This window comes from Panthera onca, chromosome A1 (genome assembly GCF_046562875.1).
Source record: "Panthera onca isolate mPanOnc1 chromosome A1, mPanOnc1 haplotype 2, whole genome shotgun sequence".
Lineage (NCBI taxonomy): Eukaryota > Metazoa > Chordata > Mammalia > Carnivora > Felidae > Panthera > Panthera onca.
In genome coordinates this window covers 72,677,869-72,749,957 of record NC_138339.1, presented here as the reverse complement: position 1 = coordinate 72,749,957, position 72,089 = coordinate 72,677,869, and the positions used below count along the sequence as shown (strand labels likewise).

The following is a 72,089-nucleotide window of genomic DNA, read 5'->3' as shown; positions in this document are numbered from 1 at the left end:
GTGAGGCTAACACTGGAAGACAGAAGACTAACATCACAGGACTGTTTCCAAAGTGCTGAAAATATTTCTAGGTTTAAAAAAGAAAATGTGGGTCAAAGGTCTGGTGAGTATGTGCAGGTAGGCAGTAAAGGTCAAGTTGATCGTCTTGGGGTCAATCACAGAGGATGGTGTCAGGGCAGTTCCTACTGCAAAAGGAAGTAGTTTTGGTTCCCATTACAGGGTGATTTGCCTACTGAGATTTTGCCTGAGTTAAAAGATAAGTTAGAAAGAAGAATTTATGTCGCTGTCCAGTTTTCCCAGCACCATTTGCTGAAGAGACTGTCTTTTTTCCATTGGATATTCTTTCATGCTTTGTCAAAGATTAGTTGGCCATACATTTGTGGATCGATTTCTGGGTTCTCTATTCTGTTCCCTTGATCTATGTGTCTGTTTTTATGCCAATACCATACTGTGTTGATGATTACACCTTTGTAATACAGCTTAAGGTCCAGAATTATGATGACTCCTGCTTTGGTTTTCTTTTTTTTTTTTTTTAATTTTTTTAATGTTTATTTATTTCTGAGATAGAGAATGACACAGCATGAACGGGGAAGGGTCAGAGAGAGAGGGAGACACAGAATCTGAAGCAGGCTCCAGGCTCTGAGCTGTTGGCACAGAGCCCGACACGGGGCTCGAACTCACAGACCGCGAAATCATGACCTGAGCTGAAGTCAGGCGCTTAACCGACTGAGCCACCCAGGTGCCCCTGGTTTTCTTTTTTTAACATTATTTTGGCTCTTTGGGGTCTTTTCTAAAATTTGCATAAAAATTTTAGAATTGTTTGTCCTAGCTCTGTGAATAATGCTGGTGTTATATTGATAAGGATTGCATTGAATATGTAGACTGCTTTGAGTAGTATTGACATTTTAACAATATTTATTCTACCAATCCATGAGCATGAAAAGTTTTTCCATTTCTTTGTGTCTTATTCAATCTCTTTCGTAAGCTTTCATTAGTTTTCGGCATATATATCTTTTACCTCTTTGGTTAAGTTTATTCCTAGGTAGCTTATGGTTTTGGTGCAATTGTAAATGGGATCAATTCCTTGATTTCTCTTTCTACTGCTTCATTATTGGTGTATAGAAAAGTCACAGATTTCTGTATATTGATTTTATATCCTGCAACTTTGTTGAATTCATGTATCAGTTCTAGCAGTTTTTTGGAGTACTTGGGTTTTCCATGTAGAGTATCATGCAGTCTATGAAGAGTAAATGTTTGACTTCTTTGTTGCTGATTTTGAATGCCTTTTACTTCTTTTTGTTGTCTGATTGCTAAGGCTAGGACTTCTAACGCTCTGTTGAATAACAGTGATGAAAAGGAACATCCCTGCTATGTTCTTGACCTTAGGAAGAAATCTCTCAGTTTTTCCTTATTGAGTATGGTATTAGCTGTGTGTTTTTTGTATATGGCCTTTATGATCTTCAGTTATATTCCTTCAATCCCTATTTTCTTGAGGGCTTTTATCAAGAAAGAATGCTATATTTTGTCAAATGCTTTTCTGCATCTATCGAGAGGGTCACATGGTTCTGATTCTTTTTTTAATTAATGTGATATATCACATTGGTTGATTTGTGGATATTGAACCAGCCCTGCAAACCAGGAATAACCCCCCCCTTGATTGTGGTGAATAATTCTTTTAATATATTGTTGGATTCAGTTTGCTAATACCTTGTTGAGAATTTTTGCACATGTTCATCAGGGAAATTGGTCTGTGGTTCTCCTTTTCAGTGGGGTCTTTGTCTGGTTTTGGAATCAAGGTAATGCTGGCAGTGCAGAAGAATGAACCTAGACCACTTTATTACACCATACATAAAAATAAACTCAAAATGGAGGAAAAGGCTACATGTGAGATACAGAATCATCAAAAACCTAGAGGAGAAAATAGGCAGCAACCTCTTTGACCTTGGCTGGAGAAATTTCTTACTAGACATATCTCCAGATGCAAAGGAAACAAAGCAATAATGAACCTTGGGACCTCATCAAGATAAAAGCTTCTGCACAGTGAAGGAAACAATCAGCAATACTAAAAGGCAACTGATGGAATGGGAGCAGATATTTGCAAATGACATACTGATAAAAGGTTAGTATCCAAAATCTATAAAAACTAATCAAACTCAACACACAAAAAACAAATAATCCAGTGAAGAAATGGGCAAAAGTCATGAATAGACACTTCTCCAGAGAAGAACCCAGATAGCTAACAGACACATGAAAAGATGTTCAACATCACTTATCATCATGGAAATACAAATCAAAACCACAATGAGATACCATCTAGATCTGTCAGAATGGCTAACATTAACAACTCAGGCAACAACAGATGTTTGTGAGGATGTGGAGAAAGGGAACACTTTTGCACTGCTGGTGGGAATGCAAAGATGTGCAGCCATTCTGGAGAACACTATGGAGGTTCCTCAAAAAGTTAAAGATGGAACTAACCTACGACCCAGCAGTTGCATTACTAGGTATTTATCCAAAGGATACAAAAATGCTGATTTGAAAGAACACATAAAACCCAGTGTTTTTTGCAGCAGGATCAACAATAGCCGAATTATGGAAAGAGCCCAAATGTCCACTGACTGATGAATGAGTAAAGAAAATGGGTGCCCATTACGCATAATAATGGACTACTACTCGGTGATCAAAAAGAATGAAATCTTGCCATTTCCAACAATGTGAATGGAACTAGAGTGTAGTATGCTAAGTGAAATAACTCAGTCAGAGAAAAACAAATGCCATATGATTTAACTCATATGTGGGATTTTAGAAACCCAACAGATGAACATAAGGGAAGGGAAGGAAAATAAGATAAAAAAAAAAGAGAGGGAGGCAAACCATGACAGACGCTTAAATACAGAGAACAAACTGAGGGGTGCTGGAGGGGTGTTGTGTATAGGGATGGGCTAAATGGGTGATGGGCACTAAGGAGGGCACTTGCTGGGATGAGCACTGGGTGTTATATGTAAGTGATGAATCACTAAATTCTACCCCTGAACCAATTATTCCTCTATATGTTAACTAAATTGGATTTAATAAAATTTAAAAATTAAAAAAAAAGAATAATTTAATCAGTTGGAAAGTACAGACTGACATCAAAATGGAGGTAGTTGAATTCCACTTTCAATAACAACTTATTATGTTCCAATATGTATTAAAATAAAATAATGTTATTAATGTAATTTATTACATTCATTACTGTCAAGATAATTTTAGAAACTTAGAACATTTTGTTTAATTAGTCTCTTTCTATGTTTTGCATTATTTTCTTCATGCACTTTAAGTTTCCCTATTTCAAAAGTCAGTTCTGAGATAAGTAGATGACTGTCTTCTGAGTTGCCACAGAACACGGTATCATTCAGATGTAGCTTTACCATACTCTGTTGATATCTTCAGGTTACTCATTTTGCCTTCCTCACTCAATTAAAGATGAATACAGTAGCACAGGGATTAAGTGTGCTGCTTTGACTCCTAATAGCCAAGTTCAAATCCTGGGTTTGCTGTTTACAAACTTGTTGACCTTGGACATGCTATTAACCTCACTTTCAATACCTATAAAAATGGGAAATTATTGACTCTTGCCTTATAGGTCTATTATGACTATTAAGTGAATTAAAGTTACAAAGTCTTTAGAACTCTGCCTTAGTAAGCTCAGTAAACAGTAGCTATTATTACCTATGCCTTGTGGTAGAGATCTGTCCAGACAATAATATGTTACCTTTATGTTACTATCATTATAGGTCAATAAATCTTAATTTTACTAATACTTGTGTAGATTTTTTTCTTTGTTTTATTTTTGTTGTTGTTGTTTATTTTTGTTTTTTATCTTAGCCATCAAGTACTCCATTACCTAGTTATATCCTTTACATTCCAGTTGAAATTTCTGCATCCTAAAAAAGTATTTTGACCTTTCTCTCTGTTATCATTTCCAAGTACACAGAGAATAGTAACTCATTTCCTTTGATTCCCTTTGTTTGTCTAAATTTTGATTTTTTGGAATCTCCTGCACCAGTGAGTATGATAGATGTCAAAGAGTCTTCTTCTATGCTTTCTGTTGTCAAAGTGACAGTTTCCTTTCATCAATCTGCTTCTCTACTCAGGTGCTAATAACCTTATTTGAAAGTACTAAACACATAGTTCACTGTAAGGGAGACATTTGCCTTAAAGTAGCATGAATCTTGTTAAAGTAAAAGGTGATCAGGATTGGGATCCTAAACAAAGCTGATTAACTAGATTAGTGAGGATCAAATCTGTGTCAGGAAGTCAGGAAAAAATGAATTCCAGGATAGTCAATATGAAATACGTTTGAAATTTAGAATAACGATGTATTTGATTTGGAAGGTTGGACCTGGGAATGATTTTCCCTAACAAATGTTATGAATACCAATATGATTTATATACATCTTTTATTCAGAAAATGTAGAAGACTTCTGTTTCTGAAGATTCAAGATTTGTGTGCCCTGCAACTATTTTCCAGAAAAGTCTCACTGTTTAGTAGAATAGATACATCTAGCTTAACTTTTAAATAAATGAGAAAAAAATGAATTTAATTTCAAAATACTTTAAGTATTTATGATTGTACTATAAGGGTGTTAGAGTAGACAATGACCAAGCACAGACTTGTCAAAGAATCTTGTATAGGATTTTCCAATTTCCATTTTTATTCCTTCATTACTTACATGCATAAAAATATAGGTTTCTTGTCAATGACAATTTTACAGATAATTCACTTATTTGCTTGAAAGCTCCTTGCTTGTTTCCCCTGAGAAGACTAATAATAGACCTCATTATTCTTAAAAGGATCGATTAAACATAATATAGTTACTGATAAAAAAATTCCTCTTATGCAGAAGCATTTAGCTAGAAATAGAAAATCATATTTTCTGTCATGTTTCAATGATCATAAGTTCATGTAACTAGATTGAGTTACCCTCTCATTCCAATAGAAAATGATTAGTAATTCTTTTCCATAAGGAATACTATAATATTAAATATGTTTATATAAATAATTGGTTTTGGGGTGTCTGGGTGGCTCAGTTGGTTGAGCAGCCAAATATTGATGTCACTTCAGGTCATGATCCCAGAGTGGGATCCAGAGGGAGCCAGCCCCTCATCAGGCTCCACACTAAACATGGAGCCTGCTTGAGTTTCTATCTCTCTCCTTCCACCCTTCTCCCTGCACCACATCTCTCTAATTAAAAAAAAAGTTAGAAAAAAAGAATTGGTTTAAAGGTTTAAGATAGTACTGACAATAAGTTTTAACATACCTCTGTGTACAAGATGTAGCTATATGTTATTGAAGTTAACTGTCCAATTACCATAGTAAAAATGACACTTGTATATTGTCCTCTTCAAGGTTGTCAACAATAGATGTATGCTTACTACATCAAGTTGACTATCCTTAAAACATTGGAAACTCTTTTATTATAATTTTACAAGCAGTTTTGTTAGTTTTATGAGACCAAAAAGAAAAATCATTCCCCTTATTTTACAAGCATACATTTTCTTTTTTCCAAAAACTCATTATGTACTCATGAAATATTCCTACCCTACTCCAAATTATCTCTGTATCATGCTCATAACCTCAGCACAAAGTTCAATAGAGGTTTATTGGATATGTTGGCTTTAATCATTGAGAGCTGTAATGATGAAATTTCACTAGTTTTTGTAAATATTCTCAGAGGCCAGCTAAATCTCAGTCTGTCCTGAGACCATCCAGTTTCCAGATGGTCTTACAATAGAATCTCTTTCTTTTGCCTTGAAAAAACATATAAGTTTTAAAAGCCAGAGTTCTTGGTAGTGTTGCACATCTACAAAATACACGCACAGGGTAATTACTTCTTGGCTATGGTAACTAATATGTAAATATTTTAGAAAATAGTAAACTAACTTTAAAAGTTTTGCAAGTGCCATTTGCCTGCATTAGGAATGTTTAAACAAAAAATTTGATGAAAACTGTTAAAAAAGAAATCTGGGACGGCAAATGTCATTTCTAATCAATATGTTTTATGGTAATTTTATTCTATTTTTTTGTATTTTTAAAAACAATATTTCAAAATGTACATGTGTATAGATATAAACTTCTTTGACACTTGAAATATCCCTATTTTTCTTAAATGACCAGCTTTATAAGTCATTTATTATTATTCCATTTTGAATACTTGTTTCTAATGAGATGAAATGCCAGTTTCAGGCTTAGTTTTGTGGACAATTAGACACACCAAAAAATCACCACCACAGAATCATTGTTTAGTGAGAGGCCTTAAGCATGGAAATTGCTAAAATAAACTTTTCTAACCACAATGGTAAATGGTTTATTCACAGTGGTAATGGAACTATTTGAGCCACTTAAAGAAAACAAATTATGTAGTTGCATTACTGTCATTGCAGAACACCACTGTTTTGTTTTATTTTATTTTATTTTATTTTATTTTATTATTATTTTGTTTTGTTTTACTTTATTATTTTATTATTTTTAAAATTTATTTATTGTTTAATTTACATCCTAGTTAGTTAGCATATGGTGCAACAGTGATTTCAGGAGTAGATTCTTTAATGCCCCTTACCCATTTAGATGATCCCCCTGTCCCACAACCCCTCCAGCTACCCTCTGTTTGTTCTCTATATTTAAGATAGCACTTATACTCATTTTAATGATGAGAATATTTGAGATTCTTCAATATGGCCTCCAACTTAAAAGAGTGTCATCTAGGTCAAAAAGTCATGTTAAATAACTAATCATCCTCAAGATTAATTTTTATCATTAATAAGGTATTTGAGAAGAGATAAATTAATGTGAAGTATACTTTTCATGACAGTATTAACTAAAAAAGCCAAATTTTAGTTTACATTAAGTGTGGATACATCAAACTTTGGAAAGGGAGTAGACTGTCCAAAAAATGAAATTCTTAAGATGATGGGCCTGGGATGGGAAAAAATACAAATTCTTATGAAAAACTATATAAAATTTTAAAAAACACACAAAGAAATAATTTATTTTTCTCTTTGGATTTTTTTGTTTTCTTTCCTAGTTTCGGCAGTCTGAGTTCCATATAGTTTTAGTAACCAGGCATAATCATTCTTAACTACACACACACATACAAACACACATTTGTGCCTCTATGTATGTATGCATCACTTTCTGTTCTCATGCCACTTATATTTTTGTCTATATTATCATATTAAATGATTGTTTTATAAGAATAAATTGTAGAAATTACAGTAGGAACTGTAGAATGCTTAATAATTAAAACAATTTTTTTGGCAGGGGGGAGGGCAGAGGGAAGGAGAAAGAATCGTAAGCAGTTTCCACACCTGGTGCAGACCCCATGACAGCAGTCAGTTCCATGACCCTGGGATCAAGAGCTGAAATGAAATCAAGAGTGAGATACTCAACTGACTGAGCCACCAGGCACGCTGAAATTGTAATAATTTTAATTAACTGTATATCATGGAATATCTTGTATAGCACATCCTGAGGGTTGTTTAGTAAAAGATTAAAATTTTATTAAGAAAGCAAGATAAAAAAAACTTAGAAGCTTTGATTATCATACACTGAGGACAGCTGTGGTATTCAAAGCTAATGGTTGGAGAACAATCACCTACTGCAAAATTGAGAGTACAGATTGACCATGAAAGTACCATTAGAGTGGAAAACACACACACACACACACACACACACACACACACACACACCTTTATCTATTCAGGAAAATAGACATTGAGTATTTTGTGTGAAAATATCTGTTTTTCTACGATGTAATTTAAATGTTTCTTTCCTCTCCCCCTACAACTAGAGCTGCAATACTTCAAAACATTTTTTAATTAATTAATTAATTTTTAAAATTGTATTTATTTATTTATCTATTTAATTTTTTTTTAATGTTTCTATTTATTTTTGAGACAGAGAGAGACAGAGCATGAGCGGGGAAAAGACAGAGAGTGAGGGAAACACAGAATCTGAAGTAGGCTTCAGGCTCTGAGCCGTCAGTAGAGAGCCTGATGCGGGGCTCGAACTCAGACTGGAGATCATGACCTGAGCTGAGGTCAGATGCTTAACCAATTGAGCCACCCAGGCACCCCCTAATTTTATTTTTTTAAATTTACATCCAAATTTGTTGGCATATTGTGCAACAATGATTTTAGGAGTAGTTTCCTTAATGCCCCTTACCCATTATCCCCTCCCAAACCCCCTCCAGTAACCCTCTGTTTGTCCTTCATATTTATGAGTCTCTTATGTTTTATCCCCCTCCCTGTTTTTATATTATTTTTGTTTTCCTTCCCTTACGTTCATCTGTTTTGTCTCTTAAAGTCCTCATATGAGTGAAGACATATGATATTTGTCTTCTTTGACTGACTAATTTCACTTGACATAATACCTTCCAGTTCCATCCATAGAGTTACAAATGGCAAGATTTCATTCTTTTTGATTGCTGAATAATACTCCATTGTATATATATACCACATCATCTTTATTCATTCATCCATCGATGGACATTTGGGCTTTTTCCATACTTTGGCTATTGCTGATAGTGCTGCTATAAACATGGGGGTGCATGTGTCCCTTCGAAACAGCACACCTGTATCCCGTGGATAAATGCCTAGTAGTTCAATTGGTGGGTCATAGGGTAGTTCTATTTTTAGTTTTTTGAGGAACCTACATACTGTTTTCCAGAGTGGCTGCACCAGCTTGCATTCCTACCAGCAGTGCAAACGAGATCCTCTTTCTCCGTAACCTCGCCAACATCTGTTGTTGCCCGAGTTGTTAATGTTAGCCATTTTGACAGGTATGAGGTGGTATCTCATTGTTGTTTTGATTTGGATTTCCCTGATGATGAGTGAAGTTGAGGATTTTTTCACGTGTCAATTGGCCATCTGGATGTCTTCTTTGGGGAAGTGTTTATTCATGTCTTTTGCCCATTTCTTCACTAGATTATTTGATTTTGGGTGTTGAGTTTGATAAGTTCTTTGTAGATTTTGGATACTAACCCTTTATATGATATGTCATTTGAAAATATCTTCTCCCATTCTGTCCGTTGCCTTTTAGTTTTGCTGATTGTTTCCTTCGCTGTGCAGAAGCTTTTTATTTTGATGAGGTCCCAGGGTTCATTTTTGCTTTTGTTTCCCTTGCCTCTGGCGATGTGTTGAGTAAGAAGTTGCTGCGTCCAAGATCAAAGAGGTTTTTGCCTGCTTTCTCCTCGAGGATTTTGATGGCTTCCTGTCTTACATTGTGGTTGTTCATTCATTTTGAGTTTATTTTTGTGTATGGTATAAGAAAGTGGTCCAGGTTCATTCTTCTGCATGTTGCTGTCCACTTTTCCCAGCACCACTTGCTGAAGAGGCTGTCTTTATTCCATTGGATATTCTTTCCTGCTTTGTCAAAGATTAGTTGGCCATACGTTTGTGGGTCCATTTCTGGGATCTCTATTCTGTCTCATTGATCTGAGTGTCTGTTCTTGTGCCAGTCCCATGCTGTCTTGATGATTAAAGCTTTGTAGTATAGCTTGAAGTCTGGGATTGTGACGCCTCCTGCTTTGGTTTTCTTTTTCAAAATTGTTTTGGCTATTCGGGGTCTTTTCTGGTTCCATACAAATTTTAGGATTATTTGTTCTACCTCTGTGAAGAATGCTGGTGTTATTTTGGTAGGGATACCATTGAATACATAGATTGCTTTGGTAGTATCGACATTTTAACAATATTTGTTTCTTCCTATCCAGGAGTATGCAATCTTTTTCCATTTTTTGTCTTCTTCAATTTCTTTCATAAGCTTTCTATAGTTTTCAGCGTACAGATTTTTCACCTCTTTGGTTAGATTTATACCTAGGTATTTTATGGTTTTTTGTGCAACTGTAAATGGGATCTACTCCTTGCTTTTTCTCTGTTGCTTCATTGTTGGTGTATAGGAATGCAACTGATTTCTGTGCATTGATTTTATATCCTGAAACTTTACTGAATTCATGAATCAATTCTAGCAGTTTTCTGGTGGAATCTTTTGGGGTTTCCATATAGAGTATCATGTCATCTGCGAAGAGTGAAAGTTTGACCTCCTCCTGGCCAATTTGGATGCATTTTATTTCTTTGTGTTTTCTGATTGCAGAGGCTAAGACTTCCAATATTATGTTGAATAACAGTGGCGAGAGTGGACATCCCTGTCTGGTTTCTGACCTTAGGGGGATGCTCTCAGTTTTTCCCCACTGAGGATGATACTTCATCATTGGGTTGTTCATATATGGCTTTTATGATCTCGGGGTATGATCCTTCTATCCCTACTTTCTTGAAGGTTTTTATCAAGAAATGGTGCTGAATTTTGTCAAATGCCTTCTCTGCATCTATTGAGAGGATCATATTGTTCTTGTCCTTTCTTTTATTGATGTGATGAATCACGTTAATTGTTTTGTGGATATTGAACCAGCCTTGCATCCCAGGTATAAATCCCACTTGGACATGGTGAATAATTTTTTTAATGTATTGTTGGAGTTGGTTGGCTAATATCTTGTTGAGGATTTTTGCATCCATGTTCATCATGGAAATTGGTCTATAGTTCTTTTTACTGGGGTCTCTGGCTTTGGAATCAAGGTAATGCTGGCTTCATAGAAACAGTTTGGAAGTTTTCCTTCCATTTCCATTTTTTGGAACAGCTTCAAGAGAATAGGTGTTAACTCTTCCTTGAATGTTTGTTTGAATCCCCTGGAAAGCCATGTGGCCCTGGACTCTTGTTTTTTGGGAGATTTTTGATTACTAATTCGATTTCCTTACTGGTTATGGGTCTGTTCAAATTTTCTATTTCTTCCTGTTTTAGTTTTGGTAGTGTATATGTTTCTAGGAATTTGTCCATTTCTTCCAGATTACCCATTTTATTGGCATATAATTACTCATAGTATTCTCTTATTATTATTTTTATTTCTGCTGTGTTGGTTGTGATCTCTCCTCTTTCATTCTTGATTTTATTATTTGGGTCCTTTCCTTTTTCTTTTTTATCAAACTGGCTAGTGGTTTGTCAATTTTGCTAATTCTTTCAAATAACCAGCTTCTGGTTTCATTGATCTGTTCTACTGTTTTTTGGGTTTTGATAGCATTGATTTCTGCTCTAATCTTTGTCAATCCTGTCCTCTTCTGGTTTTTGGGTTTTATTTGCTGTTCTTTTTCAGCTCCTTAAGGCATAAGGTTAGGTTGTGTATCTGAGGACTTTCTTCCTTCTTTAGGAAGGCCTGGATTGCTATATATTTTCCTCTTATGACCGCCTTTGCTGTGTCCGAGGGTTTGGGTTGAGGTGTCATCATTTTCATTGACTTCCATATACTTTTTAATTTCTTCTTTAACTGTTTGGATAGCCCATTCATTCTTTAATAGGATGTTCTTCATTCTCCAAGTATTTGTTACCTTTCTAAATTTTTTCTTGTGGTTGATTTCGAGTTTCATAGTGTTGTGGTCTGAAAATATGCATGGTATATTCTCGATCTTTTTGTACCTAGGGCTGATTTGTGTCCCAGTACATGGTCTATTCTGGAGAATGTTCCATGTGCACTGGAGAAGAATGTATATTCTGCTGCTTTAGGGTGAAATGTTCTGAATATATCCGTTAAAAGTCCATTTGGTCCAGTGTGTCATTCAAAGCCATTGTTTGCTTGTTGATTTTTTAATTAGATGATCTGTACATTGCTGTGACATTGTGTCCATTGCTGTGGGGTGTTGAAGTCACCTACTATTATGGTATTACTATCAATGAGTTTCTTTATGTTTGTGATTAATTGATTTATATATTTGGGTTTTCCTACGTTTGGTGCATAAATGTTTACAATTATTAGGTCTTCTTGGTGTATAGACCCCTTAATCACAATGTAATGCCCTTCATCATCTCTTGATACAGTCTTTATTTTAAAGTCTAGATTGTCTGATAGAAGTATGGCTACACCGGCTTTCTTTTGTTGACCATTAGCATGACAGATGGTTCTCCATCCCCTTACTTTCAATCTGAAGGTGTCTTTATGTCTAAAGTGGCTCTCTTGTAAACAGCAGATAGATGGATCTTGCTTTCTTATCCATTCTGTTACCCTATGTTTTTTGATTGGAGCATTGAGTCCATTGACGTTTACAGTGAGTACTGAAAGACATGAATTTATTGCCATTATGTTGCTTATAGAGTTGGAGTTTCTGGTGGTGTTTTCTGGTCCTTTCTAATCTTTGTTGCTTTGGTATTTATTTATTTATTTATATTTTCATCTTTTCTCCCCTCAGAGAGTCCCCCTTAAAATTTCTTGCAGAGCTGGTTTAGTGGCCACAAAATACTTCAGTTTTTGTTTCTCTGGGAAACTTTTTATCACTTCTTCTATTTTAACTGACAGCCTTACTGGGTAGAGAATTCTTGGCTGCATATTTTTCTGACTCAGCACATTGAATATATCCTGCCACTCCTTTCTGGCCTGCCAAGTTTCTGTGGATAGGTCTCCTGCAAACCTGATCTGTCTTCCCTTGTAGGTTAGAGACTTTTTTCCCTTGCTGCTTTCATGATTCTCTCCTTGCCTGGGTATTTTGTGAATTTGACTATGATATGCCTTGTTAATGGTCGGTTTTTGTTGAATCTAATGGGAGTCCTCTGTGCTTCCTGGATTTTGATGTCTGTGTCTTTCACCAGGTTAGGAAAGTTTTCCACTATGATTTGCTCACATAACCCTTCTACCCCTATTTCTCTCTCTTCCTCTTCTGGGACCTTTATGATTCTGATGTTGTTCCTTTTTAATGAGTTACTGATTTCTCTAATTCTTTTTTTTTTTTTAATTTTTTTTTTTAACGTTTATTTATTTTTGAGACAGAGAGAGACACAGCACGAACAGGGGAGGGGCAAAGAGAGAGAGGGAGACACAGAATCTGAAACAGGCTCCAGGCTCTGAGCTGTCAGCACAGAACCCGACGCGGGGCTTGAACTAACGGACCACGAGATTGTGACCTGAGCCGAAGTCGGCCGCTTAACCAACTGAGCCACCCAGGCGCCCCAACTGATTTCTCTAATTCTTAAATCATGCTCTTTTGCCTTAATCTCCCTTTTTTGTTTCTGCTTCATTATTCTCCATAAGTTTATCCTCTACATCACTGATTCTCCGTTCTCCCTCATCCATCCTTACCACCACGGCATCCATTCTTGATTGCCGCTCAGTTATAGCATTTATTGCATTCTATTTTTTACTTTTTTTATCTCTGAAGAAAAGGATTCTAATCTATTTTTGACTCCAGCTAGTATTCTTAGTGTCCTGATTCTAAATTCTGGTTCAGCATCTTGCTTTTATCTGTGTTTGTTAAGTCCGTGGCTGTCATTTCTTTCTGCTCTTTATTTTGGGTGAATTCCTTCATTTCATCATTTTGAAGGGAGAAAAGAAATTAATGAGTAGAAAAATTAAAATTAAAAAATTATAATTAAAAAATTAAACTCACACACACAAAATTGAATAAATGATGCTAGATCCTAGGTGTGTTTTGGTCTGGGGGTTAAAAGTGGCCTGATAGATTAAAAAAAAAAAAGGGGGGGAAAGAAGAAAAAAAAATCATTTGAAAATTTGAAAAAATGAATACAATGAAGTAGACTAAAATGAAATGATGAAGTGAACTAGAATTTGAAAAAAAATTACACAAAAGTAAAAAATATAGTAAAAAAATAAAGAAATTATTTTTAATAAAAATTGAAAATAAAAATGAATTTTTTCTCTTCTCAAGAAAAAGAAAATAAATGAAAAAAAGAAGAAAGAAACAATATTGAATAGATGGACCTGCTAACAAACTGAAATACGACTGAAATTACTTCGTTTTTCCCCTAGAAGTCAGAATATGAAGCACTTTATTGTCCATAATTAGGTGGTGACACTTGAAGAGCAAGGTTGGCCCAGTTGGGCGGGGCTTATTGTAATGGCACCGTTCTCCACTAGACGGCAGTGCTAGTCTACTGGGGGCGGATTGTTTGGCGCTAATAGGTGCATATACGCATGCATGGGATCGGTGAAAATGGCATCACCCAGATACCCAGTCTCCAGTATCGGAATTCTGTTCTCCCCAGTCAGCCATCACACATCCATCCTTTGTCTTCAGCTTTCATCCACTCCCTGCTTTTACACTGTCCGTAACTGAGCCCCAGGTAGTACCTCTCTCCTGAGTTTTGTCTCAGATGTGGCTGTTTTCCCCGGGCCCTTACTTCTGAGGGACTGTGGCTTTGACCCTTTCCACCCCTCTGAGGGAGGGTCTCACCAAGCTATGGCCAAATATGGGCTGCAACCAGGAAAGTTAGCATTGTTTTGTTGCTGCCGATTCCTAGAGACTGTGGTCAGACGCCAGCCTGCCCCAGAAGAAATTCGCAAGATAGTGTAGCAGCAGCATTTCAGGGATCATCGAAAATCTCAACACCCATCTGGCACCAGTCTTCACCTTTAATGACCTTTTTCCAGCGTCAGTGAATGTGGCCGCTCTCTGGTGTCTGTTGGGCCCAGGTTGCCTCACAGCCTCTACCAAATGTCCTTCCAGCAATGGAACTGCTTTTCCCTGTGTGGCCTCAGAACCTCCCAGACCCCACTCTGTTCCTGGGGATTCACCTTTCCCATCAGAGCACCGCCAGGTATGGAGCTGCGGAGTTGCAGCCTTTGCACTCCCCTTGTTTACAGTTTTAATGGAAGTTAAACCCTCTCCTCTCTCCTTTCTCCCTTTTTAGTTTAGGCCCTGCAGCTGTTTCCAATTTTCCACTCTCTCTCCAGCTGCTTTTGGGGAGGGGTGCTTTTCCCATATTCTCCCTCCTGCCCCCAGTCTCTGTCCTCTTTCCACTCACAAAAGCAGTTATAGTAAGGGTGACCATCTGCAGATCAGGAAGACAGTACTCACGAGTACCCAAAGTCACAAGAGCAATGAGAAAAATACATCTCTGTTGAAGTCACTTGATCTGTGTTATTTTGTTATGGCAGACCTAGCAGATGAATTTACTCGGTTTTACTGTTACATAGGCATTCTCATTTAATCCAGTAATATCTCTGAGGATATCAAGCAGGCACAGAATTAATTCAAATTTGGGATTCATTGAAAGTGTTTTTAAAACTTATTCTTCTTAGGGGTACCTGGGTGATTCAGTCAGTTAAGCATTCATTCAGCTCTGGATTTTGGCTCAGGTCATGGTCTCTTGGTTCATGAGTTTGAAACCTGCATCACGTTCTGCACTGACAGTACAGAGCCTGCTTGGGATTCTCTCTCTCCCCCCTCTCCACCTCTCCCCCACTCTCCATCTCTCTCCCCTTCTCTCCGCCTCTTTCCCACTCTCTTTTTCTCTCTGTCTACCCTCCTCTCAAAATAATTAAATAAACTTTAAAAAATAAATAAAACTTATCCCTAAATATTTCCTGAAAGTATAGAATATGTAAACAAAATTACAAGTAACACTTGAAAAGTTAAATATTGAGCATATTAAAACTGATCAGTCTCAAACAATTTATTTGTAAAATTAAGGTATTAGATTGTACATCCCTTAATTCTGCAGTCTGACCATTTCATAATCCTGTTTTTTAAAAGTATATTTGGTAGTTCCTTTAAATGGCAATCATTTTAGTTTATGAAACTGAAGACTATTGTCCTTTGTTGTGGAATTAGTCAATTTTAAATGCAAAAGGAAAGGCTGTATAGGTGACCTGAGAATAATTAGCATCAATGCGAAAGTTATATAGAGTTGTAAAATAATGATCTAAAAAAGACAAGACAAAAAGGAGGTCAAAGACAAAAAAATTACTCTGGGGTAATGCCTAAAGCCAGCCACTGAATTATGTATCTGGATTTCAGACTCCATCATAGAATAAAATCTCAGACTCATGCTCTTAGGTATAACTTTTTTCCTATTAACGTTACGATCTGTTATATAAAATGTGAATATACAACACATACAATATATTGTGGGATTTAGGAAGATCTATAATGATGAGCTTCAATTTGGGCTTGTAGGTGCATCATTAAAAGTCATCCTCCTTATGTGACAAATTAATAATAAAAAAATAGCATTTAAATGCCTAGAACAATATTTTACTCCGATGACCTTAGAGTCATAGTTGGAATTGATACACATGATTCCACACTAAGAACTTGTATTAATAGCAATCTTTAAAAACAACACATTATAAAAACGATTAGAAACCAATCAAAGATATCTTTCTTCTTAATGGTAAGCAATGATTTTATGACATCTCAGATCAATTTTTTGTTCCAGTTGTTAGTAGAACACATGTGATAATTACTCCATGAGCTCTATGAGTTTACAAGTTAATGCAAGAGTAAACACACACACACACACACACACACACACATGGAGTTCGAGAAAGAATAATATGGAGATTTTAGCACTGTTTTAGGTAGAGCAGCGAAGTCACTGAAGGTCTTTTGAGAGTGGCATTTAAGATGAAATCAGAATAATAAATGAAGTTTCAGAAGAGAAAGAAGAAAGGCAGAGATTTATCAACAGGAGAAAACATTTGGGAGTATCTTCAAAACTTGTCATGGGAAAAAAGAAATAAAATGTCAAAGACAATGAAAAAACATAAGAGAGAGAGAGGAGAAAGGAGTTAAAAAATGAAGAGAGATATAAAGGTCAGGTAATCAGGTCTTGTAGTCCTATTAAGGAATTTTGATTTATTTTTCTAAATTAACAGGAAATAATAAAATATTTTAAGAAAGATTTAATACTAAGATTTATCCTAGACACTGTAAATTTAGCAGATATTGGTATAATCTATTGAGGTACAAAGGATATTTTTTAAATATTGTTTTCTTTTTTTTTGAACTTATTTCAGTTAGAAATCAAGGGTCCAATGTAAGAAGTGTTAATATTAGGATAACTCTAATGCATCAGTATGAATATCCAGTTAGAAAGATATCTATAAGAAAGGTCTGGACAAAATATTTTTTAAATATATGTTTTGGTAAACAGAAGAAATATAAAGTTATGAGAAAGGAAGAAATTAGCTGGATAAACTATAGATATAAGGGAGAAGCCTTAGAAGGTCTGGAAAAGTAAACTGAAAAAAATATCTAGAAAGAAAATTAGAATTGTGTGTGTCATGGCAGATACGGAAAGAAGGATCTAGGAAGGAGTGGTCAACTCTGTCAATATTGCTGGGAGGTCAAATAAGATGAAAACTGAAAACAGATTCTTTTTTTGGCCATTGATGGCGATCTTGAAAGTTTTAGCAGAGGATTGGGAACCAAAGACATATCCAAATAGATTTAATGAATGCATGAAAGCTTCATATAAAATTTTTATAAAATTTTATTGAGAGACACTTATAAAAGCTTAAATAAATGGAAAAATACCTTATGTTCAGTGATCCAAAATTCAATATTTTAATGATGTAAAGTTTCCTCTAAAATATCTATAGATTCAAAGCCATCTCCATAAAAACTAACAGATTTTACAAACATTATCAATATGAATTTTAAGATGTATGCACCAGGGGTGCCTGGGGGGCTCAGCTGGTTAAGCCTCTGAGTTCAGCTCAGATCATGATCTCACATTTCATGAGTTTGAGCCTTGCATCAGGCTCTGCGCTGATAGCACAGAATCTGATTCTCTGTCTTTGTCTCTCTCTCTCTGCCCTCTCCCATTGGTGTTGTCTCTGTCTCTCTCAAAATAAATAAATAAGTAATGAAATAAACAAACAAATAAATAGTTATAAATAAGTAAATAAAATTTATGCACAAGATTATCCAAGAAAATTTTGAAGAAGAATTGGGTGTTTAGAGGGACTTGACTTACCTGATAATAAATGTATTATAAATTTTTAGTAGTAAAAACACTGGTACAGTAGAGTGAAAAAATGATAAATTAATGTCAACTAAGCAGAATACATAATCCTTAAACAAACTCATGCATACATGGACACTTATATTTGTATGTGCGTGTAACTGCATATTGGTGAAAAAAGTCAGGATTTTTCAATGAGTTATTATAGAACAACACTGTAAAGGACTTAGAAAATAATATAGTACACACCATCTTTATGTTTCCTGGATATGTTGAGACTTTTAAAACAAAGACAAAAAGCACTAACATCTCCACAAAGATTAATCTGAATAACATTAAAATATATCTATCATCAAAAGAAACTAAGAGGCAAGTTAAAATAGTAGCCCTATGGTGGAAAAGATATTTGCTACAAATTTAACCTAGTATCTTAGTATTGAATATTTAAAGTGCTCCTAAGGACCAGTAAGGAAAACTAAAACCTACTATCTAAATGAGCAAACAACTTGAGCAAGCTGCTTACAAAAAAAGAAACTACAAAGGCACCTGGGTGGCTCAGTCGGTTAAGCATCCAACTCTTGGTGTTGGCTCAGGTCACAATCTCAAGGGTTAATGTGATAGATCCCTGCAGGGAACCTACTTGGTTTCTCCCTTTTCCTCTCTGGCCCTCCCCCTCTCATGTGCTCGCTCTCTCTCTCAAAATAAATAAATTTTAAAAAAAGGAACTACAATGGCCAATAAATAAAACATTAAATAACACCTAAATTAATTAGAAAATTCTACTTAAAACCACAGGGAAATACTGCTACATATTCACCAGATTTGAGGGGGTTGAGGGAGTCTGTCAATCCAAAATGTTGGTGAAGAGGTGGAGGAACAAGAACTTCTGGTACCATTGTAATTGCTATAATGACTTGGGAAGACAGGTGGATAGTGTCAGAAGATACGCTGATGATACATTTAGCCTATGACTAGCAGCTGCACTCCTAGATTGATTGCCTAAGGGAATTCGGTGTCCATGTTAACCAGGAGACACATATACAAGTGTTTATGTCAGCCTTGAATGAGTAAATGCTGAAAACAACTCAATGGTCGCCAACACTAAAATCAGGAAATAAATTAAGGAAAGCACTTTACAGCAACAAAAATGAATTAATTGTGATTATATGCAGAATGTATAAAAACAAACATAATACGTAGGAAAGAGAAAGAAAGAAATATATACAGTTCACTTTTATTGATGTATCTTATTAAAGCTGTCAAAATAAAATTATTTTAAATAATTTACACATTGATTTATACAAGCAAAAGCAATTAAACAATTAACATAAAAGTCAGGAGAGGGGTTACTCAAGGGGTTGATGGGAGTGATTATGGTCTTTATGTATGGCTTTGGGGATCCTGGCAAATTTTCTATTTCTTGACCAGATAAAAAACTTGTTTTCTCGAGGGTTCACTCCATATTTATCCTTTAAATTTCACATTTATTTATATGTATTTGCCTGCATATTAATGCACTCATCTGTGTGCTAATGCTAACAACAACATGCACACAAAGCGGAATTAGTCGAATATTAAACAGTGACTCTGAAGAAGTGTATAAATAGGAGCAGAGCCACAGGATGCTCATAAAAAGATGTAAAGTTAGGATGGATTTTGTAAACATGGGTGGTGCTCAAGCATTTTATTGATGTAAAAAGTCAGCCTTATACATAATTTTTTTAAATTCCTGCAAACCTGCTAGTTAATATCTTTCTATACTTCATTATTAGATAGTACCACGTTTTTAAAATATATTCTTAGCGCTAATAGTTTGCATTTTGAAAGTTGCTTTCTTCAAAATCCACTGTAGTATTGCAAAAATATGCTTATGGTAAGCAAATACTTACTGAGATCGAAAAGTTTAGCTTTCAGAATTTAGAGCAAAAATAATTTCCATTTAAATATACATAATATTCACATGATTGTACTTAAGTTGGAAAGGCAATAGAAAGAGAAAAACAACACTATATAACAGATTTTGCAGGTGATGAACATATTCTACAATAATAATGGGATAAAAATGTCATTTCTTGCTGCAATTCACTTATTCCTAGAACAATGTTTGAAAAAGACCAGTTAATAATAAAAGAAAGGGAAATTACAAACACAAGGCAAAATTACCCTAACACCAACTACCAAAACATTTTTTATATACCACTTTGGGTTTTTCCATCTTCACTGAAGTATAATTGACCAAAATTATTTATATTTAGGTTGTATGATGTGATTTTTAAGGTGTACAATAAAATGATTTAATATATACATATACATTGTGAAATTACCACAATCAAGGTAACTTACACATCTCTCATCTCATGTAGTTACTGTATTTTTCCTTTTTGGGGGGATGAGAAGGCTTAAAATCTGTCTTGTAAACTTTTAAGTATACAATAAAGTATTTAAAAAAATTTTAACATTTTTTTTTTATTTTTTTATTTTTATTTTTTTATTTTTTACTATATGAAATTTACTGTCAAATTGGTTTCCATACAACACCCAGTGCTCATCCCAAAAGGTGCCCTCCTCAATACCCATCACCCACCCTGCCCTCCCTCCCACCCCCCATCAACCCTCAGTTTGTTCTCAGTTTTCAACAGTCTCTTATGCTTTGGCTCTCTCCCACTCTAACCTCTTTTTTTTTTTTCCTTCCCCTCCCACATGGGTTTCTGTTATGTTTCTCAGGATCCACATAAGAGTGAAACCATATGGTATCTGTCTTTCTCTGTATGGCTTATTTCACTTAGCATCACACTCTCCAGTTCCATCCATGTTGCTACAAAAGGCCATATTTCATTTTTTCTCAATGCCACGTAGTATTCCATTGTGTATATAAACCACAATTTCTTTATCCATTCATCAGTTGATGGACATTTAGGCTCTTTCCATAATTTGGCTATTGTTGAGAGTGCCGCTATAAACATTGGGGTACAGGTGCCCCTATGCATCAGTACTCCTGTATCCCTTGGATAAATTCCTAGCAGTGCTATTGCTGGGTCATAGGGTAGGTCTATTTTTAATTTTCTGAGGAACCTCCACACTGCTTTCCAGAGCGGCTGCACCAATTTGCATTCCCACCAACAGTGCAAGAGGGTTCCTGTTTCTCCACATCCTCTCCAGCATCTATAGTCTCCTGATTTCTTCATTTTGGCCACTCTGACTGGCGTGAGGTGGTATCTGAGTGTGGTTTTGATTTGTATTTCCCTGATAAGGAGAGACGTTGAACATCTTTTCATGTGCCTGTTGGCCATCCGGATGTCTTCTTTAGAGAAGTGTCTATTCATGTTTTCTGCCCATTTCTTCACTGGGTTATTTGTTTTTCGGGTGTGGAGTTTGATGAGCTCTTTATAGATTTTGGATACTAGCCCTTTGTCCGATGTGTCATTTGCAAATATCTTTTCCCATTCCGTTGGTTGCCTTTTAGTTTTGTTGGTTGTTTCCTTTGCTGTCCAGAAGCTTTTTATCTTCATAAGGTCCCAGTAATTCACTTTTGCTTTTAATTCCCTTGCCTTTGGGGATGTGCCGAGTAAGAGATTGCTACGGCTGAGGTCAGAGAGGTCTTTTCCTGCTTTCTCCTCTAAAGTTTTGATGGTTTCCTGTCTCACATTCAGGTCCTTTATCCATTTTGAGTTTATTTTTGTGAATGGTGTGAGAAAGTGGTCTAGTTTCAACCTTCTGCATGTTGCTGTCCAGTTCTCCCAGCACCATTTGTTAAAGAGACTGTCTTTTTTCCATTGGATGTTCTTTCCTGCTTTGTCAAAGATGAGTTGGCCATACGTTTGTGGGTCTAGTTCTGGGGTTTCTATTCTATTCCATTGGTCTATGTGTCTGTTTTTATGCCAATACCATGCTGTCTTGATGATGACAGCTTTGTAGTAGAGGCTAAAGTCTGGGATTGTGATGCCTCCTGCTTTGGTCTTCTTCTTCAAAATTACTTTGGCTATTCGGGGCCTTTTGTGGTTCCATAGGAATTTTAGGATGGCTTGTTCTAGTTTCGAGAAGAATGCTGGTGCAATTTTGATTGGGATTGCATTGAATGTGTAGATAGCTTTGGGTAGTATTGACATTTTGACAATATTTATTCTTCCAATCCATGAGCAGGGAATGTCTTTCCATTTCTTTATATCTTCTTCAATTACCTGCATAAGCTTTCTATAGTTTTCAGCATACAGATCTTGTACATCTTTGGTTAGATTTATTCCTAGGTATTTTATGCTTCTTGGTGCAATTGTGAATGGGATCAGTTTCTTCATTTGTCTTTCTGTTGCTTCATTGTTAGTGTATAAGAATGCAACTGATTTCTGCACATTGATTTTGTATCCTGCAACTTTGCTGAATTCATGTATCAGTTCTAGCAGACTTTTGGTGGAGTCTATCGGATTTTCCATGTATAATATCATGTCATCTGCAAAAAGCGAAAGCTTGACTTCATCTTTGCCAATTTGGATGCCTTTGATTTCCTTTTGTTGTCTGATTGCTGATGCTAGAACTTCCAGCACTATGTTAAACAAGAGCGGTGACAGTGGGCATCCCTGTCGTGTTCCTGATCTCAGGGAAAAAGCTCTCAGTTTTTCCCCGTTGAGGATGATGTTAGCTGTGGGCTTTTCATAAATGGCCTTTATGATCTTTAAGTATGTTCCTTCTATCCCGACTTTCTCAAGGGTTTTTATTAAGAAAGGGTGCTGGATTTTGTCAAAGGCCTTTTCTGCATCGATTGACAGGATCATATGGTTCTTCTCTTTTTTTTTGTTAATGTGATGTATCACGTTGATCGATTTGCGAATGTTGAACCAGCCCTGCATCCCAGGAATGAATCCCACTTGATCATGGTGAATAATTCTTTTGATATGCTGTTGAATTCGATTTGCTAGTATCTTATTAAGAATTTTTGCATCCATATTCATCAGGGATATTGGCCTGTAGTTCTCTTTTTTTACTGGGTCTCTGTCTGGTTTAGGAATCCAAGTAATACTGGCTTCATAGAATGAGTCTGGAAGTTTTCCTTCCCTTTCTATTTCTTGGAATAGCTTGAGAAGGATAGGTATTATCTCTGCTTTAAATGTCTGGTAGAACTCCCCTGGGAAGCCATCTGGTCCTGGACTCTTATTTGTTGGGAGATTTTTGATAACCGATTCAATTTCTTCGCTGGTTATGGGTCTGTTCAAGCTTTCTATTTCCTCCTGATTGAGTTTTGGAAGAGTGTGGGTGTTTAGAAATTTGTCCATTTCTTCCAGGTTGTCCAATTTGCTGGCATATAATTTTTCATAGTATTCCCTGATAATTGTTTGTATCTCTGAGGGATTGGTTGTAATCATTCCATTTTCACTCATGATTTTATCTATTTGGGTCATCTCCCTTTTCTTTTTGAGAAGCCTGGCTAGAGGTTTGTCAATTTTGTTTATTTTTTCAAAAAACCAACTCTTGGTTTCGTTGATCTGCTCTACAGTTTTTTTAGATTCTATATTGTTTATTTCTGCTCTGATCTTTATGATTTCTCTTCTTCTGCTGGGTTTAGGCTGCCTTTGCTGTTCTGCTTCTATTTCCTTTAGGTGTGCTGTTAGATTTTGTATTTGGGATTTTTCTTGTTTCTTGAGATAGGCCTGGATTGCAATGTATTTTCCTCTCAGGACTGCCTTCGCTGCATCCCAGAGCGTTTGGATTGTTGTATTTTCATTTTCGTTTGTTTCCATATATGTTTTAATTTCTTCTCTAATTGCCTGGTTGACCCACTCATTCGTTAGTAGGGTGTTCTTTAACCTCCATGCTTTTGGAGGTTTTCCAGACTTTTTCCTGTGGTTGATTTCAAGCTTCATAGCATTGTGGTCTGAAAGTATGCATGGTATAATTTCAATTCTTGTAAACTTATGAAGGGCTGTTTTGTGACCCAGTATATGATCTATCTTGGAGAATGTTCCATGTGCACTCGAGAAGAAAGTATATTCTGTTGCTTTGGGATGCAGAGTTCTAAATATATCTGTCAAGTCTATCTGATCCAATGTATCATTCAGGGCCCTTGTTTCTTTATTGACTGTGTGTCTAGATGATCTATCCATTTCTGTAAGTGGGGTGTTAAAGTCCCCTGCAATGACCACATTCTTATCAATAAGGTTGCTTAAGTTTATGAGTAATTGTTTTATATATCTGGGGGCTCGGGTATTTGGCGCATAGACATTTATAATAGTTAGCTCTTCCTGGTGGATAGACCCTGTGATTATTATATAATGCCCTTCTTCATCTCTTGTTACAGCCTTTAATTTAAAGTCTAGTTTGTCTGATATAACTATGGCTACTCCAGCTTTCTTTTGGCTTCCAGGAGCATGATAGATAGTTCTCCATCCCCTCACTCTCAATCTAAAGGTGTCCTCAGATCTAAAATGAGTCTCTTGTAGACAGCAAATAGATGGGTCTTGTTTTTTTATCCATTCTGATACCCTATGTCTTTTAGTTGGCGCATTTAATCCATTTACATTCAGTGTTATTATAGAAAGATATGGGTTTAGAGTCATTGTGATGTCTGTATGTTTTATGCTTGTAGTGATGTCTCTGGTACTTTGTCTCACAGGATCCCCCTTAGGATCTCTTGTAGGGCTGGTTTCGTGGTGACACATTCCTTCAGTTTTTGTTTGTTTGGGAAGACCTTTATCTCTCCTTCTATTCTAAATGACAGACTTGCTGGATATAGGATTCTCGGCTGCATATTTTTTCTGTTTAGCACACTGTAGATATCGTGCCAAGCCTTTCTGGCCTGCCAAGTTTCAAAGGAGAGATCAGTCACGAGTCTTATAGGTCTCCCTTTATATGTGAGGGCACGTTTATCCCTTGCTGCTTTCAGAATTTTCTCTTTATCCTTGTATTTTGCCAGTTTCACTATGATATGTCGTGCAGAAGATCGATTCAAGTTACGTCTGAAGGGAGTTCTCTGTGCCTCTTGGATTTCAATGCCTTTTTCCTTCCCCAGTTCAGGGAAGTTCTCAGCTATAATTTGTTCAAGTACCCCTTCAGCACCTTTCCCTCTCTCCTCCTCCTCTGGGATACCAATTATGCGTATATTATTTTTTTTTAGTGTATCACTTAGTTCTCTAATGTTCCCCTCATACTCCTGGATTTTTTTATCTCTCTTTCTTTCAGCTTCCTCTTTCTCCATAACTTTATCTTCTAGTTCACCTATTCTCTCCTCTGCCTCTTCAAGCCGAGCCATCGTGGTATCCATTTTGTTTTGCATTTCGTTTAAAGCGTTTTTCAACTCCTCGTGACTGTTCCTTAGTCCCTCGATCTTTGTGGCAAGAGATTCTCTGCTGTCCTGTATACTGTTTTCAAGCCCAGCGATTAATTTTATGACTATTATTCTAAATTCACTTTCTGTTATATTATTTAAATCCTTTTTGATCAGTTCATTAGCTGTTGTTATTTCCTGGAGATTCTTCTGAGGGGAATTCTTCCGTTTGGTCATTTTGGAGAGTCCCTGGCGTGGTGAGGACCTGCAGTGCACTTCCCCTGTGCTGTGGTGTATAACTGGAGTTAGTGGGCGGGGCCGCAGTCCGACCCGATGTCTGCCCCCAGCCCACTGCTGGGGCCACAGTCAGACTGGTGTGTGCCTTCTCTTCCCCTCTCCTAGGGGCGGGATTCACTGTGGGGTGGCGTGTCCCGTCTGGGCTACTTGCACACTGCCAGGCTTGTGTTGCTGGGGATCTGGCGTATTAGCTGGGGTGGGTAGGCAAGGTGCACGGGGGGTGGAGGGGCAGGCTTAGCTCGCTTCTCCTTAGGTGATCCACTTCAGGAGGAGCCCTGTGGCAGCGGGAGGGAGTCAGATCCGCTGCCGGAGGTTTGGCTCCGCAGAAGCACAGAGTTGGGTGTTTGTGCGGAGCGAGCAAGTTCCCTGGCAGGAACTGGTTCCCTTTGGGATTTTGGCTGGGGGATGGGCGGGGGAGATGGCGCTGGCGCCTTTGTTCCCCGCCAAGCTGAGCTCTGCCGTCCGGGGGCTCAGCAGCTCTCCCTCCCTTTGTCCTCCAGCCTTCCCGCTTTCCGAGCAGAGCTGTTAATTTATGACCTCCCAGACGCTAAGTCGCGCTTTCTGTGGGAACACAGTCTGTCCGGCCCCTCCGCTTTTGCCAGCCAGACTCGGGGGCTCTGCTTGGCCGGCGAGCCGCCCCTCCACCCCGGCTCCCTCCCGCCAGTCCGTGGAGCGCGCACCGCCTCGCCGCCCTTCCTACCCTCTTCCGTGGGCCTCTAGTCTGCGCTTGACTCCAGAGACTCCCTTCTGCTAATCCTCTGGCGGTTTTCTGGGTTCTTTAGGCAGGTGTAGGTGGAATCTAAGTGATCGGCAGGACGCGCTGTGAGCCCCGCGTCCTCCTATGCTGCCATATTCCGGAACCCCTCAACATTTATTTATTATGGGGCACCTGGGTGGCTTAGTCGGTTGAGCGTCCAACTTCAGCTCAGCTCATGATCTCGCAGTCTGTGAGTTCGAGCCCCATGCCTGGGCTCTGTGCTGACAGCTCAGGGCCTGGAACCTGCTTGGGATTCTGTGTCTCCCTCTCTCTCTGCCCCACTCCTGCTCATGCTCTCTCTCTGTCAAAAATAAATAAACATTGGAGTACTACGTGGCAATGAGAAAGAATGAAATATGGCCCTTTGTAGCAACGTGGATGGAACTGGAGAGTGTTATGCAAAGTGAAATAGGCCATACAGAGAAAGACAGATACCATATGTGTTCACTCTTATGTGGATCCTGAGAAACTTAACAGGAATCCATGAGGGAGGGGAAGGAAAAAAAAAAAGAGGTTAGAGTGGGAGAGAGCCAAATCATAAGAGACTCTTAAAAACTGAGAGCAAACTGAGGACTGATGGGGGGTGGGAGGGAGGGTAGGGTTAGTGGTGGGTATTGAGGAGGGCACCTGTTGGGATGAGCACTGGGTGTTGTATGGAAATCAATTTGACAATAAATTTCATATATTTAAAAATAAATAAATACATAAACATTAAAAATTTTTTTAAAAATTTATTTATTATTGAGAAACATAGAGACACAGAGCATGAGCAGGGTTGGGGCAGAGAGAGGGGAGACAAAGAATCCGAAGCAGGCTACAGGCTCTGAGCTCTCAGCACAGAACCCGACGTGGGGCTCTGGCTCACAAACTTCCAGATCATGACATGAGCTGAAGTCGGTCGCCTAACCAACTGAGCCACCCAGGTGCCCCTACAATAAAGTATTAATACCAACAATCATAAGTACATTAGATCCAAGAATTTATTCATCTTATAAATGAAAGTTATACCCTTTGATCATCTTCCTAATTCCTCACTCCCTAGTCCTATCACAACTTTTTTTCCACTCCCCGTTTCTATTCATTTGACTTTTTTAGATTCCACATATAAATGATATCATAGAGTATACGTCTTTCTGTGTCTGGCTTATTTCACTAAGCATAATATCTTCCAGGTTCATCCATATTATCACAAATGACAAATTTTCCTTCATTTTTGTGGCTAAAAATATTCCATTGTATATATAGATCGCATTTCCTGTATTCATTTATTTTTTAATTAAAAAAGGTTTATTTATTTTATTTTGAGAGAGCATGAACAGGGGCAGGGCAGAGAGAGAGAATCCCAAGTAGGCTCTGTGTGGTCAGCACAAAGCCGGATGTGGGGCTTGGTTTCATGAACCATGAGATCATGACCTGAGCTGAAATCATGAGGTGGGAGCTTAACCAACTGAGCCAATCAGGAGCCCCTCTTTATTCTTTTATTTACAGAAAGTTAGTTTGTTTCCATGTCTTTGCTATTATGAATAATGTTGCATTGAACATGTGCAGATGTGTCTTCGAGATAGTGATTTCATTTCCTTCAGATATATAGCTAGAAATGGAATTATTGAACCATGTAATCATTCTATGTTTAATTTTTTGAGAAATCTCCATACTGTTTTCTATAATGGCTGTACCAATTTACTTTGGATTAAAAGTGATTTTATATTCTTATGAAGAAAATAGAATTGGACAAAATTTATGACTTAAATAGATTATACAACCATAGAGGAAAAAATACAAATAAAATAGTTGTTTCAGAGTATATGTATTTTAAAATTCATATACGTAAAATTTTGGAGATAGTTTAGTTATTTTTATGACTGCTTTATTATTCAAAAGATACACAGCACATGACTTAGAATCACTAAATATATGAATGAACAAAAAAATATTATTGCCAATTATATATGTGTCTATATGTGTGTAAAGTTGTATGTACACTCTTATTTTTCACAATTTATTGGATTTCAGTGTCTTGTGGCAAAGAAGACTCAGGTCTCTTTACTTCTCTCCATTTCTGTTCCAGGGCAACAGTATTGCTAGGTTGTGATTATTTTGTGTCTCATATTTCATTGTTTTTCCAGGGATGGAAGAAATTTATTCGCATAGGATGGGATAAAAATGTGTCAGGTCAATGTCTTTACTCCGTGCTCATATTCTACCACTAAATCACTGCTCATTCTGCCAAAACAAGAAACTAGTTCATTGATTTACAATATGAATGGCCTCTGTCTGTTGGTATAAACACACAAAGCAGAGAATCTTTCAGGACTTTGTAATAAAAAGTCTTGGATGTGAGATGAATGACCTACAAAAGATGAGGAAATCTACCCCTTTCTTCACCTCAGTAATGTCTGTTCTGTGTGTAGAGAGTTGATTTCTGCTCAAGGGATGTAAAACTGCCCATCTTCAGTTGCATCAAAATTCTTAGCAGTATTAGGGGCTCTGAATGAATTAAGCTTTGTATATGTCTCTATACAGAAAGATTTAAAAGATTAAAAAAAAAATAAATGCCTCTAGTTAAACTGTTTTCTTTCACTAATCCCTTCTTCTTCTCAGGCAAATTTTGTGTCTTGTCACTTTTCTCATTTTATAGAAAAGATCATAAAAATAATTTTGATTTTTTTCTCTATAAATTTGATTAGAGTTATTCCAACAGTAATCTTTGATCTCCAAGTATCTTCTTCTACTTTTCAATATTACAACCTAATTTAGCCTAAGTTGTCCTCTAACTCACTCAACATTTTTAAAAAAGGATTTCTGATCTACATTTATCTGACAAGGTGATGTATCTTTTTGAAGTTTTGTCTTCCATCACATCATGATGGCCTGTCACTCATGTGACAAGGAGTTTAAGATGAATGGAGTTAAGGAGAAAGGTCAAATAAAATGCACTGCCAGGCTCTGGCATGACACAATCCATCAAATGAAAGAGCAAAACCTCTTTAGCCTGTAAGCATTCAATTACAAATTGTCAAATGTTCATGATAATCCTAACTTCTGAGATAAACTGAAAGTGAAGTTTCAAAAATGGAAAATGGCACTAATTTAGTGAAAATAAAATTGGACAACCTTCAAGCATTTTTCTGTTTTTAAATGAACATCATACTAAATTATATCTTCAGAATTTGTTTTATTTCAGTGTTTGATTTTATTTAGATTTAAAAACTGAATGCTTCCATGTTAGAAAATTGCTTTAAGGTTGCCTGCAAAATAGCATCAAATCTCAAACTCAGTGATTTTAGCAAATATGAAATAAACTCACATGCCCAGATACTAACAGGTGCAGCATTATATTTCACTATCTTAGAGCTTACAAGTTAATAAAAAGATCAAGGAATATAAATTTGGATATTTTCAGGGGAAAGCAGTTATATTCTAATGGGGGAAAATGGTATGGATGGCCAAAGGGACTAGTGATTTGACTACAATCACTAATCACTAGTTGGATTTATTACAAAAGTTGAGGTTGTAAAATACCATGTTAAAATTTTACTTTTTCATACTCTAACTACAAATTTTGGAATTGATACTCATACCAACCTTGAAAGAAATAATTATCATCATCAGAACTCTAAGCAGTTAACAATCACAACATAGGCATACCTTGTTAAAAAGGTCACATAATGAATGAATTTTGGAATCCCAATAAAAACTAATGGAAAAAGATCAATTAGCAGAAACAGATAATCATTTGGGGGGGAAAAGTCCATTTTGCATGGAAAGCTTCCTATTCTTTTTTACTTGGAGAGGGGCTATATTAATGACTCCAAAGCAATTCATTCAAATTTCCTAACTAATTTGTTCTTCACAAGCTAAAAAAAACAATCACTTGAATTTTAACTTCTTACTTCACCAAGTAAAGTTTTCAGTATACTCAAGCTGATCTTACTAGTAGTACTTTCAGTAGAAATATCTTTAGATTTTAAATTTAAGTTAGTTTACTAATTCCATAAACAAATAAGGCTGGTTTCTTAAGAGTAATTATTCATATTTTAAAGTAATTCATTATAGGCATGATTTAGTACATATTTTAATCACTTCTCTTGTGCTATATAAAATTTATCACTTATGTCAGATATATCCATATATGTGTAATGAAGAATATATATGTATGAAAATTATTTGTATATTCTTTGCTGTGGCTTCTCAAGTATTGTGTGTTGCATATCATAGATATCCTTCTCTGTCAGGAATGTGTTTTAGTTGCATATAATGACTCTTATGTTTTCTTAGTTCAATTAAATTTTTATTTCCTATTCAACATCTCAGATGAAATGCAAACTCATTACTATAAATTTTGTTAAGAAATTAGATCATACCTGAGAACTGAGATATTTTGATAAATTTCTACCTCCCAAATTTTTATGACATGATCCTTTTTTGAAAGGAAATCAGCTACTTAAGAAATGAGGTAGGAACCTGGAGTAGTGGGGCAGATAGACAATTATTTTCCAACTTAAAAATGCTAAAGAATATTCAGAACTTTTTCATGGTATGGTTTTATTTTCAAAGTTAATATAGTTCTCAGATGATATCTGTTCATTTTTGAGTACACTTTAGAAAAGATAGTTCTAAGACACCAAATAACAAGATCACAAATAAAATTTTCAATATTACATTATTGATAATCTGATATCACAGCAAAAAAATTATAACAAAAAATTTAAAAAAAGAAGTTTTACTCTTTGTCTTGCAACCACACTATCTTCATATGTTGCTAAGAAGTAGATATATATATTTTTTTGTTTTTAGTGCAATCTAACCAGTACAGAAACATTTCCAATGTGTGAAATTAATAATGGACTGATCACAAAGCATTTAGCAAACATGGTATCTGAAAAGAACTACTAATTACCATGAAACCATTTCTGCAGGTGCTTGGAGTGGGTTAACATTTTTGAGTGATAAAAATTAAGCTGTTCAAGTGTAAAGGGACAATGATAAGCTGCTTTAGTTGTGACTAAAATTGTAACTGCATTAGAGTCACTGGATCAGGTAGGTGATGTCTCTCTAAAGTGATTGTCATCTAAGAATCTTACATCTCAACCTGACAACCAAGATATATAGAAGTTGATGAGCCACCAAACACCTCAGTGCCCCTTGTTTCAAATCAGACGGAACGCAGGAAGGAAGGATAGCTACCTGTCACATCATAACATAGTTGAACATACTGGCTAGGGAAAAAGGTCACAGGCCCAAAGAATAGAAAAAGAAAAAGAAGAAGTACACATAATGATGATTCACAGTATTTCATTCCAAGATCTGGCCACTTGCTTTTTACCAAACACCTGCTAGAGTTGTATATATGATTTTTGTAAATGAAACTATAGCAGATTATATAAGATTAACTTTATAGAAATGACAGAGCTTTAAATTATTGCTAACCACTTTGTTCTAAGTCTAACCAGCTTGTTGTAGGATAATCAATGTTTCCAGTTCACAGCACAATATGAAAGTATATTCAGAAGTGTAAAAGTATTTTTAGGAATGAAATTCTTAAAAATAATCCACTATTCAAGTTAAATAGTAGAAAATTAATACAGTAATTAAAATTACACATTGTAAAATGTCTTCTATTTTAAAATACTCGTCAAGTGTTATAGGAATTTCCCATTTTTCCAGTTTTATTGATATATAATTGACATATAGCATTGAACTAGCTGAAGGTATGCAACATAATGGTTTGATATATGTATATGTTACAAAATTATTATTATGAGTCTAGTTAACATCTTCACTTTACACAGTTACATTTGTTTTGTAATTAGAACTTTTAAGATTTACTGTCTAGAAACTTTTAAATACGTAATACAGTATTAGCAATGATAGTCACATGTATACCCCCAGGATTTATTTATCTTCTAGCTGAAAGCTTGTACTTTTTGACCACTTTTACCCATTTATCCACCCTCTGACTCTCACCTCAGCAACCACTGAAATGTTCTCTGTTTCTTTAGGTTTATTTTTTTAGATTACACATATATTTGAGATCATAGAGTATTAATCTTTCTCTGTGTAAGTTATTTCGTTTAGCATATTGCCCTCAAATCCATCCAGGCTGTTGACACAGTTTCCCTCTTTTTATTCTTAAAATATTCTATTCTCTCTCTATATACATATACATATACATATACATATACATATACACCACATTTTCATTATTCATTCATCCATGAACACTTAGTTTACTTCTATGTCTTGGATATTGCAAATAATGCAGTAATGAACATGGAGATGGAAATGTCTCTTCAAGATAGTGATTTTGTTTCATTTGGCTATATGCCCAGAAGTGGGAATGTTGAATCATATGGTGGTTCAATTTTTAATATTTTTGTGTAAACCTCCGTATTTTTTCTATGGTGGCTGTACCAATTTGCATTCCCATCAACAGTACACAAGGATGCCCTTGTCTTTACATCCCCACCAACACTTGTTATCTCTCATCTTTATCAGGACAGTCATTCTAACAGCTATAAGGTGATATGTCACTTTGGTTTTCATTTTTATTTCCCTGATGATTAGTGATGTTGAGTACCTTTTCATGTATCTGTTGGTCATCTCTAAGTCTTTTTTGCAAAGATGTCTATTCAGTTTCTCTGCCCATTTTTAAATCAGATTGTTTTTTGCTATTGAGTTGTATGAATTCTTTATATATTTTGGATATCAACTCATTATCAGATACATGATTTGCAAATGTTTTCACCCATGAAATGTTTTGTAGATTTCATGAATACAGCAAAGGTCTTTTGCAGCACATAGTAAATGGGCTAGAGAATGCTTTTAAAAGAACAATATTCCTTGCCATGTCTCCTGATTATATTGTGAAGTGTAGTGCTTTGGACAGAACATGAATAGAGACAACTTTACACATAGTGATGGTGATATGACAGGAAAAACACATTGAGGTACTATTTTATGGAAAGAAAAGTTGTTTTCATGTAGAATGCAATTAATATTTTAATTAAAAAACTATATTTAAACAATATGTTAGAAACTAAAAGTCATATATAAAAACAATCCCCTCACTTCAAAAAGTAGGTTATTTTGGGGGTGCCTGAAGGACTCAGTAGGTTGAGCATCTGACTTTGGCTCAGGTCATGATCTCAAGGTTTGTGTGTTCGAGGCCCACATCAGGCTTTGTGCTGATAGCATGGAGCCTGCTTTAGATTTTCTGTCTCCCTCTGTCTCGCTCATTCTCTCAAAAATAAATAAGCATTAAATATTTTTTTTAAATAAAAAACTAAGTTATTTGGAACCTTTGCTGATATTTATCCTGAATTGTTATTTTATTCTTCAGGCCTCCAGCCATTCACTCTTCTACTAAGAATCAAAGATCTCTAGCCCTAGTTCAGAAAGTAGTGTAAAATGTGAATAAGAAGTTTGCCAGAATATTAGTCAAACTTAATACTGAGTTCGAGGCTTAAAATGGCTATGCAGATCCTCTTTATATAATATTGGGCATACTATATAATTAATCACATCCTTGACTTATGAAAATATCTTTAAGTTCAGTAACAGTTGATGTTAAACCAGATGCACTCTTCTTTACAAAGTTAGTGATCAATGACTATCAAAGATCAGCAATTAATTGCATGAACATATCTATCAGTAGCCATTTTTCAAAAGTTATTTTTATACATGGGGAAAAAGCTAAACATTTTTACAATGTAGTATTTTTTTAACCCTTTAACATTACATAGTTTGTGCAAATCGCTGCCTTTATTGCTCCCTGGCCAGGCCTGGATCTCCCAGAAGTTAGCAAGAAAGATTTTGAGCTGAATTTTCTTTCCACTGTGACATATCACCACAAATTGTTTCCAGCAAATTAAGTTACCTATGGTAAAATTAACTAAAGTACATGTCTTTGATCATTAAATCTAAGGATAAAATATCTAAGCCTAGACAAGTAGCTGTAAAGTGACCCTGTCTGAGGCTCTCCAGGCTACTATAACAAAATACCTTAGACTGGGTGGCTTAAACAACAAATGTTTATTCCCTATAGTTCTAGAGGCTATGGGGTCCAAGATCAAGGCACCTAAAGATTTAGGGTCTGGTGAGAGTCTGCTCCTGATTCATAGATAGGCATTTTCTCATTGTGTCCTCATATGCCAGAAGGGGAAAAAGAGCTCTTGGAGGTCTCTTTTATAAGGGTAGTAATCTTTTTTCAGAGGGCTTCACTCTTGCATTCCCGCCAACAGTGCACAAGAGTTCCCTTTTCTTCATTCCTCACCAGCACTTGTTCTTTCTCATCTTTTTGGTGGCAGTCAATACATGTGAGATGTGAGATTATATGTCATTGTGACATGTCATGACCTTTTAAAGACACACTTCCTAATACCATCAAATTTGGGTTTGGATTTCAACATATGAATTTTGTGGAAACACCAACATTTAGTCAATAACAGAACGAGTGTTCAGAAAGGTTAGAATATTTTAGATAGACACAGAGTGTGGAGAAGATGACTTCCAAGTATCTAGAATGAAATATGAGGCAAATAACATTCATTACTTGAGGTATGCAATAAAACATCATCCTTGCAAAGGAAGCTGAAATGTCTTTCAAGTTTATGTGGAAGAGAAATCTTTACTGGAGGCAGCTTATTTAGGAACAGTTCCCCACTACTATATTGACATTCCAGATACATATTCTAAGCATATGGAAGAAACTGACATTGTAAGCATTAAGTTAAACCAAAAAAGATGTTAAAACAGGTAATATAATGGCACTAAATTCATATCTATCAATAATCACTCTGAATGTAAGTGGACTAAATGCTCCAATCAAGACATAAGGTATCTAAATGGATAAAAAAATAAGGCCCATCTATACACTGGGGCCATTTAGACTCATTTAGACCCAGACACTTCCAGATTGAAAGTGAGGGAATGGAGAACCATCTATCAACCTAATGGATGTCAAAAGAAAGCCAGAGTAGATAAACTTCTGTCAGACAATCTAGATTTTAAATCAAAAACTGTAATAAGACAAGAACGGCACTATATCATAATAAAGTGGTCTATCCAACAAGATCTAACGATTATAAGTATATATGCCCCCAATTGAAAGAACCTAAATATATAAATCAATTAATAACAAACATACAGAATTCATTGATAATAATACAATAATAGTAGGGGACTTTAACATCCCACTTACAACAATGGACAGATCATCTAAGCAGAAAATCAACAAGGAAACAATGGCTTTGAATGACACACTGGACCAGATGAACTTAATAGGTACGTTAAGAACATTTCATCCTAAAGCAGTAGAAGACACATTCTTTTTGAGTGCACATGGAACATTCCCCAGAATAGGTCACATCCTGGGTCACAAGTCAGCCCTCAACAAATACAAAAAATAAATTGAAATTATACCATGCATATTTTCAGACCAACATGCTATGGAACTTGAAGTCAACCACAAGAAAAAAATTGGAAAGAACACAAATTAGATGGAAATTAAAGAACATCCTACTAAAGAATGAATGGGTTAATGAGGAAACTAAAGAAGAAAATATAAAAAAAAAAAAGTATATGGAAGCAAATGAAAATGAAAACACTAGAGTCCAGAATCTTTGGGATGAAGCAAAGGAAGTGATAAGAGGGAAGGAAGTATCTAGCAATATAATACTATTCAAGTAGCAAGATAAGTCTTAAATACACAACCTAAACTTACACCTAAAGGAGCTAGAAAAGGAACAGCAAATAAAGCCTAAGGCCAGCAGAATAAGGGGATAATAAAGATTAGAGCAGAAATAAATGATACAGAAACAAACAAACAAACCAATAAACAAAAAACCCAGTAGTACAGATCAATAAAATTAAGAACTTGTTCTTTGAAAGAATCATTAAAATTGATAAACTCCTAGCCAAACTTACCAAAAATCAAAGAGAAATCATGAATGAAAGAGGGGAGATCACAACCAACAAAACAGAAGTACAAACAATTATAAGAGAATATTATGAGAAATTATATGCCAAAAATTGGGCAATCTGAAAGAAATGGATAAATTCCTAGAAACATACAAACTACCCAAACAGAAACAGGGAGAAATAGAAAATTTGAACAGACCCATAAATAGCAAAGAAATTGAATCAGTAATCAAAATCTCCCAACAAACAAAAGTCCAGGGCCAGATGGCTTCCCAGGGGATTGCTACCAGATATTTAAAGAGGATTTAATACCTATTCTTCTCAAACTGTTCCAAAAATATATAAATGGAAGGAAAACTTCCAAACTCCTTCTCTGAGGACAGAATTACCTTGATTCCAAAACCAAAGATCTCACGAAAAAGGTTAATTACAGGCCAATATCCATGATGAACATGGATGCAAAAATTCTCAACAAAAAGGTTAGCAAATCAAATCCAACAGTACATTAAAAGAATTATGGGGCACCTGGGTGCCTCACTCAGTTAAGTCTCTCACTCTTGATTTTGGCTCAGGTCATGATCTCATGGTTTGTGAGATGGAGCCACATATCAGGCTCTGTGCTGTCAGCCTGGAGCCTGCTTGGGATTCCCTCTCTCACTCCCTCTCTGCACCTCCCCTCCTCAAAATAAATTAATAAGCATTAAAAAAAATTCCTAGTGTGCTTTGGAAATTGAAAAACAAAAATAAATGCAATGTCAGATTAACACTTATTAGTTTATTAATGTAAATCAGTTTACTGGCAGAATAAAGGAAAAAGAAGCAATATGATAAATTCAATAGATGTATAAAAACCATTTTACCAAAATCAATACCCAGTCATGATTAAAATAATAAAACAAACTTCTACTAAACATTGTATTAGTCCATTTAATAAATCTAGAAAAAGAAAATTTAAAAATATCAGAAAGGGCAAAACACAACTGTCATTACTTAAAGATAACATTATTATCTGCAAAATTCTATAAAATATACAAATTTTTAAAAAGTGAACTTACCAATGTCCAGGACATAAGATCAAAAAAACAAAAAATCAATTCAGTTCAGGTCATGATATCATGTTCATGAGCTGGAGCCCTGCATCAGGCTCTGCCTGAAAGTACAGAGCCTGCTTGGGATTCTCTCTCTCCCTCTCTCTCTACCCTTCCCCTGTTTGTACACACACATGTGCATGTGCTCTCTCTCTCTCTCTCTCTCAAAATGAATACACAAACTTAAAAAAATATACATACAATATGATTCCACTTGTAAGAACTTCAGAACCAGGGAAACTAACGTAGAGTGGGCAAAATCGGAACAGTGGTTGCCTGAAGGCATAACTGTTGACAGAAAATGGATATGGAGCAACTTTCTGTGATAATGGTAATATTTGATATTTTCACAGGAGTGCTGGTTACACAGGCATATTAATTTGTCTAAATTCATTATATGTGCATCAAGATGCATGCATTTACCATTATATAATTTTAACCTCAATAAAACAATAAAAGCCCTGTACTACAACCTTGAACTTACAAAACAACCTTGAACTTTAAAGGAATAGAAAGGATGCACGTATATTGGTTAAATTTAAGATTCACAAACTTTAAATTTTTTTTTCAACGTTTTTTATTTATTTTTGGGACAGAGAGAGACAGAGCATGAACGGGGGAGGGGCAGAGAGAGAGGGAGACACAGGATCGGAAACAGGCTCCAGGCTCCGAGCCATCAGCCCAGAGCCTGACGCGGGGCTCGAACTCACGGAGCGCGAGATCGTGACCTGGCTGACGTCGGACGCTTAACCGACTGCACCACCCAGGCGCCCCAAGATTCACAAACTTTAAATACAGTAATACCTGACAGACTTTAAAATCATTATGTAGTCTATTTAGTTTTCTTGGGATGTTTCTACTTCTCAAAATTCAAACCTTATAACTGAAGGAATAGAAGAAATGATGGAGGACAGCTTCAATCACCAGAAATAAAGAGAAGATCCATGGGTAATATTGTTCATTTTTGGATAGATTATAAGAAAGGTGACAAGAACCCCATGTTTCTCAAAAGATGTAGGAAAAATTTAAACTCTAGAGAGATTTACATTAGATAAGAAAAGAATATTCTGATATTATATTTGGTGTAACCTAAGAAAATTCCCCAAATACTTGGTGATTATCTTTTTCTGGAGATCCTACAAAGAAAATAATTTTTTCATATAGTTGTCATTCTACATATAGATTCTGCAATTTCTTGATATCCCTTTCAATTCTGTGGATGTGGCTACCTAGGGATAAATAAATGTAGAAACAGAAAGCATTAAAGCATTTGTGACTCCACTGCTTCTAAAGCATAATTCATACAGTAGAAATAAGACAACTGAATTTTATGCCTGAGAAAAGGTAGGTTATGTGTCCCTTAAGTCTAAAGTGACATAGTATAAATGGATTGCTCCGTTTTTAGAAATATATCAACCAAAACACTGCTAGGGGTTAGTACGGAAAGGCATATTCTTCCTAAATGTCAAAATATATAAATATTCATAGCACAGACATTGCAGCCCACATTTTAATGCACTGCCTACGTTATACCATTGGAGTGAGAGACTTGTGAGAACAGTTGCTCATGTAACCATGATACCACATAGTAATGGGGGGATAAAGGTCCCGAAAACAAAAATGGGCACCAGCATAGATACTTCTAGAGAAGGTCTATTTTTTTTTTCTAAATGGCTTAAGTGCTTAACAATCATGAAACTTGTTTGATATCTAAAAAGATTACATTATTTTATAAAATGAAGAAATGGAAATCCACACAAGGTCCACAAAATTAGGCTTTATCATTTACTAGAAAGGGAAAAATCCAAAACAAAAACAAAAACAAACTGAAAGATTACAGAACAACTATTATACCTTGGAAAATAATATTATACTCAAAAGAGATTTTTTTCTTGGAAAAAAGATGTTTTTTGGCCTAAATAAATTAATGAATATCCTATTACTAAAAGAATGAATAACCCTTGGTGAAAATAACTTTTCTGAAAACTGAAGAACGGGAAATGCTGGTACAGTACAACTGCTAGCATTAACTTAAATTATTTCTAGTACACCTGTGTGTTCACAACGCTGCCAAAAGTAACATGAAAAGGTGGTGGCTGCATGCATGTGTGCACATAGTGCACAAGTGCATAGTGCACTTCACAAGTGCTCTCGCTGAGCATGCAACCTTTAAGTCATTACTAAAAAACGCACACGTTATTTGAAATAATAAAAGAATCTATACATTAATTTAGTTATCAATACCATATCTGAGATGAACATAAATCAACCATTTGGAAGATGAGGGGTAAATGCAAAGCTGAGGGGAAATTTTGAGCAAGAACACCAAGAGATATTCTTCAGAGAAATATTTGAGTCCGATGAAAAAAAGTCTCTGAGTTTCCTGTTAATTAACCTACTAAATTTCCAAAAATATTTAACAATCATTAGGATATTAAATATGCTTCCCCAATCATATACTATAAATTTATTATTTTCTTTAAGCTTAATTTCTTAAAACTTAACTTTGAAAATATATCCCGCATATTATTGGAGTCACGTGTATTCTAGGTTAACAACTATAAGGGGTAATTCTCAAAATTAGATACCACTGGATCCTTAGCTAGTACTCTACCAATAAAATAGATATTAAAGGTTTCTTCTAGAATCATAAAATCAAGAAAGAATTGGCTGTATGCACAAATATATAGTAAGAGATCATTTATTCGTCTTTTCCTGATCTAAGCATTCCCTCTTAATATAAGTCTCAAATGTTCAAGAGTTTCTTCTTGCATACATTTAGTAGGTAAAAAATTACTGCATTAACTACTGTTAATACCAGTAGTATTAACTAGATTTTCCTAATCTATTTTTATCGGGAAATTTGTTTTTAAGAAATATGGGTTGTAGTACCAAAATGAGTATATGCCAAAGAGATAGTGTTATGCTCGAGTTTCAGTTTCAATTTTATATATCTGTTGAGACTGAACATACCATTATTTGGGAAAGAGGTATTGAGTTTGTATTTAGTACTTTATAAAATATGTGTTTTTAGTTTTGCTTGGCTTTTCACTTTTATTGAAATTTTTTTTCATTTATAAGCTTTTAATTTGATGCAGCAAAATTCATAGCCACAATAAATTATAAAGCTACAGTATTTGTTTTAGTATTTTTATAGTATAACTCATAAACACTGTTTAATTAAAAAAATCAAGATTATTTTGCCCTGTGGATCAATATCATGTGAGTGATCTTAATAAAGTCACTTTTTATCTTCATTTTTTTACTCCGCAAAATATAGTCATGTGTTATGGAACTATCACAATAGTTCAATGGCTTAGGCTAGTATTGAATAGTTAATTTAGTTAAAAACATGTTTTATTTCAAGATATTTTACAATAAAAATGATTTCCACAATTTACACTGCATAAAAGGTGACCTTGAAGTCAGTGCACTAGATTTTGTTGAAAGACAATTCTACATGGATCTCTCCTTCTTCCATATATCTTGCAAACAGAGGCATGAACTGTCTTTTTTTATGAACTACCTTTTCAAGGATGTTTGTCCAGCAAACATTGTTGGAATATAGCGATAGTGTATCTCTTTGAAGCAAAGGGCAGATACGTTAAGTCCCATTAAGAAAAGTTCAGGCTTCCCAAACTTATGGTTTCTCCCTGTAATGCAAACCAGTACACATTCAGATATTAGTCTGAGCACAACTACATCACCACATGGGAATCAGGGTCAAATAGAACCGACCCAAAATACACTAATGCTCATGATGCTTACTGTGATGTGAGTAACAAAACCCTTTCTGCCTAGCAGTCTCAGTCAGCATCCATAAAACAATGGCAAGTTAACTTGTTAGCTTGCAAGTAGGATAACATCTCAGATCTTTCACAGTTCTTGACTGGTTGGCATTGAGAATATGATGTTGACAGAAATGGTTTTCTAGAAGAAGAAGGATGAGAGCTTCTTGGGCTAGGATAGGGAATACAAGATGACTCCCTGGGATCAGGATAGTGCATGTTCTTGCCCTAGTAGTGAACAACGAGGAGAGGCTATATCCCAATGTCCTAGTGAACGGGAATAGAAGAATCAGTTTTTAGAGGCTGAGCAGTGAAAGCATTAAGTCAAGCTGTTCACATGTTGTGTCGTTTGTTGTTCACACTCCTCTGAGGGGACAGTGAGTGTTGAGAAAAGGATATCATTATGTAATGAAGAGGCAAACTCCATGGTCCTAGCTAAAATCCATGGCTCCTTGGCAACTAAATGAAGATGCCCCAAAAGCTAAAACAAATACTGTCTGCAAAGAGGAACTTGCAATTCCATGTGTAGCTTTGGGCAGACAGAAAACATTAGAAAAACATTTTAGTTAAGCCATGAACAACGTGGCATAAAAATGAAAGCAAATGAAAAGACTTGCTTAAAAACACAGTCATTCTCTCCCTGTGTACTCAGTTTCCTTTCTCCCTCTCTAACATAGCCCGAGCTGGAGACTAAACTGGCAGGTTAAAGTACATCTCTTTGGAGCCACAAACTGTGGAAACAAATCATGGCTTCTTGCTGAGCCTTCTGGTCACTATAGTAGGTTGAATAGCAGTCCTAAAAAGGTATGTCCAAGTACTAACCCCTGCTATCTATGAATGTTATTTTATTTGGAAATAGTTCATTTTCAGATGTGATTAAGTTTAAGATTTTGAGATCAAATTGGATTTAATTTGGGCTCTAAATCCAATAATTTGTGTCTTTATATGAGAAAGGAGAGGGAGATTTGACACATACAAACACAGAAGACACCCAAAGAGAAAGACCACATGAAGACTCAGGAAGAGAAGTGATACATTTACAAGCCAAGGGACACCAAGGATGATCTGCAGCCACCAGAAGCTGGAATTGAGGCATGGAACAGATTTTTTCCCCCGAGCCTTCATAAGGAACCAATCTTGCTGACATCTTGGTTCTGGCCTCTAGATCTGTGGGAAAATACATTTCTGTTATTTTAAGCCATCAAGTTGTGGTAATTTGTTAGAGCAGTCCTAGAAAACTAGTCACTATTTGCTGCCCATAATAAGGACCTGTTCTCTGATGAGAATGACTGAAACCAAGTTGCTGATTGAACCTGCACTAACCAGATTGCACTAATTACTGCCTGCTTAAATCTATCATCATTCCAGATGTTGCAATACATTCATCAACATAGACTGGAACTCTATGTGTACTATTTCCAGGTTATAGGACTGATGCTCCAGTTTCATCAGCTGACTTTGTCCATACCACTATGGCCCTTAACATTAATATGAATAATATTTGACTTTCTAGATCATTTGAAGTCTGAAAGTGGTATGAATTTTATTGCAAAAACCACTCAACAATGGGCTGAGTGTCCTTTAATGGAACTTCCACAGTACCTAAGATACATAAACATCTGGTATTGCTGAATACTGGAATAGTCTCCTCAAATATTACTCAAAAATATTTCTGATTCTATATCCATTACCTCTTTCTGGTCTTAACAATACATTTTGGTTATATAAATGCAGCTGTCCCCAGAAAGAGTTCATCTCCTCTTATTCTTAGCAGTGATCAGAGGGTAATGAAAGAAGTAATAAGTTGAGTACATTGTTTGCCAAGTCCTCTACAGAGACATATATAAGGTACATAATAGGTCTCTATTAGTTTTATGAAAGTTCCTTTGTCTCTTTTCTCCTGGTTCTTCTGGATGAAAGCTCTGAATGTAAAGAGGGTATGTTTAGAATAAACGTTATAGGATAGCTCCTAGAAACACCAGTTTTTCAGAGGCAGCGGAAACAATTATCCCACCACTTTTACAGGGAATAGATTAAGTCCTTGAAAGTATAGGGGGAAGAATAACTTTTTTAAAGCTATCCCTAGAGCCCTCTTCCTCATGAAGTAAAATACACTCTGGATTTTTTTTCCTACTCTCATTCCTGCAGTCCTCTGTGGTGGGCAGAATTATAAGTTGGCTTCTATCTACTCCATGACCTCCCCTACTGTTGTGATCATTGCCTTCCTTTCTCCTTGAGTGGAATGGGTTTTGAGACCAGCTTCTAAATAGTAGTATGAGATGTGATGAGATGTCTCTTCCTTGATTAGGTTACATTATATGGCAGTGATAATGGGCTTTGACTCCTGTGATTATGTTAATAGATATATTACAACTATGCTTTGCTAGCATGATCAGAAAAAAATCCCTTTGTTGGCTTAAAGAAGTAAACTTCTAAGTGAGATGGCCCATAGAGAGAGCCATATGGCAAGGAACTGCTCCTAGCCAATAGTCATAAAAAAAAAAAAAAAAAAAAAGACTTCAGTTGTACAGCCACAGTAAATAAACTCTACCAGCGACAAAAATGGGCTTGAAAGTAGATCTTTCTCCATTGAAGCCTGTGATGTGATGTGAACACAGACCTAGACAGCACCTAAATTACAGCTTACCAAGACCCTGAAATCAGAAGGCCCAGATAAGCTGTGCCCACACTGCTCACATACAGAAACCATGATATAATAAGTGTGTGCTGTGTTGAGATGCTAAGTTTTTGGTGATTTGTTATGCTACAATAGAAAACTAACATAAAATGTCTTAATTCTTCTATTGGATATCATCACCTCCCATGGCAAATACCACCTGATTGTTGGAATGGACAAAGGACAGGTTGGTCTAACTTCTCTTAGGAAATACCTCAAGAACAAAGGGTAGGTTCAATTACTCAGACTGAATACAGACTTTAAAGACTTACCAGTACAAAAGGAAATGCACCAATGGAGCAATGGAGGCAACTGTGACCTCTGCTAATGCAGGTCCCATTTGGAGGACCTCAACAATTCTAAATCACAATTACTTTCCAGGGGTACAATGTGCATCTTTGGGACTGTTTCTTGTGTATAATCCAGGCATTAACTTGCCTCCCTCCCCAAAACAATGATGTGCACTTTAATGGTGGTCATAACAGACCTGTAATTGCTTAAGGGGACACCACCTGTAGATCACGTAGCACTCAGACCTTGAGAGGTTCTCTCCTAAATTGGATATCTCTTGGACACTTAGAAAAATTTCTCGGGGAGGGAGTATTAATGTTATCATATACACAGTGCAGGTAAATGTCTCTATAGTGGGAATTATACAATTAGAAAAGGTGTTATGAAATGAGTTTATAACTCATTAGCTAAAGAGATCAGTGATGCCATCTCAGACTCAGCTCACTAACTAGGACAGATGCGGATGACAGAATTACCTTAATTGTCCCCTTTGTAAAATAAGGTAAGTCTATATATTTATTAATATATCATGTTGTAGCTTAATGAATACCTTAGCTGAGAGGAAAGGTCAATATAAAAATGCCAATTAGATAAAAAAAAAAGACACTTAGTATTTTAAGTTAGACACTGGTAGTTTACAGAATTTTTTGACTATTTCAGTCTGGGACTGTTAAAGGCATGGTTGAAACAAATGACAAAGATTGGTCCCATCATGCACCTTGAAGTTCCATTGGTGTAGACTTAATTAAATGGCTGAATTAAAACAACTGAATTGATTTGGTCCCAGTCTCTGATCATCAGGTTATTTAGAGTGCCTAGTAAAGAGGTTTAGCCATGAAAAAAAAATCCAGTCCCAGGATGGTACAGAAACAAGGAGTGGATATTGTTAGGAGACACTTCTCAACAGATCTCTAGCATTTCTGTATATCTAGAAAACAGAAGCATGTAAAGATGCTCATGTGGTAAACAATCTTGAAATACAGAGAGTTCATCTCCTTTCAGAGCAAACAGTCATGCTTATTGCTCATTATAAATTATTTGGATTTTCTGAGCTCAAGGCTTCTGTCCTATAATGTAACCTAGATGCAGGCATATATCAGGGTAGCTCTGTGTGGCTGAATAGGACTTGAAGTGCAGGAGGAATCAATGCAAATATTATGTTCACATTCCATGCTGTAATGTGAGAAACAGTCCTTTGCTCTTACCTAGAAGTCCTGCATGTACCTTCTGAGAACATACTTAAAAAACTGTGGCAGGCTAGCCATTTAGCTTATAAATAGGGTAAAATCTTAAATCTTTTATTGTTATTTAAAGATTTTAAAATACCTTATTTGTTGTGAAATTTGAGAATGCTTATAGCCAGGGAAGAATTTTTATATCCAATTTTTAAAATCAGTTAACTTTACTAAAGAAATAGAAACAATGACATTGTTTGCATTTGTATTATATCAGAAATAAAATCATATTCTTTTAGCTATGTACTTAATCACTGTTGTTTGAGATTTTTTTCCTCAGTGATAGAGTTTAATTATGTTTTCCAACAACTAACAACTGTCCATTTATTTCTCCATTTTCTCATAAAAAATATTTTAAAATATTATCTGATCAAGAGCCAAAAATAAAAATAGTTTACAGTATATAAATTGAATAATAAAATATTTCTTGAGCTACCATACTTTAGGAAGTGATTAGGATTAACCATTTTGAGAATAGGTAAAGACCTATGCTTGTAGTTTTTACACCATAAAATTCATACCATTTTGCAAATTAACATTTTCCTTATAATATGATCTCTCAGTACATTCACATCTACATCATCCATTTTATCATGGTCTGGTGTATAGATATATTGTAATGCATTTAATAATTCTCTTATGATGAATAATTTGGTGATCTCTCATACTTATTTTTGTGTTAATATAAACAATACTGAAATGAACATCTTCATTCCTTAGATTCTCTAGAATACATTCCTGAAATTGGAATTGCAGGATTACATATAATTTAATTAATTTTCCTCTCTAATGTTTTAAAAATTTAAGTTAATTTATCTTACATCTAAATACCCTTCCTTAATATACAAAAAGTTGAAAAACTATAACTAATGTATGCCTCTGTCATGAAGAAATAAACTGAGCTATGAAAATTCACCAAAACTTATAAAAATGCACCAAAAGCTGAACTCAAGTAAATGAAGCTTATCTTTAGAATTAGAAACAATGAATTAATTTTAATGAAATAAGTATGATAGATATACAATAATCATGAGGGAGATGATATACCTTATTATGATGTTAATTCTTTCCAAAAATTCATCTATAAATCCAATGAAGCCTTAACCAAGAGAAACTATCAGCCAAATAAAAGCAAAGTTGGCTTCTTCACAAAATCTCATTTTATGAAGTGTATAAAATACAGTTAAGGAGGTAATATGGAAACAGAATTATTATCCTCACAATCTTATTATAAACAACAGAGAAAGTATTAATGATTAACAACTGCAGTTGACAGTTGAAGTAGAGCAAAACTTTATCCCCTAAACTTAGAGAGTAAATGAACCACTTTTTACTGAAGATCTGCAATGAGTCATACCCTTTGTTGGTAGCTTTATAAATATTACATTGAACCAGTAATTAGTTCAAATGAACATACTGAGATAACCATACAAAATGTTTTATTTACTCTCTATTGCTATATTTCAACGGGTCAAAAAGAAAAAAAAGAATTACTATTGGTTCTTTAAAACACCTTTTTTTCCCCTGAAATCTCGATCTTGCACCAATTCCTGTTCAGACACCAAATGCTGACTCAGTGTCTATTATATCTCACTACTTATATTTGTGAATACTAACTTAATGCTTTGACAACTGGCTGTTTATTTCTCTGAACCAGTTACAGTTGACCTTTGAACAACACAGGTTTGAACTGTTCAGGTCCAGTTATACTCAGATTTTTTTTTGTAAATACAGTGCATTACTGTAAATGCATTTCTCTTCCTGATAATATTCTTAATAACATTTTCTTTTTTCTGGCTTGTTTTATTGTAAGAATACAGTATGTAATATATATATATAACATGTAAATATGTATTAATTGACTTTGTTATCAGTAAGGCTTCTAGACAACTGTAGGCTATTGGTTGTTAAGTTTTGGTATTTAATACTTAAGTTTAAAATTAAGTTAAACTTAATTTTAAACTTAAGTTTAAGTATTTGGTTGTTAAGTTAACCAGTGTGTTGCTCAAGGATCAATAGTAATACCATTTAAAAAATTTAATATATGTAGTTATCCTTTAGGCAAGATTTGATCTAAATACTATATTCTTATTTAGATATTCTTTACCTAGTTCATGAGACCAATTTATAATTTGATATATTTTTGAGTAAGATAGCATTTATTTAACCCATCAAGAATATTTAAATAGATGAATTTAGTGGACCAATGAAACTTACTTTCTGCCATATGAATAATATTATAGGAACAATCTAAATGTTTTCCAAAATGATGCATTTCAATAGGCACATTGGTAGATAGACTCTTAAGTGTAACCTATGAACATGCTGAATTCCTAATATTAGTAAAATCTTACACTGGCCTGAGGATTAATGAGGTGACTTCTAAATGCTTATTTATTTTAAAATAAATTTATTTATTTATTTTGAGACACAAAGAGAAAGCGTGAGCAGGGGAAGGGCAAAGAGAGAGAGGAAGAAGAGAATTCCAATCAGGCTCCACGCCATCAGTGCAGAGCCTAACACAGGGCTTGATAGCACAACTGTGAGATGATGACCTGATCCAAAATCAAGAGTCAGATGCATAACTGACTGAGCCACCCAGCTGCCCCAGGTGATTTCTAAAAAAAAAAAAAATACCAGATGAAGATAGTTTTTGGAAAACTATGATATTTATGTGTATTTTTTAAGACTTATAGCTAATAGGAATATTTATCGACCTATGTGGTTGTATCTCTTCAGGTTTATAAACAAGAGCTGAAATTAAAATGCCTCGTTGGAGCTCAACTTATATAGATTTTCATTTCACATCCGGCATTTATAGAACTTGGTATCTTATTGCCTTCTGTCACCTCTCCTTAACTATGTCAGTCTATCTCCACACTATACATCACATATTACAAGGATGTAATGCAGCAGTGGAAAGGAAAAGAGGATCCTATTTGTATTGGCATCATATATCCACTTTGAATTGAGATACTGTCTGATCAAGATCCAAGAAAAACATGAAGAGAAAAATGGACCAGGCCTCCATCAATATTGCCTTTTGAAATGATTCAGAAATGTGGTAATACTTGATATAACTGGATTTCTGTCACATTAAATAACAGATGTTCTGGGAGCTCCTTCACTACAACAATCTTCATCCCCATATCCAAATGCATTCAAAGTTCTATTAGATATAGTTAATGACCTGTTGCCCGAATTTTCCTTCTAATTAAATTATATCATCTAGGTAAATACAAGTAGGAGAAGTTAAATTAAATTAAAGGTAATTTTTTCCCTCCATTATCTTGAACACTGAGATCAAGTCTTTTTTTTTTTCAATTGAAGATTATTCGAGATACAAGGTTATTCCATTTAAAGGAGAAAATGAAGATCAGTGATAGTTTGAGTACATAAACAGCATGAAATTTTGTAACTACAGAAAGTAATTAAAATGCTGTTGGCACTTTTGTGTCATATATAATTGTTTTGTTTGGTCAAAAGCATAAGCTGAAATTAGCTTGTCTAGGCAGTCTGCCCCCAAATTATAATTTGTCTAAAACTTGTTTATTTGATAAAACCTATGTTTTAGATGATTATATTTTTGTTCTGTTTTGTTTTTACTTTTCTATTCAGGAAGGATCATGGCTTCTTTCTGAAGACATTAATAAAAGGAAACTACATTTCAATAATATCAAAATGTTTTGGAAACAAAAATGGATTATTTTATTAGCACTCAACTTAAGTTCTGAAACTACACTTTCCCACCTCATATTACTCTTGGGAAAAGAGTAGATTAAGATTTATCTTCAATTAAATTTATGATTCAAATAAAAGTTTTTGATATTTTGAAATACTGGCAAAATCCTCATTTGGATCTATTTTAAGGAATGGCTGGAAATGGTGTTCAAAATATAATGTATTAATATCTTGCACAAGCTCTAAAATATGTTAATTGTCCTACCAGAATTTCATTTGCCATAGGAACTATGCCCTTTTTATTTAAGTAACTACCTGACAATAACAGAACGGGCATGAAGAACAGAGTCTGTAGAAATGCTTTATCAAAATTAAAGTACTCAACTTTTTCAACTATCTTTAGAAAACAAAAGTTAAGTAGAATATTTATATCTAGAATACTTGAAATGTAAGAAATAAAATTTCTTCACAAATTGAATAACTGTTTCTTAACTATCCAGACAAATTTTCCACCTTTTTTATAAGATAAAAGGAATATTTTGTTTTAGTTTTAAACACAGTACAATAATCCGTCTATGTATTCTTGACATTTTTATACTAGTTGAGTAGTAGAATTTCTCATTTGTTTTGCAGTTGTTTTTAAAAGGTACTACCTTTATTTAGAAATAAATGGAAAAATCTTTGGATATTTATTAAGTAACAAGAAGATAGTGATTATAAAAAAAAACGATATTGAGAATTGAGTTGTTCCCTCTTTCTTATATTTCAGTATCTTTTCCAAGATGCAGTATTTAAATTACATAATTTTAAAAGTCTGAATACAAATATTCAGTGAACATTGACATTGAAGTCATTTTTAAATCATTATTTATCAGTTGAAAGTTTTTCTGATTTACATTTAGAATTTTATTTTAATACTGAAGTTACATGATTTGGAATCAAGAAAAAGTTAACTGTTTTTTAAAGTTTATTTAGAAAGAGACGGAGAGAGCGCAAGTGGGGTAGGGCCATGGAGAGAGGGGGAGAGAGAGAGGATCCCAAGCAAGCTCCTCGTGCTCAGTGCACAGAACCCAACAAAGGGCTTGAACTCACAAAACCACGAGATTATGACCTGAGCCGAAGTCCGGCACTTAACCAATTGAGCCATCCAGGCATCCTCTGGCAAAGTTAACTTTAAGATAATTTTAGATGATAAGAAAATTGCCCTCTGTAAATGCATATGATGTGTAACTCTGTGACCCAGTTTGGCATGTGTTTATGCATCTTAACTTTTTATACATACATATACAAAAAGACTACACAGCCAATTCTGAAAAATGGTTGTGAAAATACTAAATTATTGATTAAAATATATCCTGAGTTTTGGAGATGTTGACAGAAATGTCTAATCACTTGTGCATAATTAGAACTAGAGTGGCTACCTGTATGTGTTTCTAGGGCAAAAAATTTTTTCGCTTAAATTAAAAAAAATTCATGTGGATATTGAAAGATAAGAAAAATGACACATTTTTCTTCAAAAAGTGGGGCTATCAGGGACACCATTTCAAAAAAAGAATGTGCAATTAACAAAACAGATAAAAGTAAACTGAATATGAGACATCATGTCATATTAAAAGAACAAAGAAAACTATAAGAACTCCTAAAGAATATAAAAAGATACATTAATATCATGGCAGTGTTTAGAGAGTATATTTATTTTTACAACTATCTTCTACAGTGTGCACATAAACTATATTTATAAAGCACCAAGTTAAATGTTTATATATAACATATTTTCTTTTTTCCAGCTTCATTGAGGCATTACTGACATATAACATTATGTGAATTTAAGGTACAACATGATGATTTGCTACACATATATATTGTGAAATGATAACCACCATAACATTACTTAATATGTCCATCACCTCACATAATTACCTTTTTGTGTCTGTATGTGATAAGAACATTTAGATCTATCCTCCTGGCATCTTTCAAGTATATAATTGTTAACTATCGTCACTACGCTGTGCATGAATTCTTCAGAACTTACTCATCTTCTGACTGAAAGCTTATACCCTTTGATCAAAATCTCACCATTTCCCCCATTTTCCAGATGCTGGAATCCCCATTCTATTCTCTGTTTTTATGAATTCAGCTTTTTAAGATTGCACATAGAAGTGAGATTATACAGTATTTGTGTTTCTCTGTCTGATTTTATCTCATATAGTAGAATGCTCTCAAGGTCCATCCAGATGGCAAGATTTCCTTCTTTCATTAGGCTGAATAATATTCCATTATAAATGCATTTTATCTTAGTTGTTGTGAATGATACTGCAATGAATATGGGTGTGCACACATTGCTTTAGGACCTTGATTTCACCTCCTTTGAATATATACCCAGAAGTGGGATTGCTGTATCATATAGTAATTTTATTTTATTTTTTACTTGTGTTTTAATTTGAATCCAAGGTAGCTAACATGTAGTGTAATAATGATTTCAGGAATAAAAATTAGTGATTCATCACTTACATATAACACCCAGTGCTCATCCCAACAAGTGCCCTCCTAACGCCCATCATCCATTCAGTCCCTCTCCCCACCAAACACCCCACCAGCAACCTTCAGTTTGTTCTCTGTATTTAAGAGTCTCTTATGGTTTGTGTCCCTCTTGTTTTAATCTTATTTTTTCTTTCCTTCCCTTATGTTCATCTGTTTTGTTTCTTCAATTCCACATATGGGTGAAATCATATATTTGTCTTTCTCTGACTTATTTCACTTAGCATAATACCCACTAGTTCCATCCATATTGTTGCAAATGGCAAGATTTGATTCTTTTTGATCAAGTAATATTCCATTGAATATATATACCACATCTTTTTTATCCATTCATCAGTCAATGGACATTTGGCCTCTTTCCATACTATGGCTATTGTCGATGCAGCTGCTATGAATATTGGGGTGCATACGTCCCTTTGAACCAGCATTCCTGTATCCTTTGGGTAAATACATAGTAGTCAATTGGCGGGTCATAGGGCAGTTCTATTTTTAAGTTTTTGAGGAGCCTCCACACTGTTTTCAAAAGTGGCTGCACCAGTTTGTATTCCCACCAGTAGTGTGAAAGGGTTCATCTTTCTCTGCATCCTTGCCAACATCTGCTGTTGCCTGAGTTGTTAATTTTAGCCATTCAGGCAGGTGTGGGGTAGTATCTCATTGTGGTTTTTATTTGTATTTTCCAGATGATGAGTGATGTTGAGCATCTTTTCATGTGTCTGTTAGCCATCTGGATGTTTTCTTTGAAAAGTGTCTATTCATGTCTTCTGCCCATTTCTTCATTGGATTACTTCGTTTCTTTGGGTGTTGAATTTGATAAGTTCTTTATAGATTTTGGATAATAACCCTTATCCAATATGTCATTTGCAATTATCTTCTCCCATTCTGTCAGTTGTCCTTTAGTTTTGCTGACTGTTTCCTTCTCTGTGCAGAAGCTTTTTATCTTGATGAGGTCCCAATAGTTCATTTTTGCTTTTGTTTACCTTGCCTTTGGAGACATGTCAAGTAAGAAGTTGCTGTGGCCAAGGTCAAATAGGTTGTTGTCTATTCTCTCCTCTAGGATTTTGATGGCTTCCTGTCTTACATTTAGGTCTTTCACTCATTTTGAGTTTATTTTTGTGTATGGTGTAAGAAAATGGTCCAGGTTCATTCTTCTGCATGTCGCTGTCTGGTTTTCCAAACAGCATTTACTGAAGAGACTGTCTTTTTTCCATTGGTTATTCTTTCCTGCTTTGTCAAAGATTAGTTGGCCATACATTTGTGGTTCTATTTCTGGGTTCTCTAATCTGTTCCATTGATCTATGTGTCTGTTTTTGTGCCAATACTATACTGTCTTGATGATTACAGCTTTGTAATACAGCTTGAAGCCCGGAATACTGATGCCTTCAGCTTTGTTTTTTTTATTTTTAATTTTTTGAGGAACCTCCATTATATTTTCCATAGTAGTTGCACCAATTTATGATCCCACCAACAGTGTGTAGGATTCTGTTTTCTCCACATTAGTGATGTCACTTATGACCTCTTGTCTTTTTGATGATAGCCATTTTATCAGTTATGAAGTGATATCTCATTGTAGTTTTGAGTTGCATTTCCCTAATGATTAGTGATGTTGAGTGTCTTTTATTGTACCTATTGACAATTGGTAGGTCTTCTTTGGGAAAATATCTATTTGTCCCTAAGACCATGTTCTAGTCAGATTATTTGTCCTTTTGGTATCGAGTTGTATGGGTTTCTTACATTTTGGATATTAATTCTTAACAGTTTGAAAATATCCATAGGATGTCTTTTTGTTTGTTGATTATTTCTTTTACTATGCCAAGTTTTTCAAATTTGATTCATTCCCATATTTATTGTTTTCTTCTGATGCCTGTGTTTTTGGTGTCATAACCCAAATCACTGCCAAGATCAATGCTATGTATCCTTCCAGGAATTTTGCCATTTCAGGCCTTATGTTTTTGAGTCTTTAATCTTTACAAGTTAGTTTTTGTGAGTAGTATAAGATAATGGTCCAGTTTTATTCTTCTGTATATGATTATTCAATTTTCTGAAAATATCTTAGTGAAAAGATTATCCTTTCCCCATTGAATACTCTTCATTCCCTTGCCAAGTATTAGTTGACCATATATGTGGGAGTTTATTTCTGGATTCTAAATTCTGTTCCATTGGTCTATGTGCCTATTTTTATGCCAGTATTACAGTGTTTTGATTAGTACAGTTTTGTCATATGGTATGAAATGAGGAAGTGTGATGCCTCCAGCTTTGTTCTTGTTTTTCAGAACTGCTTTGGCTATTCAGTTCCATACAAGTTTTAAGATTCCATATACACTTTAGGATATAATTTTTTTCTATTTCTGTGAAAAATGTCATTGAAATTTTCATAGAAATTATATTGAATCTGCAGATAACTTTGGGTAGTATGGACATTTAAAAATATAAATTCTTCTAATCCATGAACACAAATAGCTTTCCATTTATTTGTGTCTTCTTAAATTTCTTCATTAAAGTCTTTTACTTTTCAGTACACAGATCTTTCACTTATTTGGTTAAATTTATTCCTAAGTATTTTATTGCTTTCGAGGCTATTGTGATTTGAATTGTTTTTCTTGTTTAGCTATTTCATTGTTAGTATATAGAAACACAACTGATTTATGTATCCTAAAAATTCAATGAATTAATTTAACAGCTTTAATAGTTTTTGGTGAAGTCTTTATGGATTTTCTATATATAAAAACACATCATCTGCAAAGAGACAATGTTATTTCTTCCTTTCTGATTTTGGATGTTATGTTGAGCTATATACTCCTTCTGTATCCAATTTGTTGAGAGATTTTATCATGAAAGGATGTTAACTTTTGTCAAGTGCTTTTTCTACACTTATTGAGATGATTATAGGAATTTCATCTTTTATTCTATTAATGTGGTGTATCACATTTATTAATTTGCATATGTTGATCCATCTTTGCATCCTAGGAATAAAACCTACTTGATCATGATGTATGTTCCTTTTATAGTTCTGTTGAATTTCATTTGCTAATATTTTGTTAAGAATTTTAGCTTCTATATTTATCAGGGATATTGGCCCTCAGTTTTTTGTAGTTCCCATATCTGGTTTTAGAATCAGTGAAATGTTGACCTCATACAATGAGTATTCTCTCCTATTAAGATTTTGGAAAATTTCCAGAGGTACTGGCATTAATGTTTCTTTGAAGATTTTGTAGAATTCACCAGTGAAGCGATCTTCATTGCTGGGGTTTTGTTTGTTGGAAAGTTTTTGATTACTGATGCAATCTCCTTACTGGTTATTGGTCTGTTTGGATTTTTTATTTCCTCAGGATTCAGTATTGTTAAGTTTTATGTTTCTAGGAATTTGCCTGTTTCTTCTAGGTTATTCAACTTGTTGGCATATTAATTGTTCATAGTAGTCCCTTCAATTCTTTATATTTCTGCCATATCATTTTTATGCCTCCTTTTTCATTTCTGATTTTATTTACTTAAGCCCTAGCTCCCGTTTTCTTAGTCTAGATAAAAATGTGTTAATTTTGTTTCCTTTCACAAACAAGGTCTTAGTTTTCTTACTGTCTTCAATTGTTTCCTGTTTTCTATTTTATTTACTTTTGATCTCATATTTGTTGTGTCCTTCCATTTGCTGACTTTGTTTTGTTTACCCTTTTTCTATTTCCTTGATGTGTAAAGTTAGGTAATTATCTTGATCTTTTTTTCTAATCCAGAGGTATTCAAAAAGATAGAGTTTGAACTCTCAACAAAGAGGAAGTCACATTATCTGAGATGCTAAGATTCCCATATACCATTAACACATAATAATATCCAAATTAGCATCTATCAAAAATCACATCATTTCAAAAATACTACTATGTAGAGAACATTGATTCTGAGGCACAGACCCGGGAGATGGCAGCCAGGAGGACAGTGGGCTCACCTTGTCCTGCTGATCGCTTAGATACCACCCACATCTGCCAGAAAACCACCAGGTGACTAGCAGAATGTACTCTGCAGAGTAAAGCATAGACAAGAGACCCATAGAAGAGGGAAGGAAGGACAGAAAGGCAGTGCATGCTACATGGACTGGAAGGGGGGCTGGGGCGTTGGAGGGGCAGCCTGCCTGGCAAGGCAGAGGCCCAGAAGTCTGGATTGCAAAAGTGGAGGGGCTGGTCTCTGTGAGTTCTGACAGCCAGCAGGACTTAACATCTGGAATGTTAAAAGTCAACAGTGCTGCTCTCAGAGAGCAGGGAGGGCAAGAGGACACAGGGAGGGAGAGATGTTGAGCCCCAGAAGACAGAGCTCAGCTCAGCTCGGTTGGGTAACAAAGGCACTGGCAAGTGCCATCTCCTTCTCCCATCCCCCAGTAGAAATTCCAAAGGGAACCAGTTCCCGTCACCGAACTTGCTTGCACCGCTCAAATGCCCAATGCTGTGCTTCTGTGGATCCATCCCTCCAATGGGCCTTCCTACCTCCCTGTGCTGGAGTGCCCCTCCTGCAGGGGACCACTGATAGCAAAGCCTGCCCCTCCTGCTCCTGTCCACCTTGTGGATCCATCCCAGCTAATACACCAGATCCCATCAAAGCAGCACCACAAGCTTGGCAGTATGCAAGTAGCCCAGACAGGGGCCACACCGCTCCACAGTGAGTCCTGCCCTTGGGAGAGGGGAAGATAAGGTACACACCAGTCTGACTGTGGCCCAGCGGTGGGCTGGGGGCTGGCTTTGGGACTGCAGCCCTGCCCACCAACACAAGTTACTCCTGACAGCACAGGGGAAGTGCTCTACAGTTTGGAGTCACTACAGGGACTATCCAAAATGACGAATCGGGAGAATTCTCCTCAAAAGAAACTCTAGGAAGTAGCGACAGCTAACAAACTGATCAAAAACTATTTAAGCAATATAACGGAACAAGAATTTAGAATGATAGTCATAAAATTAATCGTTGGGCTTGAAAAAAGCATAGAGGAGGGCAGAGAATCCATTTCTACAGAGATCAAGGGACTAAGAAATAGTCATGAGGAGCTAAAAAATGCTATAAATGAGATGCAAAATAAAATGGAGGCGGCCATAGAAGAGACTGAAGAGGCAGAAGAGAGAACAGTTGAATTAGAAGATAAAATTATGGAAAAAGAGGAAGCTGAGAAAAAGAGAGATAAAAAAAATCCAGAAGTATGGGAGGAGAATTAGAGAACTAAGTGATTCAATCAAATGGAACAATATCCGTATCATAGGAATTCCAGAAGAAGAAGAGAGAGAGAAAGGGACTGAAGGTGTACTTGAAAAAAATCATAGCTGAGAACTTCCCTGATCTGGGGAAGGAAAAAGGCATTGAAATCCAAGAGGCACAGAGCGCTCCCTTCAGACGTAACTTGAAACAATCTGCATGACATATCATAGTGAAACTGGCAAAATACAAGGATAAAGAGAAAATTCTGAAACCAGCTAGGGATAAACAGGCTCTAACTTACAAAGGTAGACCCGTGAGAATAGTGGCAGACCTAACTACTGAAACTTGGCAGGCCAGAAAGGAATGGCAGGAAATCTTCAATGTGATGAACAGAAAAAATATGCAGCCAAGACTCCTTTATCCAACAAGTCTGTCATTCAGAATAGGAGAGAAAAAGGTTTTCCCTAACAAACAAAAACTGAAGGAATTCATCACCACTAAACCAACCCTACAAGAGATTATAAGGGGGATTCTGTGAGTGAAATGTGCAAGGACCACAAAGTACCAGAGACATCACTACAAACATGAAACCTACAGACATACAATGACTCTAAACCCATATCTTTCAATAATAACACTAATGTAAATGGGACTAAATGCTCCAATGAAAAGACATAGGGTATCAGAATGGATAAAAAAACAAGACCCATTTATTTGCTGTCTACAAAAGACTCATTTTAGACCTGAGGACACCTTCAGATTGAACATGAAGGGATGGAGAACTATCTATCATGCTAGTGGAAGTCAAAAGAAAGCTAGAGTAGCCATACTTATATCAGACAAACTAGACTTTAAATTAAAGGCTGTAACAAGAGGTAAAGAAAGGCATTATATAATAATTACAGGGTCTACCCATCAAGAAGAGCTAATAATTATAAATATATATGTGCCAAATATGGGGGCCCCCAAATATATAAAACAAATTATCACAAACATAAGCAACCTTATTGACAAGAATGTGGTAATTGCAGGGGACTTTAATACCCCACTTAAAGAATGGATAGATCATCTAGACACAGGATCAATAAAGAAACAAGAGCCCTGAATGATACATTGGACCATATGGACTTGACAGATATATTTAGAACTTTGCATCCCAAAGCAACAGAAGATACTTTCTTCTTGAGTGCACATGGAACATTCTCCAAGATAGATCACACACTGGGTCACAAAACAGCCATTCATAAGTATAAAAGAATTGAAATCATACCATGCACACTTTGAGACCACAATGCTATGAAACTTGAAATCAACCACAGGAAAAAGTCTGGAAAACCTCTAAAAGCATGGAGGTTAAAGAACACTCTACTAAAGAATGAATGGGTCAACCAGGCAAGTAGAGAAGAAGTTTAAAAATATATGGAAACAAATGAAAATGAAAATACAACAATCCGAATGCTTTGGGATGCAGTGAAGGCAGTCCTGAGAGGAAAATACATTGCAATCCAGGCCTATCTCAAGAAACAAGAAAGATCCCAAATATAAAATCTAACAGCACACCTAAAGGAACTAGAAGCAGAACAGCAACGACACCCCAAACCCAGCAGCAGAAGAAAAATAATAAAGATCAAAGCAGAAATAAACAATATAGAATCTAAAAAAACTGTGGAGCAGATCAATGAAACCAAGAGTTGCTTTTTGAAAAAATAAACAAAATTGATAAACCTCTAGCCAGGCTTCTCAAAAAGAAAAGGGAGATGACCCAAATAGATTAAATCATGAATTTAATGGATTCTGAAAAACTTAACAGAAGACCATGGGGGAGGGGAAGGAAAAAAAAGTTAGAGAGGGAGAGGGCCAAACCGTAAGAGACTCTTAACTGAGAACAAACTGAAGGTTGATGGGGGTGGGAGGGAGGGGGTGGGTGGGTGATGGATATTGAGGAGGGCACCTGTTGGGATGAGCACTGGGTGTTGTATGGAAACCAATTTGACAATAAATTTCATATTAAAAAAAAAGAAACTGAAAAAAATAATTCTGAAGCACAGAAAATTATCTGCCCTTGTGATTCATTTAACAAAGATTTTAATTTAGTATTATGTGACCAATAAAAGATTAAATCACAAACTGAAAATTTGAAGCAAAGAAAATTTTGTGTATTCTGTAGTTAGTATGTGTGGTAATACTTTCATTTCTCCTCTTCTCAGTTCTGCTTTCTAAGCTGATGTTCAGATAAAATTTTGGAGAACTTAAACATTGTTGAGAAACTTGTAAGACTAATGTCAAAAAATCCATAAAAGTTTTTTGTTGATGGAAATATATCCATTGCATCTATAATTTAAAGGGAAATGTGGCATAATATGCTCTGAGTCATGTGAGAAAATTATTTTCCTATAAGGGACAAATCTATGATTTAGTAAGAATTGTTTCCCCATTTTTTGATTATTCTATCCCGCAGTCATATTTCCTTCTAATAAAAGGCTATATAAATGTTTTGTAGTCTATATTAATAGCTAAGATATAATGTTTATATACTCATGAATGATATCATTCTCTGAAGGAGAAATTAATCAATATTGACCCACAATAAAATATTTATAAACTGACATATGTCAAATTTCCTATTTATATATAACAAAGGCTGTAAAATCACCACAACACTTAACACTAAATCCACCCAGGGGCACCTGGGTGGCTCAATCAGTTTAGCGTCCAGCTCTTGAGTTTGCTTCAAGTCATGATCTCACAGTTCGTGAGATCAAGCCTCATGCTGGACTCTGCACTGACAGTGTGGACTCTGGTTGGGATTCTCTCTCTCTCCCTCTCTCTCTCTGCCTGTTTCTTTCTCTCTCTCTCTCAAAATAAATAAATAAACATTTAAAAATAAATACACCCTAATTATGACCAAGTAATTTGAAACTTCAGAATGAACACACAAGTACAGGTTTTCTGTTTTTATTATCCTAAAGTCCACATGTCTCTCATGACACTATTACTTTGCACATATTGTTTCCTTCTAGCTCTTTTTTTCATATGTGTTTCAATAAATTGTAGATATTGAAAGGTCTTCTAGGAAGTCTTTGTTATCTTCCTATCTCCTCACCTCCTACAGCTTCTCTTTTCCTCTAATATACTAGTACACTAGATGCTCAACTCTATTACTATACTATTTTAAATTCTTTTCTACAAATCAACATAGAGTATTCTTTACAAAGCTTTGTACCCTTAAAAAATCTGCATATATTGCATAATTTAGTGAACTGCATTATAATATTTAATAAATGAATAAAGTAATAAGTCAGAGAACAAAGTATTTAAAAAGTGGAGCAGTAAAAGTGGATTTACAGAAAAATGAAAATAGCAGTTTGCAATTTTATTTTATTTATTTATTATTATTTTTTAATGTTTACTTTTGAGAGAGACAGAGAGCAAGAGCATGAGCGGTGAAGCGGCGGAGAGAGAAGGAGACACAGAGTCCAAATCAGGCTCCAGGTTGTGAGCTGTCAGCACAGAGCCTAATGCAGGGCTGGAACCCATGAACCCTGAGATCCTGACCTGAGCCAAAGCGAGAGGCTTAACCAGCTGAGCCACCCAGGTGCCCCACATCTTTAGATTTTAAAGATGGCATTACAGGCAAGAATTTTTCACTTATATTGGTGCAGCTGAGAAGACTGTTACATCAAAATCACTCTCTCTCTCTCTCTGTCTCTGTCTTTCACTCCACACAGAAACACTGTTCTGAATGTTCTGAACATGATGATTAACTTAGTCTGATGCTGGTAGAGTTTGAGAAAGCTTTATCACCTTAATTTTAAATGGCACCCTGTTTTCTGAAGTTGTTGTCCAATGATTCATCATTATTATATGGCGTGTTCACTCAATCTCTTTTTGCCTCAGTTTATGTTATAAAAATGTTTCCATTTCTTTCCTTTTTCTGCCCCTGTTCTTTCCAGTTAAAAAATTGTCCATTCATAAATTCCTTGGCTAATTCATGAATTTCCCCAATGTTTTCACTTTGTTGTTTAAATATTGAAGAAGAACTTAGGTAGCAATTACACCTTCAAGAAGTGGATGTTAAGCCTCTATTAGATTCACATCCAAAGAGTGTAAGTTATGTTAAACTCTATAAAGTTTCTGTTTGTTAAGGAAGTTGACACCACACTGCAACTGACACTGCATGACAACTGTGTGACTTCTAACATTATTAAAAATAAATAAAAGCCATCAAAAGAGAAGCATTTGTGTAAAACACTGATTTTATAGGACAACCTGAAGTTGAACATGTTTTCCATTATTTTTGAGCTCTGATGGCCCTGTTTGCTTCTTTCTTACAAAGCATAAGTATTTCCATTTGATTATAGTTACTTGCAACTTGTTGTAGTTACTTTAGTAGACTGCAAGCCTCTTGATGGAGGAGAGAAGAGCACTGAAGTATTTGTTTTTCTCATCTTTGCGAGTTACTTACATGGCATGAAGGAGAGAATAGTATCCTTTGCTTTATTCTGAGAGGGAAGTGATTTGCTTGTTCATCCTTTCCAAATCCATCTGATTTGAAGAAAAACTTATGGAAGAATAGAGTTTCCCCATGTGTTGTAAGTGCTTAAAAGCAAGTGTGTTTAAAGCATAAAGTTTTGAAGTAGTCTACTCAATTTTTAACAGTTATCATCTGGAAATGGGGATGTCTATCCTAACATTTTTTCAACTGTGGTTCTTGAACTACCTCAGTAAATACTTACAGGTATTATTTATATATGGCATGCGTGAATCTTCATTTTCAACAGTGTCCTGTGTGATACTCATGCATGCTAAATTGAGAGAATCTAGTATGGCCTCTGAGAAAGTGACTACCTAAAAATAACACAGGTTCTCAAAGATAAAACAATAAGACTGGTTTTGAGAATGAATGTTTAACACTCAGTGCTGCTCAAAAACCTAGTCATGTTGTTGGGAGTAGATCGCTGATTCAATTTCATTGCTGGTAATCAGTCTGTTCAAATTCTCTATTTCTTCCTCCTTTAGTTTTGGTAGGTTATATGTTTGTAGGAACTTATCCATTTCTTCTAGCTTATTCAATTTGTTGGCCTATGATTTCATAATACTCTCTTACACTTGTTATTTCTGTGATGTTGGTTGCTATTTCTCTTCTTTCATTTCTAATTTTATTAGGGTCCTCTCTCTCTTTCTCTCTCTCTCTCTCTCTCTTTCCACCTTTCTCTCTCTCTCTCTTTTTCATGAATCTGGCTAAAGGTTGATCACTTTTGGTGATCTTTTCAAAGCACTAGCTTCGGCTTTCATTGGTCTATCCTATTGGTTCTTTTTAGTGTCTGTATCATTCATTTCTGCTCCTATCTTTACTATTTCCTTCCTTTTGTTAGTTTGGAGTTTTGATTGTTCTTCTTCTTCTAGCTTCTTTAGGTGTAAGGTTAAGGCGTTTATTTGAGATTTTTCTTGCTTCTTGAGGTAGGCCTGTATCTTTCCTCTTAGAGTGACTTTTCTGCACCCCAAAGATGTTGGAAATCTGTTTTGATTTTCATTTGTTTCCATGTAATTTTTTATCTATTTATTTTCTTGTTTACCCCATTCATTGTTTAGTAACATGTTATTTAACCTTCATGTATTTGTGATGTTTTGAGATTTTTGTTTTTGTTGTGGTTGATTTGTAGTGTCATAGCTTTGAGGTCAGAATGACTTTTATCTTTTTGAATTTGTTGAGACTTGTTTTGTGGTCTAATATGTGATCTATTCTGGAGAATGTTCCATGTGCACTTGAAAAGAATAGGTATTCTGCTGTTTTAGAATGGAATGTTCTGAATGTATCTGTTAAATCCATATGGCCCAGTAAGTCATTTAAAGCCATTGCTTTCTGGTTGATTTTCTGTTTAGATGATCTGTCTATTGATATAAATTGGGCGTTAAAATTCCCTATGGTTATTGTATGACAATTGATTAGTTCCTTTATGTTTGTTATTGACTGTTTTATGCAATTGGGTGCTCCCATAAATATTTACAATTATTATATTTTCTTGTTGGATTGTACCTTTTATTCTCACATAGTTCCTTCTTTGTCCCTTGTTACAGTCTTGGTTTTAAAGTCTATTTTGTCAGATATAAGTATTGCTACCCTGGCTTTCTTTTGATACCATTTGCATGATAAATGTTTCTCCATCCCCTCACTTTCAATTGGCAGGTGTCTTTAGGTCTGAAATAAGTCACTTGTGGTATATGGGTCTTGTTTTGATCCACTGTGTCACCTTATGTCTTTTGATTGAAGCACTTATTCCATTACATTCAAAGTAATTATTGATAGATATCCATTTATTGCCATATTATTACTGGTTTTGTGGTTCTTTTTTGGTTTCTCTCTGATCTTTTCTTCTCTTGCTCTCTTTCACGGTTTGTTGACTTTCTTTAGCGATATACTTGGATTCATTTCTCTTTATTCTTTGAGTATCTATTACTGGTTTTTGATTTTTGCTTACTATTTGCATATAACATCTTTTGCGCATAGCAATCTATATTAAGGTGATAGTCACTTAAGTTTGAACTCGTTCCTTACTCCTCTCATCCTCACCTTTTAGGCAGATGGTGTCATACTTTAAATACTTTTATTTTGTGAGTCCCTTCTCTTATTTTTATAGATATACTTATTTTACTGCTTTTATGCTTTCTAGTTTTCTTTCTTTTGTTTGTGGTCTTTTCTTTTTGCTCAGTGTCTCCTTTAATATTTCCTGTAGGGTTAGTTTAGTGGTCCTGAAGTACTTTTGTTTTAGTTTGTCTGAGAAACTCTTTATCTTTCCTTCTATTGCAAATAATATCTTTGCTGGATACAGTATTCTTGGCTAAAGACTTTTCCTTTCAGCAGTTTGACTATATCATGCCATTCCCTCTGGAGTGCAAAATTCCTGCTGAAAAATCCACTCTCAGCCTTATGGGGTTTCCCCTGTATGTAACTGCCTTGTTTTCTCTTGCTCCTTTTCATTTTTTTTTCTTTATCACTACTTTTTGCCATTTTAATTACATGTGTCTTGGTGTGGACCTTCTTGAGTTGTTTTTTTGAGGGGAATCTTTGTGCCTCCTGGATCTGGATATCTGTTTCCTTCCCCAGGATAGGAAAGTTTTCAGTTATTATTTCTTCAAGTAAGTTTTCTGCCCCCTTTTCTCTGTCTTCTTCTTCTGGGATCCCTATAATGTGAATGCTGTTACACTTGAGGGAGCCACTGAGTTCCCTAAGAATATTCTCAATTTGCATAATAGCTTTCCCTATCATTTGCTCAGCTTGGTCACTTTCCATTTCTCTGTCTTTTAGGTCATTAATTCATTCCTCTGCTTCCTCTAGCTTGTAATTTATTTCATCAAGTTTATCTTTAATTTCATTTATTTTGTTTTCATCTCTGATTGGTTCTTTTTTGTTTCTTTGTTAAGGGTTCCACTTATTTCCTCTACTCTTTTCTCAAATCCAGAGAGTATATTTATTGTTATTACTTTAAGTTCTCTATCAGGTATGTTACTTATATTCATTTCCCCTAGGTCTCTTCCTGTGGTTTGGTCCTTTTTTTTTTTTTTTTTTTTTCATTTGGGACATATTCCTTTGTGTTCTCCTTTTGTCTAACTCTCTGTGTTTGTTTCTGTGTTTAGGAAAATCAGCTACATCTCTTCTCTTGATGGTAATGGCCTTATGTCCAATATGACTAGACATATTAACAGGTAAATTCTACTAAACATTTAAACAGGAGTAAATACCAATAATTCTCAAACTATTCCAAAATATAGAGGAGGAAAGAAAACTTCCAAATTCATTCTATAAGACTAGTATCATCCTGATACCAAAACCGGATAAAGACACCACATAAAAAGAGAACTACAAGCCAATATCTCTGATGAACACAATGCAAAAATCCTCAACAAAGTACTAGCAAACAGAATCCCACAATACATTAAAAAAAACATACACCATAATCAAGTGGGATTTATTCCTGGGGTGTAAGCATGGTCAATATCCACAAATATGTCAACATGATACATCATATCAACAAGAGAAAAGATAAAAGCCATATGATCCTTTCTTTTTTCTTTTAATGTTTATTTATTTTTGAGAGAGAGAAAGAGGGAGAGAGAGACAGAGCATGAGTGGGGGAGGGGCAGAGAGAGAGGGAGACAGAATTTGAAGCAGGCTCCAGGCTCTGAGCTGTCAGCATTGCTGAAACTCACAAGCCATGAGATAACCTACTGAGCCACCCAGGCACCCCTGATCATTTCAACAGATATATAAAAAGCATTTGAAAAACTTCAAAATCCATTCGTGATAAAAACTCTCAACAAGGTAGGTCAAGAAGGAGTATATATTGACAATGAAAGCCTTGTATGGAAAACCAAGAGTGAACATTATACTTAGTGCTGGGAAACTGGGAGCTTTTCCTTTTAAGGTCGGGAACAAGAGAAAGATGTTGACTCTGACCATTTTTATTCAACATACATCTGGAATTCCTAGCTATAGCAACTAGAAAACATAAATAAATAAAATGCATACAAATTAGTAAGAATGAATTAAAACTATTTGCAGATGACATGATATTCTATGTAGAAAACCCTGAAGACTCCACCAAAACACTCCTAGAACTGATAAATGAATTCAGTAAAGTCATAGAATACAAAATAAGGTACAGAAAATGGTTGCATTTCTATACATGCGAATACTTCTATACATGTTATACTCCTATAACAATGAAGCAGCAGAAAATAAAATGAATAAAACAAACACATTTATATTTCCACCAAAAGCAATAAAGTATCTAGGAATAAACTTAACCAAGGAGGTAAAAGACCTGTGCATTAAAACTATAAAAAATTGATGAAAGAAATTCAAGATGACACCAAGAAATGGAAAGACATTCCATGCTTATAGACTGGAAGAAAAATGTTAAAATGTCTGCACTACCAAAAGCAATCTCCAGATTTAATGCAATCCTTATAAAAACAGTAACAGCATTTTCAAAGATTTAGAATAAACAATCCTGAAATCTGTATGGAACCACAAAAGACCCCGGATAGCTAAAGCAATCTTGAAAAAGAAAAATGAAACTAGGGTATCACAATTCCAGATTTCAAGTTACATTACAAAGGTATAGTAACCAAAAAATATGGTATTGGCACAAAAATAGACACATGGATCAAGAGAAAACCCAAAAATAAACCCACAATTATATGGCCAATTAATCTTCTATAAAGCAGGAAAGAATGTCCAATGGGAAAAAGACTGCCTCCTCAACAAATGGTGTTGGAAACACTGGACAGCATCATGCAAAATAATGAAACTGGACCACTTTCTTACATGATATACAAAAATAAATTCAAAAAGATTAAAGACCTAAATGTGAGACTGGAACCATAAAAATCCTAGAAGAGAGCAAAGGCAGTATGAAATTTCTCTGACATTGACCAATAGGAACACTTTTTAGATGTATCTCCTGAGGCAAGAGAAATAAAAGTAAAAATAAGCTACTGGGATGACATTAAAATAAAATTCTTTTGTACACTGAAGGAAACAATCAACAAAACTAAAATGCAACCAGTTGAATTGGAGAATATAGTTGCAAATGACATCTCTGATAAAGGGTTAGTATCCAAAATATGTAGAGAACTGATATAACTCAACACTCAAAAATCAAATAACCCAACTAAAAAATGGGCAAAAGACATGAACAGATATTTCTCTAAAAGATATACAGATGGCCAACAGACACATGAAAAGATGCTCATCATCTCTGATCATCATGGAAATGCAAATCAGAACTACAGTGAGATACCACCTCACATCTGTCAGAATGACTAAAATCAAAAACACAAGAAACAAGTGTTGGTGAGGGTGTGGGAGAAAAGGAACCTTTATGCACTATTGGTGGAAATGCAAACTGGTGCAGCCACTGTGGAAAACAATATGGGGTTAAAAATTAACTCCTCAAAAAGTCCAAAGTAGAACTACTCTAGGATCCAGTAATCACACTATTGGGTATTTACCCCTAAAATACAAAAACACTTATTCAAAGGGATGCACTCCTATGTTTATTGCAGTATTATATAACCAAATTATGGAAGTAGCCCAAGTGTCTATCAATAGATGAATAGATAAAGAAGATGAGTTATATATGCAATGGAATATTATTCAGTCATAAAAAACAATAAAATGTTGCCATTTGCAACAACGTGGATAGAGTTATTGAGTATAATGCTAAGTGAAATAAGTCAGTCAGAGAAAGACAAATACCGTACGATTTCTCTCATATATAGAACAAAACAAATGAACAAAGAAAAGAAAAATAAAGTGACAAATGAAGAAACAGATTCCTGACTAAACATGATTACTGGATGATTACTGGAGAGGAAGTGGGTAGGGGGATGGATGAAAGGGGTGATGGGGTTTAAACAGCACGTTTGTCATGATGAGCACTGGGTGATGTATGGCATTGTTGAGTCACTATATTGTACACCTGCAACTAACATAACACTGTATTTTAATGATAACTGGAATTTAAAAAAAAGTTAAAAGCCTTGCCATGTACGGCTATCACTAGTCTACCAACTCCAGTGAGTTTGTGCAAAACTGCCCATACAGGTACCATAGACTTTTCCTAGCTACAATGTATATTGGACTCATGACAATAAGGCTAAATGGTACACTTTACCTTCAAAGCAGAGAGGTGTTTTCAAACACTCAGTATCTCAGCTCATGAAACATGTAGGACTTAGCCTTTGAAAAGCCTGTGCATAGAAATGAGAAAGGTGGGCCTTAATGTCAGGAACTTGGAAACCATATTCTTGAACTCTCGTTTGAAGTTTTTAAAATAAAGTGAATTATTAGGTGGCTTTACTGAATGCTCAAGGGTTGAAGTAATTTCAATCTATGCTTGATGTAAAGTTCAAGTATAAAACTGAATCAATTTTTTTCTTCTCTACATTTCTTGACCAAAAGATTTAAAAACATGTATATAGGATAGTGAATTTACAGAGTAATATTGTCGTTTCAATTTTATTGCTTATCCCTCCAGAAAGCACTATAAATTACTCCAGAGAATGGAATAAACTTTCATTTAGACATATGTGGCAAAAGAGAAAGAGAAAGAATGCAAAACTGTAATAGTGACAAAATATTTTCAAATATCATAATCTCCTTTTTTTTGATACTACCATTTACAAAGTAAGCAGATATTTTATGTATCAGAAATCATTATATTTCAAGTAATAGAAAAACGAGCTAATTCAGACTTTTAAAATAAAGGGAATTTTTAAGTCACTTCACTGTACAATGTGTGGGTTATTCTAGTTTCAATAGAGGCTGATATCTTGGGTTCCAGCAATATAAACAGGACATGCATCACTCTCAGCTATTTTTCCTTAATCTTGCACCCATTTTGTGAGGCACTCTGCCTTTGCATTTGCAAATAGGGTGTTAGCCTCTTTTACTACATGCTCCCGTGTTCATAGGCAGCAAGAAAGAGAAATTCTGCTTTCTTAACAGCCAAATAAAAGCCATATAATTGAGACCCATAAGCTCTGTTTGCCCTGACTATTTCATATTTACTAACCTGGAAAAATTATCTTGTCCAAAAAGGTAGGTCATGTTGACTGGATTTAGCCAATCTTTGGGCACCCACTAGAAACAGAGGTGGAATAATCTATCCCTCATAAACATTGTAGGTGGGAAATTCCGGGTACTCTTAGAAAGATGATTAAATGATAAAATGCCAACTAGTGGATGTCAAATATATTATTGAAAATGGATACTTTTTAAGAAAAATTGTTTAATAATTTTTTGAGTTTTTTTTTGAAGAGCCAGAACTTTCTTTCTTACCTCAAATTGGGCTATAGAAAATTTTCTGACTGTTAAATTGTCTTTCATGGTTAGAGACCTAGCTTTTCATTATTTAGTGAGCTAGGTGAGTATAACTACTCATCCAAAGTTCATATTTAGATTATCTTTTATTTAGAAATAATGTCAACTGCAGGAAACCAACTACATTGGCTTAAAAAATATGCTATCTCCCACCCCCCCCCACTCCATGTAATGTACAGTCAGAAGGTAAGCAGTTAAGAAGGTGGTCAGGTTTTCAGTGGCATAAGAGACAGGATATCTGTGATTCTCTATGCCCTTGGTTGCCACTAAGTGCAATAACTTTATACCTCCAGAGACCTTGCCAGCAACTGGAGCAGAAAGAGGAGGTAAGCAGAATGGGCTTTGGCATCAGAAATTATCATACCTCCTTGGCCACTCTAGCTTTAAGGGACTCATAGAACATGAGGACTTTTGTTTTTCTACAAGAGTAAAACTGAGCAAGAGAGAAAGAACAGGAAGAAGGTGCTAAGTGAGTCAACCTATATTGTCTTCTCCAGATAATATTCTCTATTTTTTTATTGCATTAACCTATTTAGTAACAAAGAAGAGGCCAATCCTAAAAACATTAAAAGCCTGAGCTATATTAAGCCTAAGTCTAATGTAAAAAATCTAGTGATAAAACAGATCCACTTAAGGGCTTTTAAGTTTCTTGCTTTAGGCTAGACTAAGATTTATTTCACAAGGAAATTAGAGGTCAGAGGGGGTGCTCAGTACTTACCATTGCTGGTAACTATATACAGGTACAGTCTTCAAAAATGAACTGTATACATTACTCAATTATAAATATAAATGGTCCCATGGTGTAGGAAAACTTGGTTGACTGTCATACCATGGTAGTCATCTTAAAGCCTGTTTTTTAAAAGCGCTGGATTTTATGTGAAGAACAAAGGCTTAAGAGTTTCAAGCACAATAAGAACATTCCATTTAGTTTAAACATTCTTCTTGCGCACAGGAGAGTCTGAGCAAGAAGGCTCCCTCCGTTTTCTTTTTCAGATTCACTTTCCCAGTAAGGGAAAAGCCTATAAAAAAGGATAATGCTTAGTAGATGATCACACTTGACCAGAATTTAATGAGAGAGATTTTTTTTGTGTGCATTTGCTATAAAACTATATGTGATGATACATTCTACTGTATTTTTCAGTGTCCTCTAAAAAAAGACAAAAACTCCCTCAAATTTCAAAGTTAGGGGAAGAAAACACTTCCTAAATAACTGATATGTTTTTAGATTATATAACCATGTATAAAAACCCTTCTACAGGCAGTGTATGTAGTATCAATGATAAAAACAGAAAAACAAGGTGAAAGAGAGGGACAGAGGAAAGAAAGACTGAGTTTCTCCCTGACTGGCCAACTTGGATACATCTTCATCGTAACTCTATGTATGATGCAGAACATTAAAGCTGGACTAAAACACTAGCCCTAAAATGGGGGAGATTATGGCCATCACTTTCTTGTATGAAATGCCAAATGCCAAAATCTGTACTTAATATGTAGCTGATAATCCACCGTGCCAACAGTGAGTAGTAGGTTCTTTTTAGGCGTCTTCTAGGATACCACAAAGACCTAACAACTCTTTCATTTATATCTACTCACGTTATGTTTTCTATGTTTTCATTTAAATTCCAGTTAGTTGACTTACAGTGTAATATCAATTCCAGGGGTACAATAAAGTGATTCAACAGTTCCATACAACAAATGGTGCTCATTATAGCAAATGCCCTCCTTAATCCCCAACCCCTCTTTAATCCATCCCCTCACCCACCTCTCCTCTGGTAACCATTAGTTTGTTCTCTATAGTTAAGAGTCTGTTTCTTGAAACTCACTTTATTTTTAAAACTATTTAAGTCAAAGCCTGAGTGATTAAAAAGTTATGACAACTACAGCATCATAAGCCAAACAGATCAAATTCAATATTTCTCCTGAGTATGCCATATATATATATATATACATATATACATATATGTATATATGTGTGTGTGTGTGTATATATAAAAGTGAGTACTGCTTTGGTTTCTATTCTAGATATATCACAATGAGAGAGAGAAAAAAAGAAAGAGCTTGATAGACCAAGAGACTCTAGAAAATATCACGGAGGAGCAAAACTATAAGTTAAATGTGTCAATGAAATTTTGTGGGGTGGATGTGTCCTAAAAATATTGAAATGCAGATTTAGTGGCTAGGAGCTTGGTTTAGAATCAGCAGACCCTCCAGGATTAATTATTAGCAGTGAAACCTTAAACAGACTACTTAACCTCCTTGAAGTCAATGTCCTTCTATGTTAATTGGGAAAAACTATTGGTGGTTTACAGTGTTATTGTGAGAAATGAATAGCATTATATCTGTGAAACACCAATCCCAGTGCTAGTGCTTAATAAGACTTAGTATCATTTGAGGGTTTTATCATTTATCTCACCCAAGCAAAAAAATATACCACAAATATGCAAATGTATCAAAAAAACCCCTAAATAGAAGCATATAACAAGATCTATTGTTTTAAAGTTTAACATGGTAAAATATGAATGTTTGTATAAAATTTGATAAATTGTATAAATTATAGGGTTTTAAATGTCATCTTTAAGAAAAAGGTATAAAATGCCATACATGAAACCCAGACTGTGGGAAAAGCTGTGTAAGGAAAAACATGGATTCTTTAATAAACAGAAAGAAGCCAAGAGAAATAAAGTACATTAAGCCTGTAAAAAGTTGCCTTGGAAATATTTAGATACGACATGTGTTAAAAAGGGATTGTAGATTCTGCTTTGACATTGATAAGAGAAACCTGGAACATGTAAGTCCCTGTGGCAAAGTCCAAAGCATTACAAATGTTAACACGTAATATCAATGAAGTTTTTCATTATCCACTCATTCACTCACTATACTTCAGAGTAGGGGTGTGTCTTTACAAAGAAAAGAACAGCATGTGTTATTTAAGCAGAAGCAAAATAACATGGTTAGTTTGAGAAATTCAAAGAACAAGCCTGAAATAATAATGAGGTTATAAAGATGTAGTGTGATCATACTGTATAATTTTGGATTTTATTCCAAGTGGTACACTGCATCCTAATATCCCCCAAAATATATAGGAAAATAACCACACACTTCAGCATACGTTGATAAATTAATAAGAAGGAGGTATTCGTTTAACATCTTTTGTAATCAGTTTCAGACTGGTATAAGTTTAAATTATGAGTAGGCAGGATTCTGCAATTTGGTTGCCAAGCAAGTGATACACTTCTATCTGTATTGCAGTCTTGGAGTGGGCAGAGATGGTACAAGAAAGTATGCAAGGTAGATCAAAGAAACTAGACACACTCTAAAAGCCCTTGAAATAAACCCATCTCCTGACAGTTTAGTTATTAGTTGTATCTGCATTTACTGGTTTGTTCGTTTATTTATTATATAAGATTATTTCTTTTTTTAAATTTTTTAATATTTATTTACTTTTGAGCGAGATACATAAGCATGAACGGGGGACAGGCAGAGAGAGACAGAGGGAGACACAGACTCCAAAGCAGGATCCAGGCTCTGAGCTGTCAGCACAGAGCTCGAGTCAGGGCTCGAACACGCGAGTTATGAGATCATGACCTGAGCTTGAGTTGGAGGCTTCGTCGACTGAGCCACCCAGGCTGCCCTATGTAAGCTTATTTCTGAGTGTAATTACATTCCTCTGTTGATTTATAATGCATCGTATATAAGAATTAGACTTTTTAAGGATTTACAAATCCTTACATGAAA

At 35.3% G+C, this 72,089-nt stretch overlaps 1 long non-coding RNA gene across 1 annotated transcript; it reads right to left on the bottom strand.

Moving 5' to 3' along the window:
• Positions 1–41,925: 41,925 nt before the first annotated feature.
• Positions 41,926–69,183, bottom strand: LOC132680148 (uncharacterized). The gene is made up of 3 exons (XR_009610543.1): positions 69,073–69,183; positions 67,147–67,222; positions 41,926–42,052 (listed from the first exon to the last, which is right to left on the bottom strand). It is a non-coding gene; the product is annotated as an uncharacterized LOC132680148 (long non-coding RNA).
• Between the last annotated feature and the right edge of the window lie 2,906 nt (positions 69,184–72,089).